The 72,089-nt window shown below is 46.4% G+C and overlaps 5 protein-coding genes across 6 annotated transcripts in view; 1 reads left to right on the forward strand and 4 right to left on the reverse strand.

The window, feature by feature from the left end:
• Positions 1–633: 633 nt before the first annotated feature.
• On the reverse strand, positions 634–18,259 carry LOC306772968 (mitogen-activated protein kinase kinase kinase 7-like). Its single transcript, XM_079262639.1, has 14 exons — positions 18,097–18,259; positions 17,808–17,918; positions 15,332–15,397; positions 15,085–15,130; positions 14,871–15,009; positions 14,569–14,693; positions 7,337–7,465; positions 6,168–6,298; positions 6,007–6,079; positions 5,222–5,349; positions 4,693–4,822; positions 4,399–4,460; positions 3,699–3,814; positions 634–1,913 (listed from the first exon to the last, which is right to left on the reverse strand). The coding sequence occupies exons 1-14, from the start codon at positions 18,160–18,162 to the stop codon at positions 1,748–1,750; spliced, it is 1,488 nt and encodes a 495-aa protein (XP_079118765.1). The 5' UTR covers positions 18,163–18,259; the 3' UTR covers positions 634–1,747.
• Positions 18,260–20,932: 2,673 nt separating this feature from the next.
• Positions 20,933–39,969, reverse strand: LOC306772719 (disheveled-associated activator of morphogenesis 1-like; the record flags this gene model as incomplete). Its single annotated transcript, XM_079262322.1, has 25 exons — positions 20,933–21,154; positions 22,859–23,029; positions 25,515–25,649; positions 25,741–25,801; positions 27,157–27,264; positions 27,346–27,514; positions 27,606–27,694; positions 27,827–27,933; positions 29,222–29,306; positions 29,639–29,736; positions 31,718–31,825; positions 32,200–32,439; positions 32,630–32,817; positions 33,441–33,499; positions 33,674–33,809; positions 36,147–36,264; positions 36,403–36,469; positions 36,546–36,649; positions 36,732–36,842; positions 37,032–37,145; positions 37,796–38,015; positions 38,091–38,185; positions 38,298–38,369; positions 39,639–39,728; positions 39,805–39,969. 25 exons carry the CDS (start codon positions 39,967–39,969, stop codon positions 20,933–20,935), a joined length of 3,132 nt encoding a protein of 1,043 aa, XP_079118448.1.
• Positions 39,970–51,908: 11,939 nt separating this feature from the next.
• On the reverse strand, positions 51,909–54,635 carry gpr135 (G protein-coupled receptor 135; the record flags this gene model as incomplete). Its single annotated transcript, XM_079262323.1, has 2 exons — positions 51,909–53,235; positions 54,526–54,635. 2 exons carry the CDS (start codon positions 54,633–54,635, stop codon positions 51,909–51,911), a joined length of 1,437 nt encoding a protein of 478 aa, XP_079118449.1.
• A 1,511-nt stretch (positions 54,636–56,146) lies between these two features.
• On the forward strand, positions 56,147–60,421 carry jkamp (jnk1/mapk8 associated membrane protein). Of its 2 annotated transcripts, none has more exons than XM_079261744.1 (7): positions 56,147–56,262; positions 56,950–57,029; positions 57,229–57,383; positions 57,796–58,002; positions 58,075–58,256; positions 58,337–58,413; positions 59,736–60,421. In XM_079261744.1, exons 1-7 carry the CDS (start codon positions 56,250–56,252, stop codon positions 59,952–59,954), a joined length of 933 nt encoding a protein of 310 aa, XP_079117870.1. In that variant the 5' UTR covers positions 56,147–56,249; the 3' UTR covers positions 59,955–60,421. The 2 variants fall into 2 exon arrangements, with proteins under 2 accessions (XP_079117870.1, XP_079117871.1); XM_079261745.1 differs by having other exon boundaries at positions 56,170–56,873.
• Positions 60,422–71,276: 10,855 nt separating this feature from the next.
• fam241a (family with sequence similarity 241 member A) overlaps positions 71,277–72,089 on the reverse strand; it is a 5,037-nt gene continuing 4,224 nt past the window's right edge. Inside the window, exon 2 of the mRNA XM_079262196.1 lies at positions 71,277–72,089. This exon is cut by the window's right edge and continues 1,542 nt beyond it. The gene's annotated coding sequence lies outside the window, so the exon portion shown is untranslated.

Raw genomic sequence — 72,089 nt, forward strand, 5'->3', positions numbered from 1 at the left:
TGATCCTCTTTCCAGTCCTCTCCACCTCCAACTGGTCCCAAAGAGGGTTTTCCTTCCTGGTTCGGTTCTATTCTATTCTATTCTATAGTCATTCATCAGATGCTTTTATCCAAAGCGACGTACATGTGAGACAGAACAACACAAGCAGGAAATCAGACAGTAGAGAACGTTATAGGAAGGTGCTGGTCGGGCTGCTGGAGTCCAGTTGGACGATCCTGGTTCTGGTCCTGATGGAGGTTTTCCTTCCTGGTTCTGGTCCTGACGCGAGTTTTCCTAAGCCAGGTCCGTTATTTACATGAACACAGTTTTAAACTGGACTGATGTGGATCACATTATGGATCTGGTTAAACTGGACCGTTCCTGGTTAAACTGGACCGTTCCTGGTTAAACTGGACCGGACCTGGTTAAACTGGACCGTTTCTGGTTAAACTGGACTATTCCTGGTTAAACTGGACCGGACCTGGTTAAACTGGACCGTTCCTGGTTAAACTGGACTATTCCTGGTTAAACTGGACCGGACCTGGTTAAACTGGACCAGACCTGGTTAAACTGGACCAGAATGAAGTCACCTGTAACTGGGAGGATCTTGTTGTAAACGGTTTCTGTATAAATAAAGCTGAATTGAACCGAAGTGTCAGAAACATTTTACTGAAATAAAAACAACAATAAAGATTTTCCTGTAACTTCCTGTCTCATGTTTACGTTCCATTAGTTCCAGGGGAAGAACTTCCCGTCAGGCGACGGCGGAGGAGACGCTCAAACCGTTCGTTCGTCTCAAATCGCCGCGTCAATAAAGTTGTTAAAAGAAAAAAAAAGAAGAATTTCAGACATTTACAGTTTCTCATGATCAATCAGCTGATTGGAAACCTGATCAGAGTGTTTGATGAGCTCATTAACGCCTTTGGGTTTCATGATGTAATGGTCGGTTTTCCTTTCCAACACATCCGGTACCGACTGAACAGAACCGGCTTCAGAACCGGAAGATGATGTCACTTCCTGCTCTGACGGCGGCTTTAAAACAAGATGATGTCACTTCCTGCTCCGACGGCGGCTTTAAAACAAGATGATGTCACTTCCTGCTCTGACGGCGGCTTTAAAACAAGATGATGTCACTTCCTGCTCCGACGGCGGCTTTAAAACAAGATGATGTCACTTCCTGCTCCGACGGCGGCTTTAAAACAAGATGATGTCACTTCCTGCTCCGACGGCTGCTTTAAAACAAGATGATGTCACTTCCTGCTCCGACGGCGGCTTTAAAACAAGATGATGTCACTTCCTGCTCTGACGGCGGCTTTAAAAAAAGATGATGTCACTTCCTGCTCTGACGGCGGCTTTAAAACAAGATGATGTCACTTCCTGCTCTGACGGCGGCTTTAAAACAAGATGATGTCACTTCCTGCTCTGACGGCGGCTTTAAAACAAGATGATGTCACTTCCTGCTTGGTCATGTGATCTGAAGCTGCAGTGGGTCGACTTTGGGTTATAATTCTGGTTCTGGTTCTGTAGGAGAACCTTTAGTAAAGTTCCTGCAGCTCAGAGAAGACGGAGGGTCGCTCTGTTAGCATTATGTTCTGATCCAAACGGACACACTGATACTTCAGAACCAAACTGGTCCAAACCAACGGACCGGTTCTAACTGGGCTCGGTTTTGTAGTTTACTGTATAGGTTCGCAGGAAAATGAGTTCCTGTTTGGATCATCGGGAAGAGCGGGGTAAAACCAGCAGCGGGGACCGACCCGGTCCAGTCCTAGGTATGGTGCTGGTTCTGGATCAGGCCCAGTTTGCTCCGGAGGCCCTGGCAGTGGGCCGACAAGCGGTTGTTGTCCTCCAGCAGCTTGCTGTGCACCTGGAGGAGCTGAGATGACGTCTGCTGCTCCCGCTGCTCCTGCTCCAGCTCCTGCATGAGTTCCTGTCTGAACAGAACCAGAACCACCAGCGGGTCAGAACCCTTCAACAAATCTTTTCCTAAACTGTTAATAGAATTCCTCAGTTCACCGCACACAGGAAGTAACTCTCAAATTATTTTAATTGGGGAAAATGTTAAATCTTTAAATCCAGAACCACTGACCCGGTTTTATTGGATCAGAACACACCCAGACCTGAGCTTCTAAACAGATCAATGATTCCAGACCCTTAAAATGAAAGTTTCTCTGTAAAATAAAGCTCAGATTTTCCCACACTCTAACATTTCAGCCTGTTTGTGTTCCTTAATCTGATTGGATGTGACGAATCGGTCACATGACAAACTGTCCAATCAGAATGAGCGAAAACAAGCCCTGCCGGCCCACCAGTTACTTCAGAGTCACACAGAGTGTGGGAAATCACAGCTTTAGTTTTCTGCATCACCGCAGAGAAACTTGAAAAAAAAAGTTTGTTTTTCACATTAAATTTAAATGGAAAAAAAAAAAAGAATTAATGATAAAATACAGAAATATAAATAATAAGAATAAAAAATATTCATGTATTACATGTAAGAAATAAATAAAATGGATAGTAAACTACTGAATTAAAATAAAATAAAATTCTTCAGAACTGAAGCTGCTGGAATTAAACCATTCATCATCTTCATCACCATCATCATCAGGTTTGTTTATGAGGGATCTCTCCCTCTCACCTGTTTTACCTGTCAGAACAAAACCATGATGTCATCATGAAGCTAATGTGTTTAAAGATCCACTGATGATGATGATGATGATGAAGACTGGGCCCAGAACCTGAACAGCTGACAGGTGGAAAGTGGAAAACGGGCGTAGTGATCACATGATGTGGTCATGTGACGAGTCTCAACCAGCTGCTGTTTCACCCTGTTGGCTCTGACGGATCAGGTTAAAGGAGTCCTATGATGGAGTTTGGAGTTTTCTGAGCTTTCTACAGTGTTACAGTGTTGAATCCTCATCAGACATGTGAACGACACTGTTTTTTATCACCTAAATGCATGTTTGAGTTTGAGTTTGAGTTCCAGCACTCTCTCCGTTCGGTTTCCATGGCTACGAAAAGCGTGTCGTTTTAGAGAGTTTTTTCTACGTGGAAATCCTTGTGACGTCCCGGGGGATAAGGTTCGGTGATTGGTTACCTTCTACTGGTTAACAAGGGCATGTACAAATACATCAGGCGGGTGGAAAACGTGGGATAAAGTTATTTCCAACGATGGCTGGTGAGTTTACCAAAGAGAGACATCCTGCTGCATTCGTTGCTGTGGGTTGCTGTTTTCCACTTCGTTTTCAGGATCTGATTCAGGTTCCAACATGTAGGGCTGGATGCTATGTGTTGACATTGTATTTTGTTTTTTTATTGAGTTCATATGAGCCTAATCCTTCTGTTTATGAGACGTTACAATGACGGTGAAAGCAGGTGCGGTGCGCGCTCCAGATGTAGTGCAGTGGCGGGAGGCGGGGCTTAATGCGGAAGAGTCTCAATCCACTCGTTTTGCCCGCAGGCTGATCTGACAGCCTACGGAGAGGGTCGGTCTGAAGTAAATAAAGACATTTGTGACAATAACTCCATCAATCCCAGCCCTTCTGGGCTCAGAAATAAAAATAAATTAGCCTGAAATGCACAGAATAGTTCCACTTTAAGTTCTGGTCGACTTCTGTTTTGGATCAGAACCACAAACCAGGTTTTCACTTTGCAGCAGGTTTTACTTATGTTTGAACTGGCCTCAGAACCAGAACCAGAACCAGAACCAGAACCAGACTCACTTTCTGTGCAGCAGCTCGGAGATCTCTGACTGGACCTTCAGGTACTCTTGGGCCATCCGGATGTGCTGCTCAAACACGGCCATGGACTCCCGGGAGTTTGGACACGGAGCCAGGGGCTGAAAGCACAAACATAAACAAACTGTAAACATAAAAAAACAAATTAAACTGCAAACATCAACATAAACAATAAACTGTAAAAGAGGAGGAAGTGGGGACGTTCTGTCCGAAACATCTGGGCTGTGACGAAGTAATCAGAGTACTTCCATCTGGACCATTGTTAATGTCTGATAAATTATTATTATTATTATAATCTGCCGAATTGACGCGTTAACTATGTCAGATATGTTCTGCCAGCATCGCTTCCTGGCTGTTGCTATGGCAACAGGGTTGCTTTTGGCATGGATCTTCCACGGCAACGTAGCTGCTCTGCCGGGTTTCACCTTGTTTGCGATTGGTCAGAAGCTGCAAACTCCGCCCCTTTTACGGGACCGGGTAGCGGGGAGATTTTCCGGGTCCGTTAATCTCGCTTCGTAGTCCAGGCCTCTGCTCAGTTCCAGTTCATGGGGATCATGTTGCTATGACAACCCGTGTCTGACAGCTGCTTCAGGTGGAGGCAGGTGGAAACAGAGTCGGTCGCCATGGTGACACTCAGTTTTAACATAACCTGCGATCTGGGCCGGGCCCCGGACCAGTACCTCACCTGTAACTGGTGATCCAGTTTCTGATAGGCTGAGGAAACCGGGCCATCAAATCCATCATTAGCTGGAAGGAAGCACACACATACACACACACACACACACACACACACACACACACACACACACACACACACACACACACAGAGTTAAATCCTGCAGAACAACCACCGTTACTCTGACATCTCCGGTCCTGGTTCTGCTGACCCAGATGTCAGCAGAACCAGAACCCGCCTGGTAATGACCCATTAGGTTCGCCAGATTGTGGATCGGAACATGTAACTGGTGTTTATTTTCACCTGATGGATTGGAGGTGATCCTCAGCTCTGATTGGCTGCAGGGCGTGACGGAGATGCTGGAGGGGGCGGAGCTTTGACTGCCGTCCAGCAAACTGTCCACGGTGGACGTCCTTGATGTACCAGCACGAGTCTGGGGAGCAAAAGAGTTCTGTTGGATCGGATCAGTTCTGCTGGATCGGATCAGTTCTGGGTCAGTCCAGTTCGGTCACAGTTACAGCTCGACTGGTCCATTCAGACCTCTGTGCTGGTTCTGGTCTACAAAAACTCCAAATCTGGTTGTGAACTGGTACCACTGGTTTTACTCCATCTTGTTCCATATGGACTGGTGATTTGGACTTTTTCTGTTTGCTCTCTGTGTAGTTTGGGTCAGAACCGGGGGACGTGTAGAACCTGGACCAGCTCAAGTTAAACTACACGAAGCAGGAGAATCGGAGGCGCGCCTAGTCAGTCTGGTTTCAGTCCGACTGAGGTGTTTACGCTGTTCTAAAGTCCAGTTTCAGTCGGGTTCTGCTGAGTTCTGCTGTGTTACCTTCTGGGGCTTGAACTGCAGTGGGAATTTGGACTCAAAGCTCTTCAGGGTTTCGTCTCTTCCAGCTGAGTTTCTGCGTTCGGAGTCGTCGCTGTGGTTACTGCTGAAGGTGCTGTCAGCACACGGGTCTGCAGCAGAACCACACACACCGACCCGTTAATACCAACACACACACCGACCCGTTAATACCAACACACACACCGACCCGTTAATACCAACACACACACCGACACGTCATCACCAACACACACACCGACCCGTTAATACCAACACACACACCGACCCGTTAATACCAACACACACACCGACATGTCATCACCAACACACACACCGACCCGTTAATACCAACACACACACCGACCCGTTAATACCAACACACACACCGACCCGTTAATACCAACATACACACCGACCCGTTAATACCAACACACACACCGACATGTCATCACCAACACACACACCGACCCGTTAATACCAACACACACACCGACCCGTTAATACCAACACACACACCGACCCGTTAATACCAACACACACACCGACCCGTTAATACCAACACACACACCGACCCGTTAATACCAACACACACACCGACCCGTTAATACCAACACACACACCGACCCGTTAATACCAACACACGCACCGACACGTCATCACCAACACACACATCGACCCGTTAATACCAACACACACACCGACCCGCTAATACCAACACACACACCGACCCATTAATACCAACACACACGCCGACCCATTAATACCAACACACACGCCGACCCGCTTACCTGAGGAAGAACCACTTCTGATGGATGAAGACTGGTGAGGAAGACTGAGGGGTTCATCAGAACCTGGGAAGTACTGAGAGGTCCAAACAGACAAGGATCAGTTAAAATACTCAGACCGGAGCGGGTCGGTGTGCTGAAGGAGTCAGATGGAGGGACGGTACCTTCATCAGCTGGGTCATGGTGTCCCGGACCTCGCTCATGGACGGTCTCTGGCTGGGTTCTTTGTCCCAGCAGCGGGTCATCAGGGTCTCAATGGGTTCTGGAAGATCTCTGACCAAAGGAGGTCGGGTACCTGCACCAGAGCAAACGCAGGGTCAGATGCCCGTCTCCATGACAACAGTCTCAGGTCCATCGCAGCAGAACCGACTGGAACCACCTGACCTCAGGATCAAACAGGACTAAACAGGTCCGAGTTCTGTTCAGTCTGAGGACAAACATGAAACTTCCTGTTGGATGGATAGATGGATGGATGATAGATGGACAAGTGAATAAATGGATGGATGAATGAATGTATGGATGGGTGAGTGGATGGATGGATGGATGGATGAGTGAATGGATGGATGGATGAGTGGATGGATGGATTGATGGATGAGTGAATGGATGGATGGGTGAGTGGATGGATGGATGGATGGATGGATAAGTGAATGAATGGATGGATGAGTGGATAGATGGATGGATGGATGAGTGAATGAATGGCTAGATGGATGGATGATAGATGGACAAGTGAATAAATAGATGGATGAGTGGATGGATGGATGGATGGATGGATAGATGGACAAGTGAATAAATGGATGGATGAATGAATGTATGGATGGGTGAGTGGATGGATGGATGAGTGAATGGATGGATGGATGAGTGGATGGATGGATTGATGGATGAGTGAATGGATGGATGGGTGAGTGGATGGATGGATGGATGAGTGAATGAATGGATGGATGGATGGATAAGTGAATGAATGGATGGATGAGTGGATAGATGGATGGATGGATGAGTGAATGAATGGCTAGATGGATGGATGATAGATGGACAAGTGAATAAATAGATGGATGAGTGGATGGATGGATGGATGGATGGATAGATGGATGGATGATAGATGGACAAGTGAATAAATAGATGGATGAGTGGATGGATGGATGGATGGATGGATAGATGGGTGGATGAGTGAATGAATGGATGGATAGGTGGATGGATGAGTGAATGAATGGATGGATGGATAGATGGATGGATGGATGGTTTTATCGGTTCTGCTGTGTATCAATCTTTCAGCTGTTAATAAATTCCCGTCAGGTTCTTCCGAAGTCTGACCTGGACCAACGGGTTTCACACTCACCTCGGTGAACGGCCCACATGATGCAGAACGCCGAGCCGCCGATCTCATCAAAGGGCTTCTTGCGTGTTATGACTTCCCAGAGGATGATGCTCCAGCTGAACACGTCACATTTCTCACTGTAGTTACTTCCTGAAGAACAAACATGATGTCATCAAACGACCCGCACAGTGCTAAAGAAACCAATGACATCACACTGACACCAGAACCAATCAGCTGTGAGCCTGACGTCATCCGAGAACTTCATGGTGAATCATCTGAAGACGTGGCATTCACACGAAAGAATTGAACACTTTTATGGTGAAACGGACATGACTGATGGACGGGACATGACGAGACGATGAGGAGACATGAGGAGACATGACGAGACGATGAGGAGACATGACGAGACGATGAGGAGACATGACGACACGATGAGGAGACATGACGAGACGATGCGGAGACATGACGACACGATGAGGAGACATGAGGAGACATGACGAGACGATGAGGAGACATGACGACACGATGAGGAGACATGAGGAGACATGAGGAGACATGACGAGACGATGAGGAGACATGACGAGACGATGAGGAGACATAACGAGACGATGAGGAGACATGACGAGACGATGAGGAGACATGACGAGACGATGCGGAGACATGACGACACGATGAGGAGACATGAGGAGACATGAGGAGACATGACGAGACGATGAGGAGACATGACGACACGATGAGGAGACATGACGAGACATGAGGAGACATGACGAGACGATGAGGAGACATGACGACACGATGAGGAGACATGAGGAGACATGAGGAGACATGACGAGACGATGCGGAGACATGACGACACGATGAGGAGACATGACGAGACGATGCGGAGACATGACGACACGATGAGGAGACATGAGGAGACATGACGAGACGATGAGGAGACATGACGAGACGATGAGGAGACATGACGAGACATGACGAGACGATGAGGAGACATGACGAGACGATGAGGAGACATGACGAGACGATGAGGAAACATGATGAGACGATGAGGAGACATGACGACACGATGAGGAGACATGACGAGACGATGAGGAGACATGACGACACGATGAGGAGACATGACGAAACGATGAGGAGACATGACGACACGATGAGGAGACATGACAACACGGTGAGGAACATGACGACACGTGAGGAGACATGACGACACGATGAGGAGACATGACGGCACGATGAGGAGACATGACGACACGTGAGGAGACATGACGGCACGATGAGGAGACATGACGACACGTGAGGAGACATGACGACACGTGACGACACGATGAGGAGACATGACGACACGTGAGGAGACGTGACGACACGTGAGGAGACGTGACGACACGTGAGGAGACGTGACGACACGATGAGGAGACGTGACGACATGTGAGGAGACGTGACGACACGTGAGGAGACGTGACGACACGATGAGGAGACGTGACGACACGATGAGGAGACGTGACGACACGTGAGGGGACATGACGACACGTGAGGAGACATGACGACACGTGAGGAGACATGACGACACGATGAGGAGACATGACGACACGATGAGGAGACATGACGACACGGTGAGGAGACATGACGACACGTGAGGAGACATGACGACACGTGAGGAGACATGACGACACGTGAGGAGACATGACGACACGATGAGGAGACATGACGACATGATGAGGAGACATGACGACACGTGAGGAGACATGACGACACGTGAGGAGACATGACGACACGTGAGGAGACATGACGACACGATGAGGAGACATGACGACACGATGAGGAGACATGACGACACGGTGAGGAACATGACGACACGTGAGGAGACTTGACGACACGATGAGGAGACATGACGGCACAATGAGGAGACATGACGATACAATGAGGAGACATGACGACACGATGAGGAGACTTGACGACACGATGAGGAGACATGACGACACGATGAGGAGACATGACGACACGATGAGGAGACATGACGAGACGATGAGGAGACATGACGAGACGATGAGGAGACATGACGACACGATGAGGAGACATGACGACACGATGAGGAGACATGACGACACGATGAGGAGACATGACGACACGATGAGGAGACATGACGGCACAATGAGGAGACATGACGACACAATGAGGAGACATGACGGCACGTGAGGAGACATGACGACACGTGACGACACGATGAGGAGACATGACGACACGATGAGGAGACATGACGACACGATGAGGAGACATGACGACATGATGAGGAGACATGACGACATGATGAGGAGACATGACGACACGTGAGGAGACATGACGACACGATGAGGAGACATGACGACACGATGAGGAGACATGACGACACGATGAGGAGACATGACGACACGATGAGGAGACATGACGACACGTGACGACACGATGAGGAGACATGACGACACGTGAGGAGACATGACGACACGTGAGGAGACGTGACACGATGAGGAGACACGACGACACGTGAGGAGACATGACGACACGTGAGGAGATGTGACGACACGTGAGGAGACGTGACGACACGATGAGGAGACATGACGACACGATGAGGAGACATGACGACACGTGAGGAGACATGACGACACGATGAGGAGACATGACGACACGATGAGGAGACATGACGACACGTGACGACACGATGAGGAGACATGACGACACGTGAGGAGACATGACGACACGTGACGACACGATGAGGAGACATGACGACACGTGAGGAGACATGACGACACGTGAGGAGACGTGACGACACGTGAGGAGACGTGACGACACGATGAGGAGACATGACGACACGATGAGGAGACATGACGACACGATGAGGAGACATGACGACACGTGAGGAGACATGACGACACGTGACGACACGAGGAGACATGACGACACGTGAGGAGACATGACGACACGTGAGGAGACATGACGACACGTGACGACACGATGAGGAGACATGACGACACGTGAGGAGACATGACGACACGTGAGGAGACGTGACGACACGATGAGGAGACATGACGACACGTGAGGAGACGTGACGACACGTGAGGAGACGTGACGACACGTGAGGAGACGTGACGACACGATGAGGAGACATGACGACACGATGAGGAGACATGACGACACGTGAGGAGACATGACGACACGATGAGGAGACATGATGACACGTGAGGAGACATGACGACACGTGACGACACGATGAGGAGACATGACGACACGTGAGGAGACATGACGACACGTGAGGAGACGTGACGACACGTGAGGAGACGTGACGACACGATGAGGAGACATGACGACACGATGAGGAGACATGACGACACGATGAGGAGACGTGACGACACGTGAGGAGACATGACGACATGATGAGGAGACATGACGACACGTGAGGAGACATGACGACATGATGAGGAGACATGACGACACGTGAGGAGACATGACGACATGATGAGGAGACATGACGACACGTGAGGAGACATGACGACACGTGAGGAGACATGATGACACGTGAGGAGACATGACGACACGTGACGACACGATGAGGAGACATGACGACACGTGAGGAGACATGACGACACGTGAGGAGACGTGACGACACGTGAGGAGACGTGACGACACGATGAGGAGACATGACGACACGATGAGTAGACATGACGACACGATGAGGAGACGTGACGACACGTGAGGAGACATGACGACACGTGACGACACGAGGAGACATGACGACACGTGAGGAGACATGACGACACGTGAGGAGACATGACGACACGTGACGACACGATGAGGAGACATGACGACACGTGAGGAGACATGACGACACGTGAGGAGACGTGACGACACGATGAGGAGACATGACGACACGTGAGGAGACGTGACGACACGTGAGGAGACGTGACGACACGTGAGGAGACGTGACGACACGTGAGGAGACGTGACGACACGTGAGGAGACGTGACGACACGATGAGGAGACGTGACGACACGATGAGGAGACGTGACGACACGATGAGGAGACATGACGACACGTGAGGAGACATGACGACACGATGAGGAGACGTGACGACACGATGAGGAGACATGACGACACGTGAGGAGACATGACGACACGTGAGGAGACATGACGACACGTGAGGAGACGTGACGACACGATGAGGAGACATGACGACACGATGAGGAGACATGACGACACGATGAGGAGACATGACGACACGATGAGGAGACATGACGACACGTGAGGAGACATGACGACACGATGAGGAGACGTGACGACACGATGAGGAGACATGACGACACGTGAGGAGACATGACGACACGTGAGGAGACATGACGACACGTGAGGAGACGTGACGACACGATGAGGAGACATGACGACACGATGAGGAGACATGACGACACGATGAGGAGACATGACGACACGATGAGGAGACATGACGACACGATGAGGAGACATGACGACACGGTGAGGAGACATGACGACACGGTGAGGAGACATGACGACACGATGAGGAGACATGACGACACGATGAGGAGACATGACGACACGTGAGGAGACGTGACGACACGTGAGGAGACGTGACGACACGATGAGGAGACATGACGACACGTGAGGAGACATGACGACATGATGAGGAGACATGACGACATGATGAGGAGACATGACGACACGTGAGGAGACATGACGACACGTGAGGAGACATGACGACACGTGAGGAGACATGACGGCACGATGAGGAGACATGACGACACGTGAGGAGACATGACGACACGTGAGGAGACATGACGACATGATGAGGAGACATGACGACATGATGAGGAGACATGACGACATGATGAGGAGACATGACGACACGATGAGGAGACATGACGACATGATGAGGAGACATGACGACACGTGAGGAGACATGACGACATGATGAGGAGACATGACGACACGTGAGGAGACATGACGACACGATGAGGAGACATGACGACACGATGAGGAGACATGACGACACGGTGAGGAGACATGACGACACGGTGAGGAGACATGACGACACGATGAGGAGACATGACGACACGATGAGGAGACATGACGACACGTGAGGAGACATGACGACACGTGAGGAGACATGACGACACGATGAGGAGACATGACGACACGGTGAGGAGACATGACGACACGTGAGGAGACATGACGACACGTGAGGAGACATGACGACACGTGAGGAGACATGACGACACGGTGAGGAGACATGACGACACGGTGAGGAGACATGACGACACGATGAGGAGACATGACGACACGATGAGGAGACATGACGACACGTGAGGAGACATGACGACACGTGAGGAGACATGACGACACGTGAGGAGACATGACGACATGATGAGGAGACATGACGACATGATGAGGAGACATGACGACACGTGAGGAGACATGACGACACGTGAGGAGACATGACGGCACGATGAGGAGACATGACGACACGTGAGGAGACATGACGACACGTGAGGAGACATGACGACACGATGAGGAGACATGACGACACGATGAGGAGACATGACGACACGTGACGACACGATGAGGAGACATGACGACACGATGAGGAGACATGACGACACGTGAGGAGACATGACGACACGTGAGGAGACTTGACGACACGATGAGGAGACGTGACGACACGATGAGGAGACATGACGACACGTGAGGAGACATGACGACACGTGAGGAGACGTGACGACACGTGAGGAGACGTGACGACACGATGAGGAGACATGACGACATGATGAGGAGACATGACGACATGTGAGGAGACATGACGACACGATGAGGAGACATGACGACACGATGAGGAGACATGACGACACGTGAGGAGACATGACGACACGTGAGGAGACGTGACGACACGATGAGGAGACATGACGACACGTGAGGAGACATGACGACATGATGAGGAGACATGACGACACGTGAGGAGACATGACGACATGATGAGGAGACATGACGACACGTGAGGAGACATGACGACACGTGAGGAGACATGACGACACGATGAGGAGACATGACGACACGATGAGGAGACATGACGACACGATGAGGAGACATGACGACATGATGAGGAGACATGACGACACGTGAGGAGACATGACGACACGTGAGGAGACATGACGACACGTGAGGAGACATGACGACACGTGAGGAGACATGACGACATGATGAGGAGACATGACGACACGATGAGGAGACATGACGGCACGATGAGGAGACATGACGACATGATGAGGAGACATGACGACACGTGAGGAGACATGACGACATGATGAGGAGACATGACGACACGTGAGGAGACATGACGACACGTGAGGAGACATGACGACATGATGAGGAGACATGACGACACGTGAGGAGACATGACGACACGTGAGGAGACATGACGACACGTGAGGAGACATGACGACACGATGAGGAGACATGACGACACGATGAGGAGACATGACGACACGTGAGGAGACATGACGACACGTGAGGAGACATGACGACACGTGAGGAGACATGACGACACGATGAGGAGACATGACGACATGATGAGGAGACATGACGACACGTGAGGAGACATGACGACACGTGAGGAGACATGACGACACGTGAGGAGACATGACGACACGATGAGGAGACATGACGACACGATGAGGAGACATGACGACACGATGAGGAGACATGACGACATGATGAGGAGACATGACGACACGATGAGGAGACATGACGACACGTGAGGAGACATGACGACACGTGAGGAGACGTGACGACACGATGAGGAGACATGACGACACGTGAGGAGACATGACGACACGATGAGGAGACATGACGACACGATGAGGAGACATGACGACATGATGAGGAGACATGACGACACGTGAGGAGACATGACGACACGATGAGGAGACATGACGACACGTGAGGAGACATGACGACACGATGAGGAGACATGACGACATGATGAGGAGACATGACGACACGTGAGGAGACACCATAATGTCTCTGCAGTAAAGACATGAAGGCGACGGGTCGTTTCGGGTTTTATCCGTCAGAACTTCCATGAAGCTTCTGCTTCGATTCAAACTAACTTTATCGTCACCAGTGAAGTCGTCCTGAAACCAACACCAGGAGGAGGTTTAGTGGAACCGCTCCGGTCCAACTGGGAGGTTCTGGTTGGGAACATTTCCCTCGGCACCCACCTTCAAACACCTCCGGGGCCATCCAGGCGGCGCTGCCTTTGTTGTTGGTCATGTAGGTCTGAATGTCGCAGGCGGTTCCAAAGTCACAGATCTTCAGAACCGTTCCGCGGGCCACAAGCAGCAGACTGAAACAGAACCATCACAGAGAGCGGCTTTAAACGGTCCTTTCACCCTTCCTCACATAACTCCTCCTCATCCTCAGACCTTCACCTCTGACCAGCTCACTTTCCACACCAGAACTTTGTTCTAGAACCCTGAACCCGAACATTTCACAGGAACCAGATGAGCTCCTGCCGTCTTACTTTGGAGGTTTCAGGTCTCGGTGGATCAGAGCTTTGGGCTTCATCCCGTGCAGATAAGCCACGCCCTGAGCGCACTGCAGACACCAGCTCATGGCGTGTGCGGCGGTGTAGTGGGGCTGCGGGTCGGTACCGTGCAGAACTGAAACGACACCATCATGTCAGAACCACATGATGGAGGAAGCGAAGCGTTTACGGGATGAGATGAAAGACTTACGGTTGTATAAAGATCCACATTCTGCGTATTCCATGACCAGACACACCTGACAACACACAGCATGTTAGACAAGGAGTCCAGAATCCGGGCCGGTCCACATGGGACCGACCTGCAGTTCTACATGTGGAACAGATAAATGCAGACAGAATATTTAACGTCAACGCCGATGATTTCTGAACACTCGTCATGGAAAAGCCCGGAGATCAAACCTGATGAGGAAAATGATGCTCTGTATGGAGATACTGACCGGGTCGTCGCAGGAACCAAACAGCTTCACGATGTTCGGATGACTGACTCTGGAGAGCTGACGGAGCTGAACACAAACAAACAAAAGTTTTTCACAAGCAGAAGGTCACGTTTCAGAACCGTCCATGAGGAGGTTACCGTGGCAACCAGCACAGGAGAACCAGACTGCTCAGGACCAGAACATCAAGTCGGCTCCCAGAACATCCAGACACAGGTACGTCTCAGAAAATTAGAATATTATTAAGAAATTCAATATTATTCATCACTCCTTTCAGAATGTAAAACCCAGATATCATATAGATTTATTGCACATAGAGTGAAACATTTCAACCATTTATTCCTTGAAATGTTGATGATTGTGGTTTATCGATGATAAAAACCCAAAATGTCTCAGAAAATTAGAATATTGTGAAAAACTTCAATCTTCAAAGTCATGGCGTCACACCCTGATCAACTAGTAAACTTAAAATACCTGCAAAGGTCTCCTAGACCTTTAAATGGTCTCAGTCTGGGTCAGATGGCGACACAACCATGGGGAAGACTGCTGACCTGACAGATGTCCAGAAGACCATCATTGACCCTCCACTAGGAGGGAAAGCCATGAAGGTCATTTCTAAAGAAGCTGCTTGTCCACAGAGAGCTGGATCCAAGCATTTTGATGGAAAACTGAGTGGAAGGAAAAGATGCACCAGCAGAAGGCAGAACCGGTTGGAGAGGATCGTCAAGCAACATCCATTCAGGAATCTGGGAGCTTCACAAGGAGTGGACTGAAGCTGGACTCATCAAGAGCCGCGACGTACAGACGGATCCTAGACATGGACTACAGATGTCCCATTCCTCGTGTCGAGCCTCTCCTGGACCAGAGACACCGACAGAACCGTCTCACCTGGGCTACGGAGGAAAAGGACTGGATCTCAGATGGAAGCAGATTCTGCATTTCATGTGGAAACCAAGGTCCCAGAGTCTGGAGGAAGAGTGGAGAGGCCCAGAATCCATGTTGCTGGAAGTCCAGAGGGAAGTTTCCACAGTCAGTGATGGTTTGGGAGCCATGTCATCTGCTGGTGTTGCTCCACTGGGTTTTCTGAAGGTCACAGTCAACACAGCATCTAGCAGGACGTTTTAGAGCTCTTCATGCTTCCTTCTGCTGACAAGCTTTATGGAGATGCAGATTTTATTTCCCAGCAGGACTTGGGACCTGCCTACACTGCCAAAGGTACCAAAAGCTGCTCCAATGACCACGGTGTTACTGTGCTGGATCGGCCAACAAACCACCTGATCTGAACCCTGTAGAGAACCTGTGTTGTCAGGAGGAAGATGAGAGACACCAGACCCAACTATGTAGATGACCTGAAGGCTGCTATCAAAGCAACCTGGACTTCCATTACACCTGAGCAGCGCCACACGCTGGTGGCTTCCATTGCCACGCCGCGTTCATGCAGTAATTCATGCAAAAGGAGCCCAACCAGGTACTGAGGCACGGAAATGATCATACTGTTTAAAATATGCTTTTTCTCATTGATCTTATGTAATATTCTAATTTTCTGAGACGCTGAATTTTGGGTTTTCATTATCTATAAGCCACAATCACCAACATTTCAATGAATATTTGAAATGCTTGAAATGCTTCACTCTATGTGTAATAGATCTATATAATATCTGGGTTTCACATTCTGAAATGAGGGACGAAAAACATCAAACTTTTCAGAATATTCTAATTTTCTGAGATGTTCCTGTAAACTCCTCTCACGCTGCTCACGTTGTGGAATCAGATGATTTTAAAATCATCTGATTTTACTTGAATTATTTGTAAAATGAAGACTTTTATACGGCAGAAGTAAAACACACGCGCTGCAACATGCTGAATGTTTAAGAAATAAGTCTTAACTGCATTCAGCTGGCTTTCCTTCCACTTAACTCAGTAGAACTAACCAGTTAACTAGTTATAACAGTTGTTATGATGAGCTCAGTCACTTTTTAAGTTTATTCATCAGTAAAATGGAAAGACATGATCAGCTGATTTATGGAAAACATTTCATGTGGAGTTTAAAGAACTTCAGAGGATCGGAGAATGAGACACGCGGCTTGAACCCGGGTCTAACTGCCAGGATGGGGACGTGGAGTCGGTGTAACCATGGAAACACATCTGGGCTTGTCTGACCTGCTGCACTAAACCAGACTGGAAGCAGTCTGAGGAGTTTGTGGAACAACCTGAGACTGAAGGAGGAGATGGAGCTGCTTGGACATGAAGGAAGCTGCAGCGCCACCTACTGAATCAGTCTCAACCAGCTGTTGGAGTCTGATCAACACATCTGGGCTTGTCTTCCAGGTGTTTGAGGTCTCACTCGGAGGTCATTAAAGACTGTTTGGTAATAAACTATCAGACTTTATGAGGTTCTGGGCGGATTGAAAGAAGCCCGATCCGGTTGGTTCTGAATTTAAAGCGTGAATCCGGATTAAAGAGCTGCGTTTACACTGACCTCCACCAGAAACGCGTTCCTCTCGTTGTCGCTCTCTATGGTCTTGATGGCCACATCTTTTCCTTTCCACACAGCCTTGAAAACAACTCCGAACGTCCCTCTGCCGACGGCCTGCAAACAGAACCCACAGTGAGCGCATCGGAACCGGGTCAGAGCCTTCACCCGATACCGGCTCAACCTGCTGGAGGCCTCCAGCTCACCGACACCGAGCCTCCTCTCGGTCCGACCTCCCCGCAGAGCTCCAGTCACCCCGGCCCGACCCAACCAGACCCGACCCGCTTCCACTCACCGCTTCCACCTGGATGTCGTCATACTGGATGTCCTCGAACACGCAGGCGCTCGCGGGCTCCCCCATCCTCCTCACCTGGACCCAGAACCTCCGCGTTCCGCTGTCTCGCGCCGAGCTGCCGCCCGCATCTGCAGCTGTGGATTGAGGAAGTGAAGAGGCTCCGGTGTTGTTGTCGTCCGTCACTTCTGCGCGCACCTGAACGCCTCACCGAGACGTAAGGACCATACGTCACCACGTCAGGATGCGTCATCGGCTTCTCAGCTTGTTTGTTTGCTGTTGTTTTAATGACGTCACATAAGTTTATTTTGACTCTTGAACGCAGCTGTATTTGTTTTAAAATGTACAAAACTGCAATCGGGGGCGACAGAGATGTGTGTACTTCAGTGACTCCCCAAGAGGAAGAAGAGGAGGAAGAAGAGACAAAAGAAAGGAGGGGCGGGTCTAGAGAATGGGGGTGTATGGAACCAGAATGTCCAAGCTGTGTCACTCCAAAACTCACCAGCCAATCGGAATGCGCCCCTGAAAGAGCCCGCCCATGAAAGGTTTGCGTCAGAAATTAAACCAAACTATCAAATCAAAATTTCAATCAAATCAAAGAAAAAAAAAATCAAATCAAAACCAAAGACTGTGAGGAGCAACCAAAATAGCGAGAAGAGAGAAAGAGGAAAATAGAAACAAAACTACTCAATTTAACCAAATAAAAGCCTAATAGTTTTCATGATTAGTGATTTTGAGATAATTTATTTTACTTAAGTTTTAAAAAATTTTGGTTTTAATTGTTATTTTTTGCTTGAGTTTTAAAGAATTTTGCTGGGAGATTCTGAAACAAATCGGGGGTGGGGGGGCTTTTTTGTAAAAGAAAGAAAGAAAAGATTTTAGACAATAATGAAGTGAATATGTGATTATGTTCAGGAAAAGTCACGCAGAGCTTTGTTGCCTTTGGAAAATAAGAAACATAATAAGCACAGTATCCTTCATGTTATACATTAGTTTTATCATAGAGTGACTGCAGATGTATGGGGAGGAAAACTGTAAAAGAAACATCAAAACAATAAACACCTTCCAGAAAACAGCTTTTAGATGAAAATGAAGAAAAGGGATATAATTTAAGGGGGAAACTGAGTTAAATGCAGCATCTGGATGAGCTTTTATGGGGAAATTATGGAACAGTTAACAGATGAATTTAAGCAAAGTGACAAAACAGTTAACAGATGAATTTAAGCAAAGTGACAAAATCCTGCAGTTTAAAAGGAGGAATAATCACACACTTTAAATAATTAAAAGCATGAAGAATAGCAGTTTAATCCAGGATGGTAATAACAACGTTTAAAGCCAGAAATGGTTTTGTTTCTGTTTTTCAGTTCCTTGTTTTTGTTTTTAGTTAGTAAAAATGTTTTTGCGAGATTGCTGTTGTGAAACTGAGCAGTTTGTTATAAAAAAAAAAAAAAAAAAAGGACCTGGGGACATATAAGTTTATACCGGTAATCTGTTTTAGACATGTGAAGAAACATTCATCTGTTCATTCATCATCCGAACCGCTTAGTCCGATGAAGTGGTCATCTGATGTAAAAGAGCAAAAATAAATTGTTTACTTGGGAAGATCATGCAGCGTATTCCTATAATCGCAGCTAAAAACAGCTTTATTTGCTGCTCAACATCTGGTGGTTTTATAACGTCTACATCCTCTACATAATTATAACTAGTGGGGATCATAGACTGTATCTGAAAAGATGGGCGGAACCTCAGTTTCTGAACAGCTGAACTGAAGCTCGATGGCGGTTCTCACCATCGCCATCTTGGCGTCGTTCCCAGAAATATAAAAATGCGTATAGAGAAGGACCTGAGAGGGCGGCTGTGAGTGTGGGGGTGGATGATTGACACCCATCAAAGTCCAGGCTGCTTGTAGCTAAGAGCTAACTAAGCTAATTCAAAGCTAACTGGAGCTAACCAGCTAATGGAGCTTAGCGGGTGAAAGCGGCATGTTGTTAACCGGCTAGAAATTGCTTTTTTAATACTTTCTTGCAGCCAAATAGCAGGTACAGTACAGATAGCAGATTAAATCTACTATAAAAGGCGCCTAAATGTAAAAAAAATTCAGCTTCTCTTATTTTAGGGTTATTTTTTTTATTTTTTTACAATGATCTGGCAACACACTGAGATTATCTTGGACCCTTGTGAGAGTCTGGACCCCCAGTAAAAACTGATCCAAACCATGGTGGTGTTGATAATGAACATGTTGAAGAGAATTACATTCATTTTATTAATTTATTTATTTAATAGGGGAAAAAAACACTTTAATGAACATCAATAAAAATACACAAATATAAGCGTGCGGCAGCGTTAGCTAGCAGCTAATCTGCATGCGACTGACAGGTCACAACACACCAGGATGCATTCACTTGCACTTGGGCATCTGAGACTTAGCAGCTAAAGGCAAGTTCACACTGAATATTTGTTGGCATTTGACTCTCTGTTTTCCAGAACACCTGGAATCTGACATGTAAACATCTGGAAAATGTTCTCTGTGACTACAACAAAGCTAACTTTAGGAAAAAACATAAATACAAACGACAAGATGATCCGCAGTTTAAATATAATTATTCTGGTCCAACAGTTTATTCTTAAACACAGGAACAAAGTTCTAGTTTTGTTCTTGTTCATGTTCAGAAATACCAAAAGGAACTTCAGAACCCGACAGAACCTTGAGGAACTGCTGGATTATACTGAATAGTTTTTAAATGTGGCTTCTCTTCCTTGTCAGCCAAAACTTTGACTCTTCTGATAAAATTCTGAAGCTGAAACTGGACTCTGACAGAACCAACTGAGCTGCTGCACATCAACTCTGCTGGTTCTGGTTCTGGTTCAGTTTAGTCGCCGGTCTCTCTCGGCTGCTTTCAAACAAGTTGAGTTTTTTCCGTTTTGCGTGGTTCAGCTTGGACGGATCCTTGTTGAAGAACTCTCCAGAACACAGAGCTGACACCAGGTCATCAAACTCACCACACTTCTCTTCCTCACAAGCTTTGTTGTTCCTCATCCTCAGCTCTCTGTCCTTCTCCATCTGTAGACACAGAGATCATGGATGATGAAGACGCTCAGGTAGGTTTATGTAAACGGATGTCAGTGGATAACCTCCATGATTACACTGTCTGAGGAAGAACCGTCAGAACACTGGAAAATGTCTTTTAGTCAAGTCTGGATTTTTTAAAAGTACTTTGAACCTTCAGGAACATAATCTAGACGACACACTCAGTTAAAGTTGTTTTAGAGTCAAATAAAGACGGAACAGTTTCCAGATAATGAGCTGGTGAAAGGTGAGGGTGTCAGGATTGGATATAAAAGCAGAATCAGCCAAAGTTTTAGTTTTTCCACACAAAACGGGTTATGACTCACCACTTTGGACCAAAAGCCAACAGAGAATCATTTCAGCTTTCAGCTTCTACAGAGCGGAAAATTGTGAAAAGATTCAGGAAGCTTGAGGAAATCTGTTTGGAAAGGCCACAGGAATGTAAAAATACGGGAGAAAGGTCTGGGGTGATTAACAGGAAAGAGAAATGGGAGATAATTTCAGATGGTGGTGAATAGTGAAGGAAGCTAAAGGTAAACACAGCCAACTTAACGGGATAACCCTTTAATGTTCACACTAACAAAAAGGCCAGGGAAAAATGTGTCTCTGTGTTTTTTGTTTGTTTGTTTGTTTTGTTCAGACAGAACAAATGTTTCTTAGCAAACAGTTGAGATGTTAAAAAGAAGAAGTTAATAATAATGTAACATTTAAATGGTTGAAATAATAAACAGTAGTGTTATAACAAACACTAGGCTTTACATACCCAAACCACTTGGTAGAGATGCTCAAGCTGGTTGATTTCCACAATGTTTTGAAGAAATTAATCAAAGTACCACTGCAAATTCACCTCTACTAAATGTAGGCCAGGACCTTAAAGGGTTAAAGGGTCACTGCGGGCGGCAATGTCTGCTTTATGTACAAAGAATCCTGTTGTTTCATATTTAACGAGAAACTTCGTACGTGGCATGGCAGGTTGTGCACGCGACTAAGTGTGTGTTTTAACGCCACATGCTGTGAAAATGTTTGTACTTTCGCACCACCTTGATCAGCTGTTTTATCAAAACAATCTGTTTTACCTGCATGAGCAAAAACGCAGAAGCACCATCTTTCCACTTCACGCGTTTCCATGTTAACTCCACCCAGCTCACATGTACAACGAATCACACGATACTTCTAAGAGCCTCACAAGAAGAAATTCTGCCGGTCCGACATGTCGAGAACTGTTTTCAATCTCCACCGTGAGAAGAAAATAACGGACCCCCGATAAGAAGAAAAAAGTTCTTGCTCTTGTGGAGGAAGCAGCAGGTTACATGGTTGAAAAGAGAATGACCAAATACACCATATACCAAAGTAAACTATTTCATTTATCATCATTTAACTAGCAGTGAGTCTTAAACTGTGGAAAACAACTAAAGCTTCCTTGTTCATAAGATTAATTAATGAAAAGTTGTAATGTTTACTGCAACGGATGTATGACGGCCTGATGCGAATCTAAACGTACTTGACATATCAGCTGTTTTCTAATTATTATCACAGGTTATTGTCCTCTTTTAAGACCATCATTTCTTTATTCAGACTAATGAAGTAATTACAGATTCAAGCTTTTGTTGCATTTACAAGAACTTCCAACCTTTCTGGAGATAAGGTTTATTCACATCTTACTGTTCATGTTTAGATTCAGATACAGTATCTGCTAACCTGAGCCTCCCAGAGCGCCCGTTTCCTCTCCTCCTCCCGCTGCCGGGCCATTTTCTCGTTGTCTTCTTTGGCCTCTAAGAACGCTGTGAGGAAAGTGTTGAAGATACCGAAGAACTCATCTGGCTTCAGATTGGAGGAGTCTTCTCCAAAAAGTCTTAGTGCATTTACAAACTTCAAAGACAAGATATGAGAAGATGTTGAAGAAACGGTGTCCCAACAGTGTTCACATTCATGTGAGGGTTAGCTTAAAGTGATTAACCTTGTTCAGCTAGTTTAAAGAGACTAACCAAGATCATCATCACTTTTGGGTTAGTATACGGGACTTATGTATATATCACACACATGTGTGGGTTAGTTTAAATTGTTTAACTGTTCACTTTATTTTGGGGTTTGTTAAAAGAGACTAACTCCATTTGTGTCCATATGTGGGTTAGCTTGAAGTGGCTAACCCCGTTCATATGTTTGAGCTTGTCTAAAGTAGCTAACAATATTCATGTAAGCTAGTTTAAAGTAGCTAACAATGTTCATGTAAGCTAGTTTAAAGTAGCTAATTGTGTTTGTGTGAGCTAGTTTAAAATAGCTAACCATGTTCGTGTAAGCTAGTTTAAAGTAGCTAATTGTGTTTGTGTGAGCTAGTTTAAAATAGCTAACCATGTTCGTGTAAGCTAGTTTAAAGTAGCTAATTGTGTTTGTGTGAGCTAGTTTAAAATAGCTAACCATGTTCATGTAAGCTAGTTTAAAGTAGCTAATTGTGTTCATGTAAGCTAGTTTAAAGTAGCTAATTGTGTTCATGTGAGCTAGTTTAAAGTAGCTAATCATGTTTGTGTGAGCTAGTTTAAAGTAGCTAACTATGTTCATGTGAGCTAGTTTACAGTCGCTAATCCTGTTTGTTTGAGCTAGTTTAAAGTAGCTAAACATGTTTGCCTCCACTTGACGCTGCTTTTGCGGCTTTTGCTCGTTGAATCTATTCTTTATTCTGTATTCTTTCTCCTGATTCCTGCGCAGGTGATAAAATGAGTTAGTTGTGTCGGAGTCCGTTGTTGGGACTGTGAGCTAGTCTGTTGTGGTTCCATGTCTTTTTTAGGGTTGCCACCCATCGTGTAGAATACAGAATTGTCCTTTCATTGACAGACAATTGTTGTGTCCCGGATTGAACCAATACATCTAACAGCACTCATCAGGAGAGTGTGGTCATTTATTTATATGTTGTATTAGCCAATATAAATGGTCATTAAAAACATATTTTTAATTAATGAAAAGCTAATAAATACACACATGAATAAATGTATAGGGAAACGTTTATTACTAAAATATAGGCTTGTCCTACACTAAAATGTTTAGAACTTTGTTTTTTGTATGTTATTTTTTAAAGGAATCTGTGTTAAATTATCATTTAGTGAATTATTTTATTCATATTTTTAAACTGTTATGATGGCATGACTTCCCTTCAAATCATGAGACAGGCAGCAAACAAATACAGTCCAGTCTGTATATTAAAAAATGAGGAACCATGTATATCTTGTATTCATCCTGTATATAGATGCTATGGCACTATGACATGTGCAATGATACTTTTTTCTTTATTATTAGTGAAATTTAGAATTTATTTATGAGTTATTACTAAAGTATTCTAAAAAATATTTATAAAATAAAATATAATTGTAATTATATAAAGTAAATCTATAAAATATAGCTGTATCATTTTCTTTTTCTATTTATCGCAAAGGCAAACTTGCGTAATTACATTATGTTCAATTATATCATACATTTATTTATTCTCCAGTGAGTGAAAACGTATTGGATGACTCACTAACATCCACTGAAGTGGTTTATTTACAAAAATACCATCCTCATCTATGAATGTGCAAGATAACAGCTTGTAAATAGGTGTCCACTACAGGGACACTGTGCATGAAAGGGTTAAAGTTCAGTGTTGCACACTCTACACACAGAAATCTTCCTTTAAGTGCTACTAGTGCTGTTGCCATGCGATTCATCATACAATATTAACTAGGTTAATTAATTACACAATCACTAAATATTGTGCATATGGCTTTTTATTATATTTTTCCTCATATGTTGGTAGAGATTCATGTAATCACAGATTTATGAAGCCTAACTAGCATCGCTTTATAGCTAACAATGCTGCACAAGAAAGTATTCATTAAAGCATTTCAATCTTTAAGTTTGATTAATTGATGACTTGATCATTCCTTTACTAAAGACACTTGGACAAAACATAACTGGCGCACCACTAAACATGGACTGGGGCTGTGGTGGGCGTCCCTTATTTTAATTTGTGAAAGGTGGCAACCCCAGTCTTTTTATATCCAAACAGCATCCATGAGACAGAAAATTCCCTCTTTTATGAACAAGCTCATCAGTTTGGGTTGGCTGCTCATCTTTTAGTGAATTATCCTGCTCTGAAACACATCTGCTACCGTCTTCCTCCATGTTTGTTTATATATTGCAGCGTATCTTGACATAAATACTGCAGCAAAGCAGCCTATTGTGGCTTAAACAATACAGCCTCATATGAAACGATGGACATTTTCTATCATCCAAAGGATATATATTGTCATATAGCCCAGCCCGAGTTGATTGCAATGCAAATTTTCCCTGCAGACACAGGTCAGCGTCTCTGTGATACACTCACCAGTTCTTTGGCTTCTTGGAACGACTCTTCTACTTCTGAGAAGCTGAAAGACGCTATAGAGATGAACTGACTGACCACAGGGACAAACCTATCCCCTGGATTCTGCTTGGACTGAGCTTGCTGGAACTGCAACTCCTGTAAAGATGTACTCAAACTGTACTCAGTCACATAAATACATCCCACACATGTACTTACAGGTTTGAAAGTTTCTTCTGAGCTCACTTACCACCTCAATGCTTTTCAGACCAGACCTCAGATTATTGATGTCCTTCTCCAGCTCGGTCATACTGCAGACATTCACACAGTTCAACTCAGACTCTTAACCTCATAAGGTGATTGTAAACGTCCTGTTATATTGTCACAGTTCTAATCAACCATTAGAACTCCCTACTGGGTCTTTTCATGTCACTTGAACACACCACAGACACATCTGCAGAGAACGTAACTCTCCAGACCAGCAGGGTGACGTGATGTCAAACCTGACATGTAATAACATATTGTTGTGTGGTGTGTTAACTGTTAGCTTTCTGTCACCCGCTGCATTCATTTACTCAGCCAAACAGCCAATCAGAGTGAGTGTTGTCGTGACAACCAAAAGAATATCTTAACCACATTGTAAAAGATGTGAGAAATGGAGCCAGCCCAACAAACACGCCAGTGTGCTTGAAATGTCTGCTTACGTTGAGTTTAAAAAACAAAAAACACACAGACAAATATATCATTGATCAGTTAAATAAAAATATGTTAAAAAAAAAAGTTAAATAGTGCAGCTGGACGTTTTTTAACTGGCACACGCAAATATGAGCACATCACATCGGTTTTATCATCTCTTCACTGGCTGCCCGTGTACTTTAGGATCCATTTAAGCTTTTATTTCTTTTTAAATGTCTGAATGGTGCTGCCCCGCGGTACCTCTCTGAGCTCCTCCATCCCTACACACCCTGTCGGTCTCTCCGGTCAGCTGACCAGCTACTTCTGTCTGTACCGAGGACGAAACGGAAGCTCAGAGGGGACCGGGCCTTGGCGGTGGCAGCACCTAAACTGTGGAATGAGCTTCTTTTATACGTTAGACAGGCCTCCACTGTATCTGCTTTTAAATCTGTACTGAGGACCCGTTTGTTTAAGCTGGCTTTCTGCACAATAAGTTGACTTTTTAGATCAGATTTTATTTCGATTGTTTTAATATGATTGCTTTTATTGTTGTGGTTTTTAGAAGTCTGTCATTTTTTTTAAGTTGTCCTAATGTATGTTATTTATTCTGGGGGTTTTTTAACCCCCCATAACGTGGCAGTTTGGTCAACATTGTTGTTTTTAATGTGCCTTATAAATAAAGTTGTATTGTATTGTAAATCATAGCTGTATGCCAACTGTGAATATTTTATGGTTGTATGCGATTAATGCTAGTTTAATCACTCCCTGCTTCCTATGTTGTCTGGTAAATCCAGCTTTTTGTGCAGCAGAGTGCTATAGAACCTATAGAGGAGGCAGAAGAGGTGGTCTGGGGGGGCCCCCGAATCAGATTCTGTTTGAGGACTTATAGAGGCTCAGGCCGGCCCTGATGACTAAATTTTATTTATGAGTTTCCAGACTGAAAAAAGAAGAGATGTGACTGGTGAACACGACCCTCTCTGCTCCTCCTTACTTGACTTTGGCAGCTTCTGGAACGTTCTGCAGCTCTTCACTGACCACTGACACTGCAGGAAACCTGGACTCCAACACAGAGACCATGTAGTGCAGCAGAGTCATGTTTCTACAAACACACCAACAGTCAGTCATGAGAAACTATTTCTCCAGACCTGATTTTTATAAAGAAAACTGTGCTGAGCTCAACTTATCAATGCTGGATTTGGTGTCAGCCATCTTGTGCAGGCTGGACACTTTAAATCCAAAAGCATTTCCTCGTTGTCCTTTGTTCATATAGTTCCCAAAGGCCAGAACCACCTCCAGGATCTGACGCAGCATCCCACTCTGGACCACCTCCTTGGATGCTAGAGTCAGAGCTAAGACAAAGGAGGGAGAAGGAGGAATGGATCATGCAGATAACGACAGGAAATAAACGTAGAGCTCAGGTCTTCTGGACTCCACACATACCTTGGATTTTTGGTTTGACTTCTGCCACTCTGTCAGCAAACTTCCTTTTGAAGTGGAGAGTTTGGAGTCGCTGCTGGTAGTGGTTGATTCTGGAGACAGAAAACAGAAGGAACAATGACAACCCAGAACCTCTGCAACTGGCACCGCATTTCTATCAGCGGATCTGGTGGAGTTTGGGATGGATCATAAGTCAGGTGTGCCTGTGGTTGGTTGTTCTGTACCTGCTCATGTCATACATGAAGCGGTCAACTTTAGCCATGCGGTCCAGCTCGTGCTTGTGTTCATCTAAAAGTTCGATGTCACTTTTCTCAGGAACAAACTTTAGAAGCTACACACACACACACACAGACACACACAGACACACACATAAAGACATGCATATCAATCATACACTGTATATGAAAGATGGACGGAGCCTCTGGCGGTTAAAAGTGAAGCCTATGAGGAAGTGTATAAAACGGCAGTTCCCCCTTCATCCACTAGGGGCTGCAAAACAGAGCAAATCCCCATAGACTCCCATGTTAAAAAGACCAACTTCACAGCAGAAACATGTTTACAGCAGAAATAAACATGTTCACAGCAGAAATAAACATGTTTACAGCAGGAATAAACATGTTTACAGCAGAAATAAACATGTTCACAGCAGAAATAAACATGTTCACAGCAGAAATAAACATGTTTACAGCAGGAATAAACATGTTTACAGCAGAAATAAACATGTTCACAGCAGAAATAAACATGTTTACAGCAGAAATAAACATGTTCACAGCAGAAATAAACATGTTTACAGCAGGAATAAACATGTTCACAGCAGAAATAAACATGTTTACAGCAGAAATAAACATGTTCACAGCAGAAATAAACATGTTTACAGCAGGAATAAACATGTTTTCAGCAGAAATAAACATGTTTACAGCCTGGTACAAAAATTGATTCCCGGTTTAATAGGTCAGGTTTACCTTCATGACAACTGTGGGGGCAGTGAATTTTTTTCTAACTCGCCCGTTTTAAAAGTGAATAATGAATTAAAATTCTGCATATTTATGGGCGTGCCCTTATGATTGACAGGTACCCGATCTCCCGCTTCATTTCAGACGAACGTAGAACAACCGCGGTTTTTAGCCGGTTAACATCATGACTTAGCTTTAGCCCGCTTACCTCCGTTAGCTGGTTAGCTCCGGTTATCTCCCAGTTAGGTTAGCTTGGTTAGTTCTTCGCTACAGAAAGCTTGGAGTTTGCTCGATGTCAATCATCCACCATGACGCTCACAGCCCCCCTCTCAGCTCCACCTCTTTGTCCATATTTGTATTTTCCGGGCGAGACAACACGCACGCTCCTGCTAAGATGGCGATGGTAGGAACTGCCCACCGAGCTTCAATTCAGCTTTTCAGAAACCTACGGGTGACGTCACGAAGGCTCCGCCCATCTTTTAATGCAGTATCAATGCGTGTAAACTGACATGAAATCTGTTCATGTAAAAATTCATAAATTGAGAATTTGACTATTTAAAGATTTTGTAGAAACAGGTCGGACTTCAGCTTGTAGAACCTGGACCAACCCCTACACATCCCAAAAGAACCAGTGCACTAAGAACATGGAGGATGAGAGATTCTTACCTGTTCCAGCATGTCTTTGGGCAGGTCTTCCTGCTCATCCATGTTCAGGATGGCTTGGCAGATCTCCTCATTGGTCAGCTTCAGTCTGTGACAGAGTTTTAAATTCAGCTCAGTGATCATAGTTTTGAAAAGGAAGAAATCTCAGCTCACATGACACATCTTTACAGTCAAACCTTTCAGCTGAAAAGAAGAGAGACATTCACATTCACAGGACAAAAACATCTTCATTCAGTTCATAAACACAGCGGGAAGATGTCTGATCTGAGGTCTGAAGCCCGCATCAAACATCTGTTCTCCAGCTGCAGTTGTTCCCAAGTCAACCAGCAGGAAATAAAACCAACAGAGATGGAAAGTAACTGATGTCCGCATCTACTGTGTGATGAGTGACAGGCTGTTTCCATGGTTACAAACACTAACCGTGACAGTAGGATGTTGCAGTTCTGTGCTCGGCGGCCATCAATCACAGACAGCTCCTTGACTTTCTTGACAGACGTATGGTCCTCTTCTGTGTCTTTCTGTGGAGAAAAAAGACACAAATAAGATGCAAGCTGGCAAAAAGATTTTAATAAAATAAAGACACGTTCAGGAAATTGTAAAAACTCGAGGAAAACTTTAAAGGGGTGCTATTATGGTATTTCAAGTTTTCTGAGCTTTCTACAGTGTTACAGTGTTGAATCCTCATCAGACATGTGAACGACACTGTTTTTTATCACCTAAACGCATGTTTGAGTTTGAGTTTGAGTTCCAGCACTCTCTCCCTTCAGTTTCCATGGCGACGAAAAACGCGTTGTTTTAGAGAGGTTTTTCTACTTGGAAATCCTTGTGACGTCCCGGGGGATAAGGTTCGGTGATTGGTTACCTTCTACTGGTTAACAAGGGCATGTACAAATACATCAGGCGGGTGGAAAACGTGGGATAAAGTTATTTCCAACGATGGCTGGTGAGTTTACCAAAGAGAGACATCCTGCTGCATTCGTTGCTGTGGGTTGCTGTTTTCCACTTCGTTTTCAGGATCTGATTCAGGTTCCAACATGTAGGGCTGTATGCTATGTGTTGACATTGTAATTTGTTTTTTTTTTATTGAGTTCATATGAGCCTTATCCTTCTGTTTATGAGACGTTACAATGACGGCGAAAGCAGTTGCGGTGTGCGCTCCCGATGTAGTGCAGTGGCGGGAGGCGGGGCTTAATGCGGAAGAGTCTCAATCCACTCGTTTTGGTCATTGTTAATGGTCATTAGCCATTAACAACTTTTAGCATATTTCTTAGAAGCTGTCAGCAGCCATTAGCAATCGCTCACAACTATTAGCATCCATTACTAACATTGGGAGCCAGTAGCAGTTGTTGCCAACAGTTAGAAGCTGTCAGCAGCTAGCTGTTAAGCCATTGGTAACTATTACATACTAGCAGCAGTCATAGCAACAGTTAGAAGCTGTCAGCAGCTAGCTGTTAAGCCATTGGTAACTATTAGGTGCCAGCAGCAGTCATAGCAATTGTTAGAAGCTGTTAGCAGCTACCTATTCAGCCATTGGTAACTATTACATACTAGCAGCAGTCATAGCAACTGTTAGAAGCTGTTAGCAGCTACCTATTAAGCCATTGGTAACTATTACATACTAGCAGCAGTCATAGCAACAGTTAGAAGCTGTTAGCAGCTACCTATTCAGCCATTGGTAACTATTAGGTGCCAGCAGCAGTCATAGCAATTGTTAGAAGCTGTTAGCAGCTACCTATTCAGCCATTGGTAACTATTACATACTAGCAGCAGTCATAGCAACTGTTAGAAGCTGTTAGCAGCTACCTATTAAGCCATTGGTAACTATTACATACTAGCCGCAGTCATAGCAACTGTTCGAAGCTGTTAGCAGCTACCTATTCAGCCATTGGTAACTGTTACATACTAGCCGCAGTCATAGCAACTGTTCGAAGCTGTTAGCAGCTACCTATTAAGCCATTGGTAACTATTACATACTAGCAGCAGTCATAGCAACTGTTAGAAGCTGTTAGCAGTTAGCTGTTAAGTCATTGGTAACTATTAGATACTAGTAGCAGTCATAGCAACTGTTAGAAGCTGTTAGCAGTTAGCTGTTAAGCCATTGGTAACTATTAGATACTAGCAGCAGTCATAGCAACTATTAAAACCTGTTAGTAGCCATTAGCAGCTAATGGCAACAATTTGAAACTGATGTTAGCATTTGCTATCAGCATTTAGCAGCTATTTTCAGCTGTTAGTGGCCATTACCAGCTGCTAATAGTTGCTAGCAACACCTAATTATGTCAATGTCAATCAGAATGAATAAAACAAATAAATTGATCTGATTGATTTAAAATTGATTGATAAACTAGAAGGCTGTGGGACTGGAATTTGAGGACCCAAGCCCACCTTTGTAATCACTAAGCTACCACTTCCCCCTGAGCAAAAGAAAACTGTGGGCAACTGTTCGCAGCTGTTAGCATTGAACTGGTGTTTCATGTTTGGTGGGAGTGTTTTGTGTACTGTTGGTCTCTGGTAAGCTGAGAAAGTCTTCTGAAATTCCTCCAGGTCCAGAACTTTAAACGCGTTTAGGTCATCAATCTCCTTCCAGATGGTTTCTTTAATCTTGTTCTGAAACAAACACCAGCATGTTATAAGCATTCTGCAAGTGCATTGTCTTTTCTTTGTATCCTCTAAAATATAAATTCAACATTGTCTATTGATGTATCAGTTTTACTGATCAACACCCAATAGTAAGGGCCAAAAGTCAAAATATGGATCAAACATGGATACAGCAATTGTTTAAGGAAGAACAAGTGGAGTTGGTTCCATTTCTCTTTTTACAACAGTGTTTTCATAGAAATAGGTTTTTAAAAAAGATAGATAGATAGTGGACAGGAGTCATGGTCAGTAGTATTGGTAGTAAAAAACTAGTTAGAGCGGTGCAGAAGTACTTGGATTCACAGCAGTCATCCAGCAACACCATCAGAACCAACAGAACTTACCTCAGGAAGTTTACTCCAGTTGAATGACTTCAGTGGAATAGACGGTTGAGGAATCTTCTTTTTCTTCTGTTCTATTCCCAGAGCAGCTCCTGGAGGAGGTGGGGCTAATGGAGCCATGCCAAAAGGTGGTGGGCCCCCAGGAGGAGGAGGAGGTGGTGGGCCCCCTGGAGGAGGAGGAGGTGGTGGGGCCCCTGGAGGAAGAGATGGGGGTGCAGGTGGAGGAGGAGGTGGAGGAGTGGAGGTGGAGGAGATGGGAGCAGGAGGAACTGAACCAGTAACTCCAGTAACCACCGGTGGGGTGGTTACTGGAGGTCCTCCTGGAAGGCTGGAGGTCTAATAGCAGGAAGAAGAAATTAACGCTACACAAACGTATGGAAACCTCATTAGTGATGGCGACTGAAGTTGGACCTTGATGACGTGCAGAACGTACAGAACTGAGCTGTTGCAGACGAGCAGAAAGTTCCTCTACTTGTCGTTTAGTCTGCTTGTGCTCGTTGCTCTCTCGCTCCAGTTTGCCCTTCATCTTATTCAGCGTCTCCATCATGTCTTTTGACTCCTTATTCTTGGCTTCACACTCCCTCTTCTTCTTCTCCAGGCGCTGCTGCAGGTTCTGATGTTCTGACAGGAAAATGTGACAAAGGTTTCCTTTTGGGTTCTGTGTTTGGACCCAGGTTACATTAACAGAGTCAGATATGAATGGCTCAGCAGGTTTCATGTGAAGATTTATCCTGGTTTTTATTTGGATGATTTTTTAATAATATATAATTCTGCAGACAAAAAATATGCATTTTTAATTAGCCCAAATATTGCACAGCTGTACATTTTATTTGGCTCAAATTTAGCCTTGTTGTTGTTGGCTGAAATTTGGCCTAAATGTGTATTTTTAGCCCCAAATTGGCGTTGACTTACAGTGTTGATTAATGTGAGTGTTGCTGCTAAAACTCAGTCACATGACCCCCACATGTGGCCTACAAGGAAATTTCCATAAGGAAATCATCCTTTATTAGAACCACTTCTGGCCCTCAAAATACTTGCCGTCATCCACATCCAGGCCAACTACAGACATCTGGACCAGATGTGGCCCTCAGGAGACTTCCCATAATCCAAGTCCGGGTGGCAGCGAACTTCTGGTCCACATCTGACCACACAATGGTTGCCAGTGCTGTAAATGACCCTAACTGCCGGAGTAGCCTGGATTTGGAGCAAACATGTCTGCTACATGACGTAGTGTGTGTTTTTACCTTTTCTCATTTCAGCCATTTCTTCTTTCCACTGTTTGACTTCATTTTCTTTGACCATCCTGTAAACACAAACAGGTGTGACTCAGGTGAGAAAGTTTTCTTTACATTTCTTCTGACAACAGCTGGTTTGCTACTGGCTTAAAGGAAACCTAGTTTACCCGCCACATGTCACCTGAAAACGCTTTGCTTCTGTCTTTGTCTGCAGGAATGTGTACCAGGACATCAGAACTTACATGCGCACGATGTTTCTAACGTTGAAGTCCTCCAGAGGACTGACATCAGGGTCTTGTCCTTCTGTCTGCAGAACCAACTGCTGAATTATCCGGTCTAACAGCACCCAGTACTGAAGCATCGACGGGCCCTGCTTATCTGCAGAGAGATGAGAGTCAACACGCTGGGAGACGGCACGATGAAGAGGAGGAGGCTGAAGATACATATGATGATGATGAAGAAGGGAAAGAAAAAGAAAATAAAACAGAAGATAATGATAAAAAGTACGGTGATGAAGGAGACAAAGAGGATTAAGAAGAAGAAAAGAAGTTGAAGAAGATGAAGAATAAAAATAAAAAAAGAGGGAGAGGGATGATGAAGATGAAGATGCAGATAAAAATGAAGAAAAGGGTTGATAGAAGATGAAGTTTTAGAACTACAAGCAGGAAGATGATGGAAGCAAAGAAAAACCAGGAAAAGAAATGTATGAAAAAGAAATGGAAAAAAAGAAAAGTGGGATGAAAAGAGTCGAGGGAGACAAAGACAGGAAAGAGGTAGGCGATAAGAGCATGGAGATGAAGAGTAGGATATGATGATGAGGATGACAAAGAAGTTGTAACAGAAGAGGAAAAGAAAATTATGTATAAGACGTATAAAAAGCAACAGAAGCAGAAGTTAAATATGGTGACGTAGAAGTAGAAGACTACGGCAGCATAGAGCTGACAAAAAAGTTTGGGTCTTATCAGGTGATAACGTGATCATTTATAGTGAAAACGTGAAACATATCACGTTACAAGGTGATGCGTTTATAGTAAAAACGTATAACCACTTGAACTCTGGAGGGATTGTATCTCTCGGCTGGCCTGGGAACGCCTCGGGATCCCCCCGCAGAGTTGGCAAATGTGGCTGGGGAGAGGAAGTCTGGGCTTCCCTGCTTAGGCTGCTGCCCCCGCGACCCGACCCCGGATAAGCGGCAGAAGATGGATGGATGGATGGATGGCACTTGACTGCAGCTAAGATGATGAAGTTTGTATTAGTTTAAGTTTCAATCAGAAATGATGCCACGTCATGGGGGCCGGACCTGGACTCCATTTTTCCTTCTCTACAGGCCTTTTAAAACCGTCCTTAAAGTACGCATACTCATTACAATGTCACCCAAAGAGTTCCAAAGCAGCAACATTTCCCAACGTCTCAAGTATGTAAATGAGACATTTGTGATCTCCTGTCCATCCCGCACAATTTCCTCATCTAAAGTCGAAAATGACCAAGTTCACGTTTTCAGATACGTTTCACGTTTTTACAATTAAACTATCATGTTATAACCTGATGAGGCCCAAACTTTTTTTTATGAGGATGACAGCTCTACACTTCCATAGAAGACAAAGTAGTAAAAGTAGAAGCTAAATTATTATAAAAGAGAAGAAAAAGTAGTTGCAGAAGAAGAAGTAGAAGTCATTTGTGGAAAAGTAGAAAAAAGATGATAAAGAGAAGGCAGAAGAAGTGAAAGAATCTGAAGGAGTGGAGGGAGACGTAGCACTTTAAATTCAGAAGAGGTAGATGATAGGAAGGAGTAGAAGAAGATGATGTTGATAAATGTAAAGGCAACAGATGCAGAAGAATAAAAAGAAGAAAAATGAAACAAAAGAAGTAGAACATGAAAAAAGAATTTGCTGATGAAGAAGAAGTGATGAACAAGTAGAAGGAGTGGAAGATGAAGACAAGAATAGATGATGAAAACGGGAATTAAGATGTTGAAGTAACGGGAGAAGAAGTGATAAAAGAAGATTGAGGTGAAGGAGTACAAGAAAATGATGATGATGAAGGAGAAGTAGACAAAGAGAAAAAGAAGGACACAGTTAAGAAGAGGTGAAGAAGTAGAAGAAGATGAAGTGATAAAAGTAGAAGCGGGATGATGATGATGATGATGTTGAGAGGCAATAAAAACAGTATAGTAGAAGAAGTTAATGAACAAGTTGTAGATGAAGAAGATGATGTAAAAAAGCTGAAGAAAGAGGAAATTATGAATAAGAAGTAGAATAAAATGAAGCAGAAGAAGAAATGGAAGACAGTAGTTAAAGTTAAAGAAGAGGATGATGATGAAGTAAGAAAATGAGCAGTAGAAGTAGAGGAGGAAGGAAAGAAGACGATGACATGGACAGAGGACTCAGGACGATGATGAAGATGAAGCAGGGATAGAAGGAGATGAAGAAGAAGATGAACTAGAAGACAAAGAGATCAACGATGGAGATTTAGTAGCGCAGGAAGACAAAGAGGAGGATGAGAACCTAGAAGATGAAGAAGAACCAAAGAATAAATAGTAGAAGAAGAAGAGGTAAAACCAGGTGAAGTTGGCTGAGATGAAGGAGAAGAAGAAGTCGTAGCAGATGAAGAAGAACCAAAGAGAAAGTAGTAGAAGAAGAAGAGGTTGAAGTTGGCTGAGAAGAAGCAGAAGAAGAAGAAGAAGCAGGACAGAGGAGTTGTGGCGACTGGTCTCACATGGCATCATGAGGCAGTGCTGCAGAGCCGACAGAAGGTGAGGAAAAGCTTCTGTGTGCTTCAGCTTCTTCCTGATCAGCTCAAACATCTGAGTCGCACTTTTCGTGTTGACGTGACTCTGACACCAAAACCATCCCAAAGAAAGAGAAGAAGAAGCTCAGCCTTCCTGCATCACCTCCTGCTGTTTTCTTCATGTGATATTGTATCTAAATAAATTCCCGGGAAGATTTTCCATATTTGCTGTGAAGATATTCACCACATCGAAGCGTCTGGACATCTGGAGCTCGTCTTCGTTCCTCAGCATCTCAAAGAAGTCCAAATGTCTGAAGGAGGAACATCCACAGGAAGCCATTAAAGTCACGGTAAGGAGATGTTTCTGCAGGTGAACATGCGCTCTACCTGTCCAGGAGGATGTCTTCATGGGAGCGCAGTTTATCCACGATCGGCTGAAGGCCCAACATCAGGAACTCGTAGCGTAAATGGATTCTGAACTCCAGACTGGTCTGAAAACAGAACAGGAGGTGGAAACATGGGACCTTCAGACCTTCAGAGCTGGAAACATCGTTCAGTGTGACGAAGGTTCACCTCTCCGGCTCCCTGACTCAGCACAGCGTTGATGAAGATCATGATGGCGGTCTTCAGGCTGACTTCATCGCGGTAGCGACCTGTGAATCTGTCCAGGTCGATCACCAGGTTCTGGACACAGAAAACATGTAAAACCTGTAAATTCAAACATCCTTTTTCTACAAACACTAAATCCAGCTTAGGGTCATGGAGGCGGAGCCTATCCCGCCGCCGTCGGAGGCCGGAGGAACCGACAGGATCTGAAACACGAACATCAACCGGACTCATCCACATTTTCACTGAACAGGAAGTGAAACTGACCTGGAAGCGAGTTCTCTCCGAGGAAAACTTCTGGAAGTTCAGCATGGCCTCCAGAACTTTCTTATGGCCTCCTGGTACCAGACACACAGCTCCCAGGATCTCCAGCGCCGCCACCTGACGACGGACAAACCCAGGCCTGATCAAAAGTCGACACGTAAAACAACAGTTTACGTGTTCAGATCTCTGACCCCGGTTGGAGAAAGTTCTCCAGGTTCTATAAGAGGAGAACATCGTCCGGGTTCTTCAGACAGAACCAATGTCTGGGTTCTGTAACAGGATCTGCTCTTCAGATCTGGATACATCACATACATGGCTCAAAGCATCAGTTACCATGGCGATACCGCTCAGTAACCAGCGTCATGATGCTGAAACCAGGACCTGTGAGGTTCCCAGCATCTGTTACCATGGCGATACCGCTCAGTAACCAGCGTCATGATGCTGAAACCAGGAGCTGAAGTTACCTCACTGAGATCCAGATCAAAGGTCCGGTCTCAGAGCGCCTGGTTCATGTCCTGAGTTCCACCGCTTTACCTGGTAACGCCAGAACTTCCTGTTTGGCCAGACTGGGAGGAGTGTAGCTTGTTACAGGTAGGAGAGCTGTGCTCCGGCTGCTGGACTCCGTCTGGTTCTTTTACAAATGACTGAACGTTTCAATGGTTTTTACAGACGTCAGATGTTTGTCCTTTTAGATGCTGAAACTGCATATCGTGTCCCCCAACCCACAGCGAACCAAACATCCTGCAGCTGCTGCAGCAGCAGCTCACCTTGGCCTTGACGTTCTCTGTGGCCAGGCTCTGAGCGATGGTGTTCATGCTCTCGGGGTGACCCAGGACATGAGCTCTGCCCTGAGAGCTGTTCATCAGAGCCTTGATGCAGCCAATCAGAGTGGTGTGGACCTGAGACTCGGCCGTCAGGTTGTCCATCGTCCTCAGGAAGTTCAGGATGCAGGAGAGTCCGTCCAGCTCAATGAATTGAGAGACAAAACTGCAGGAGAATGAGCTGAAGTTCACACCTGTGCTGCACAGCAGACTAGCCAGACACCTGGACGTGGAGGCTCACCTGATTGGCTGAGTCCGCAGCGCCGCCTTCAGATCTTCTACTGTCTCCTGCCGGCTCCGATCTTCCTCATCCCTTAAAGCCAGCAGAGTCTTCCTCTTTGGAAGAAATCATCTCTATTTATTTGTTTGGCCTTTAAACTCATGTTTTATGAACTAAAATTGTGTGTGTGTGTGTGTGTGTGAGTGTGTGTGTGTGTGTGAGACTCACGGCAGCCATGGCTTGGATCTGGTCGATGTAAAACTCCGGGAAGTTCGTTGCTCCTTTGTTCTTTTCAGCCTCCTGAATGACATCAGAATGATTGATAATGGATTAGAGGCATCGTGTGCCGTCGTGGGGAGACCCGGTCCTTGGGGGACGCTGTCCTGCAGGTTTTAGATGTTTCTCTGCTCCAACACATCTGATTCTTTTCAAACATCAAGTTCTGCTTTGGGACCATAGGCTGTATATAAAAAGATGGGCGGAGCCTCCGTGACGTCACCCGTAGGTTTCTGAAGAGCTGAATTGAAGCTCGGTGGGCGGTTCCTACCATCACCATCTTGGCAGGGACATGCGTGTCGTCTCACCCGGAAAATACAAATATGGGCAAAGAGGTGGAGCTGAGAGGGGGGCTGTGAGCGTCATGGTGGATGATTGACATCGAGCGAACTCGGAGCTTTCTGTAGCTAAGAGCTAACCGAGCTAACCCGGAGATAACAAGAGCTAACCAGCTAACGGAGGTAAGCGGGCTAAAGCTAAGTCACGTTGTTAACCGGCTAAAAACCGCGGTTGTTCTACGTTCTTCTGACTTGAAGCGGGAGATCGGGTACCTGTCAATCAAAAGGACACGCCCCTAAATATGCCAAACTTTGAGATTAAATTACTTTTAAACGGGCGAGTTAGAAAATAATTCACTCCCCCCACAGTTGTCATGAAGGTAAACCTGACCTATTAAACCTAAAATGGATTTTTGTACCAGGCTGTAAACATGTTTATTTCTGCTGTAAACGTGTTTATTTCTGCTGTAAACATGTTTATTCCTGCTGTAAACATGTTTATTCCTGCTGTAAACATGTTTATTTCTGCTCTGAAGTTGGTCTTTTTAACATGGGAGTCTATGGGGATTTGCTCTGTTTTGCAGCCCCTAGTGGATGAAGGGGGAACTGCAGTTTTATGCACTTACGCATAGGCTTCACTTTTTACGGTCGGAGGCTCCGTCCATCTTTCATATACAGTGTCTGAGACTCATTTGAAACAGGTGTGTTGGAGCAGGAAAACCTTTAAAACGTGCAGAATAAGAGCTAATGTTCCACACAGCTAATAAAGCATTTGGTGAGACATCTTCTGGGTTCTACAGAGGAACATCCTCAGCGTTCTGCAGGTGAACATCTCAGATTGATTCAGGTGACTTCTTTTATTATTTCCTCTGCATGATGACCCTTCATGTGTAAACAAACACACAACTGTTTGATTTATGTCTCATTTTTCAGGTTTTGAGTCGGAATGTCGACGTGAAACCACCTCCAGCCAGAATCAGGAGCGGCTGAGAACCAAACTTTGGGATGTTCTCACCATTTTCTTGCTGCAGTAAATCGTCCATTTCTTCTCCGGTGGCAGAGCTAACATGGTGGCTCGCTGCTCCTCTCCGAGCCCCAGATCATCCTGGGAGACGACAGATCACATGGAATCATTGTTCGTTTAAAGACAACACAAACATAGATGAGGACCCTGAACGCACCACCAGTTTAGTGAACATGGAGTCGAGCTCTTGGGGGGGGGGCAGGGTCAGCATGCGCTTCATCGCAATCCCGGTGGCAACTTCTGATTGGTCGTCTTCTCTGAAGCAGCATGGAAACAGAGCAGCCACGCCACGCGCCCAAGGCTGCTTTCCGCTGGACGCCATGGTTACGGCGGTGCGCTCAGCTGACGGGTTGGCTGGAGAGAACGAACACAGGTAAACTCACCTGAGACGAGCTGGAAACTTCTGGTGGTTTTTATCCTAAAAGCATCCGGCTCAGAAAACGGCACCGTTAAAACGTCGACGTCTTGAACTGACGCCAAGTGAGACGGAGAAGAGACGGTTTTCCTTCGTCCTAACCCGATTTCTCCCGAAGACTCAGAGACAGTCAATGAGTCGGTGCTCCGTCAGTCACAGCCTCGTAAGAAAGCAGGAGCTCTGAACAGCAATATGCCAGTCGGTGGAGAAGTCAGTTGGACTCGGATCAGTCCGTCCGGCTCGGTCTCATATCAGTCAGTCCGGCTCGGTCCCAGATACGTAAAGTCCGGCTCGGACTCCACTTGGTAAAGTCCGACTCGGTCTCGGATCAGTAAAGTCCGTCTCGGGTCGGTCTTGTTGCTGTACCTCCGGTAAAAGCAGCCAATCAGAAAGCTGGAGAGGTTTCTGGCTTGTCCACCAGGTTGGCGGTCTCGGCGCTGGTAGACCCGGTGGATCGTCTCGCTACCAACATTAAACCTGAGACATTCATTTCCGTCTCCGTTGGACGCATGAAGCAGAGGTTCCGAGACAAACGGAGACCTCAGCCAGAAGCTGCTGCAGCTCTGCTCACAGTCCAGTCAGACACCGGTCCAGGTTCTTCACAAAGTCCACAAACAGCCTGACCTCAGACTGAACACACACTTTCTGTTTGTCTGTATAAACCCTCCCAAACAGATTCCCTCCAGTTAGTTCATATACAGTGTCTGAGACTCATTTGAAACAGGTGTGTTGGAGCAGGAACACCTTTAAAACGTGCAGAATAAGAGCTAATGTTCCACACAGCTAATAAAGCACTTGGTGAGACATCTTCTGGGTTCTACAGAGGAACATCAGTTCACAACCAGTTACCTGAAGCAGAGCTTCTATGCAGAGGATCTCATACCTTTGTGATTGACTAAGATTCCCAGCTGTCATTCTTCAGAACGTTCCCTCTGCTGCAGGCCAGCCTCCCTTCCAACATCGCCGCGCCTGATTGTGTCCAAACGTCGCTCACAGCTTCACATTATCCTAAAAGAACCAGAGAAAACAGCGGAAAACGCCGCGGCAACGACTCACACAGGCAAGGTGAAATCTGAGGCTTGATGAGCTGAAGAAGTTGTCAGAAAGTGTCTGCTGTCGTCCACACAGGAAGAGATTCCACAGCTGATTCACGCCGTTCGGCCAGTTTCACAGAAACCTGCAGGACTCCAGCATCAGAGCCGTCCCAGTACATTTGTCCATTCTGATGTCATCACGACACCTGCCGTGTGTGTGTGTGTGTGTGTGTGGGAAAATAACACCAGTGGGAGTGTTTCTTTGAGTGGAGCTGAAAACACACACAACAGCATTCCTGCAGCTACAGACACACCTAGACCTCACCTCCAGCGGTGTGTGCGCGCGGCCTCACCTGTGCAGCGTGTTACCTGTTTATCAGAACAGCTTTTTATTCACACTGATCTGGATCATCTAATAAATCTGTTTAAAATGTTTTATAATTCAGCTAAATGTGTCTAACTTCTACGCTGATTATTTCTGCCCTCAGTGTGAGTAAAGTCGTCCTCGGAGTTATCCGAGGAATCCTCCCTGCATGTTACGCAACCCCTGCTTGTATCCGGCCCTCAGGGAACCCTTGCCTCCTCTGGGCTGGCTCCCCGTGAGCTTCAGGTTCTTTTACTGGTTTATAAAAGTCTTCCTGGGCCTTGATCTTCATCTGAGCTGGTGACTCTGAGGTCTTCTGGTACCGGCCTTTCAGTTGCTCCTGAAGTCAGAACCAAAGCTTGTGGAGAGGCGTCGTTCCAACGTGATGGCCCCCCGACTGTGGAACATCCTGCCAGAGACCCTCAGAGTTGCAGAGACGTTTTAGCTGAGCTGAATGCTTCTTTTACTCATCGTGTGCTTTATTGTTTTCTATTAAAACTCTATTTGTCTCTGTTTTTATTGTTTTACTGCATTCAATCACAATGACTTGATTTATTTTATTTTCCTTTGATGAATTTTGATCACAAGGTCTGGGTGACTGTTGGGGACCCCGGTCTGCTCTGACCTGCCTGGGTAGGTGTGCCCTCCCCCGTAGATGAGATATGATAAGAGGAGATGAGACATATGATGAGGTGAGATATGATGAAGTGAGATATGATGAGATGAGATGAGACATATGATGAGGTGAGATATGATGAGATGAGGTGAGATGAGATGAGATGAGATGAGATGAGATGAGATGAGATGAGATGAGATGAGATGAGACATATGATGAGGTGAGATTTGATGAGATGAGATGAGATGAGATGAGACATATGATGAAGTGAGATATGATGAGATGAGATGAGACATATGATGAGGTGAGATATGATGAGATGAGATGAGACATATGATGAAGTGAGATATGAGGTGAGATGAGATGAGATGAGATGAGATGAGACATATGATGAGGTGAGATTTGATGAGATGAGATGAGATGAGATGAGACATATGATGAAGTGAGATATGATGAGATGAGATGAGATGAGACATATGATGAAGTGAGATATGAGGTGAGATGAGATGAGATGAGATGAGATGAGACATATGATGAGGTGAGATATGATGAGATGAGATGAGATGAGATGAGACATATGATGAAGTGAGATATGAGGTGAGATGAGATGAGATGAGATGAGATGAGACATATGATGAGGTGAGATTTGATGAGATGAGACATATGATGAGGTGAGATTTGATGAGATGAGATGAGATGAGATGAGATGAGACATATGATGAGGTGAGATATGATGAGATGAGACATATGATGAGGTGAGATTTGATGAGATGAGATGAGATGAGATGAGACATATGATGAGGTGAGATATGATGAGATGAGACATATGATGAGGTGAGATATGATGAGATGAGGTGAGATGAGATGAGATGAGATGAGATGAGATGAGATGAGATGAGATGAGATGAGACATATGATGAGGTGAGATATGATGAGGTGAGATTTGATGAGATGAGATGAGATGAGACATATGATGAGGTGAGATTTGATGAGATGAGATGAGATGAGACATATGATGAGGTGAGATATGATGAGATGAGATGAGACATATGATGAGGTGAGATATGATGAGATGAGACATATGATGAGGTGAGATATGATGAGATGAGATGAGATGAGATGAGACATATGATGAGGTGAGATTTGATGAGATGAGATGAGACATATGATGAGGTGAGATATGATGAGATGAGATGAGATGAGACATATGATGAGGTGAGATATGATGAGATGAGATGAGATGAGATGAGATGAGACATATGATGAGGTGAGATATGATGAGATGAGGTGCGATGAGAAGAGAATTGTTTGGAATTAGCAACACAACAACCAGTCTGAACGTTTGTTTTTGTGTTTTACTGTAAACAATCGTTTCTATCTCCAGTTACAAACATCCGGGTCCTGTGACCGTAAACCTGAGTGAGTTCATACATATGTGTGTGTGTCATGAAGCCAGGCGACATTCCAGCACACACTCATCTGGTTAACAGTAAAGGTTTTTCCACCTTCGCTCCTGACTGATGGGAAGTGACAGTGAAGGCGGAAGTCATCAGCTGTTCCTCTTATTGAGCCTCCAGCGACAGCCTGAAACTGTACCGCTCTCTGTGGCGACGACTGCCTGGTAAAGCATGTTGTGCACATCACATGTAGTTCTGCACATGTAAAACATGTGGAAAATGTTACATTTTGGTGGTTATATTCCAAATATTATATTCCAAATAGAGCACTTGGTTCTCAGACTGCAGGTTTACTGGTGGTTCCCAGAGTCTCAAAGAGTACTATGGGAGGAAGGGCCTTTATCTATCAGGCTCCTCTCTTATGGAACCAGCTCCCACCGTGGGTTCGGGAGGCAGACTCCCTCCACACCTTTAAGATGGAGCTGAAAACCTTCCTTTTCCATGATTCTTATAGTTAGGATATGAGCATCTCCTGAGTTGGAGTCTGCATGTACGGGACCCAACTGTCCAGGTTCTGCTCATTGTTCTTATAGTTATGGGTAGTCTAGCCATCCATTACTTATGTAGCAATGGGGATGTCACCTGATGCACTGAGAAGTACCTCGCTCTATTTCTCTAATATATTAATGTATAAATATATGACAATATTGCAGTCTCTTACTTATTTCTCCTTTTTTCCGCAGGTCTTCCTGAATAAGTGCAGTTGTACATGTTGATCTGTCTTTCCTGTCGTCTCCACCCCAACCAGTCGAGGCAGATGGCTGCCCTCCCTGAGCCGGGTTCTGCTGGAGGTTTTCTTCCTGTTAAAGGGGAGTTTTTTCCTTCCCACTGTCGCCTCGTGCAGCTCAGGATGGGGGATTGGATCCAAGTCATGACTCGATGCAATCAGTTGGTTTCTATTATAGGATATGTATGAACTGGCTTGAAATGACGTGTATGTAAAGTGTCCTGAATTGGCGCTATACAAATTAAGCTGAATTGAATCAAATTGAATTGGTTATTCGGGAAAAGTAATTTAAATTCTCTGGTGAAACTCTCCACACGGGAAACCTACGTGTGATTACATGGAAGGAACGAGTCCCACAGCTTCCGCCAGCACCAGACAGGATCCTCTACTGGAAACCAGTACACGGACTCAGGACGATTCCAGGGAAACCACACATGAAGGTTAAATCCAACCGGATCTGGGCACGCCGCCGTCTTCTCTGGACCAAAGCTTGTTTAAGATGGTGTGAGACCTGCTGCGTTTAAGGTGCGGAGCTCTGACAAAGCATCCACGTGCCGAAAACCAGCTTCTCTTGCTAAATAAATAAAATAACAAACGCTGATTGACGCTTTACATTCACGTAGCTCCCTGCAGGGACAGTTTGGGAACCAGCAAGCCGGCCTTCCCGAAGAACCTCTGTGTCATCATGGACCCTGTTCTTCCCTCATGAAGTTGCTTGTCTGTTCCTGTTTTTATCACTTCAGGAACGTTGCCACGCTGGGTCGTCGTTTCTCCATCTGAGCTGCAGATGATCGTTCATTCCTTCATCTCCACGCGGCTCGATGGCTGTAACTCTACCGTCACCTGCCTAAACAAACTTCGTTGGTGTCACGACCGGCACGGAAGGCCGTGACAACAATGAGGGAAGGCCACGCTGTAAATACACACAGATGTATTTATTTAAAGAAATAACGCAAAGTAGGTGAATGCAGCGTGTAAACGTGGAAATCAGTGGTGTAAAGTGGTTGCAAGTCAGTGTCTGAACAAACCAAGCTGTGGGCTGAGAGAGGGCAGAGCAAAACAGCTCACAGCCTTATATAGGCAGGTGCGCTACAGCCAGATGCTCTGATCACTGGAACCGCCCATAGCACACCCACCTACGAACAAAAGAAAAACAGTTAAGCCAGGCCGTCACACTTCCCCCCAAAAACATAATACCTGGCCACAAAAGGTAAAGTCCTTCACCACTTGGAGCAGGAACATTTGAAACACAGGAAGATATAACCTCAATGCTGTGGTGTCAACAACCTCCCCATCAGAACACAGCAACTCCGGTACCTGAGAAGCACATTTAAGTCTTCAAACAGAGTGGGCTGAAAACAACAGCAAAAAAGATTACAAACAACGACAATGTCAAACGTTAGTGTTCAGGGGCAAAGGGGCACGAGACAAAGCATCAGCCATTAGATTTTCTGTCCCCTTAACAGAGACTTTATATTGTCAAAAGCCTGTTGGCAGGCTGCTGACCAAATAAACTTAGCCCTCATTTTCAACAGCTCAGACAACGGGAAAACCACTGTGGAGAAATTACGGCAAAACCCCCTGTAATACCCCACCAGCCCCAAAAACCTCTGAAGCTCCCGTTTTGTAGTTGGTTGAGGAAAACCTGCAATAGCTTCCACCTTTGCAGCGACGGGTTTCACTTCACCCTGTCCAACCACCCGACCAAGATAAGTAACGGTGGCCCGGGCAAACTCGCACTTAGCCAGATTGACAGTGAGGTGTGCCTCTGACAGCCTCTCAAACAGTGCACGAATCCTCTGGAGATGGGAATGCCAAGTATCACTATAGACAACCAGGTCATCTAAATAGACAGCACAGCCATCCAAACCAGCCACCACTCTGTTCATTAGCCGCTGAAATGTTGCAGGGGCATTTCGCAGCCCAAATGGCATGACCTTATATGAAAAAAGTCCCGAGGGAGTAATGAAGGATGCTATTTCCTGTGCACGCTGGGACAAAGGAACCTGCCAATATCCTTTTAACAAGTCAAACTTGCTAACAAACCTGGCAGAGCCCACTTGGTCAACACAGTCATCGACTCGCGGCAACGGAAAAGAATCTGCCTTCGTTACTGCATTTATCCTCCTAAAGTCAGTGCAAAACCGTGGAGTGTTGTCAGGTTTTGGCACTAAAATACATGGAGATGCCCAACTTGATGACGAGGGACAAGCAATATCATTCTGGAGCATGTAGTCGACTTCACGCTCCAACAAAGCCCGTTTTTGAGGAGACATACGGTAATATTGCTGTTTAATCGGTGATGCATCCCCAACATCAATGTCATGTTCTGCCCAGCTTGTACATGAAGGGACATCCCCAAACAAACCAGGATAATGGCGTATCAATGCCCCAAGTTCCTCTCGTTGCGGACCTGGGAGATGCGACAAAAGCATCTCCAGATTACCAAGTGCCGCAGAGTTCCTCAGGCGACCAACAAGTAATCCATCATCAGGTTCAGGCGCCCCGTCATCCTCGGTGTCTCGACAGATAGCAACAGCAGGACTAAATCCATTCGGGTGAAACCCAGTCTCACGTTGATAATAAGGCTTCAAAAAGTTAATATGACACAACTTCCTGGATTTTCTGCGCCCAGGAGTCTCAATCATGTAATTCAAGTCTGACACTTTTTCTGCCACCACAAAAGGACCTGTGTACCTCGCCTGAAAAGGGGAACCAACAACAGGCAGCAAAGCCAGCACCTGATCACCTGGCTCAAACTCCCGATGCTCAGCTTTACGGTCATACAGGCATTTCATTTTATCCTGAGCCATGTCCAATCGCTCTTTTGCTAAATTGCACGCCACAATCAGCCTTTGTTTAAACCCGTTCACATAATCCACGAAGTTCTTCGGAGGATCCCCCTGCACCCAGGTGTCTTTCAAAACACCTAAGGGACCTCGAACAGAATGCCCAAACACAAGGTCATTAGGACTGAAACCTGTGCTTTCCTGTACCACCCTCTTGCAGCCAACAGTAGCCATGGCAGTCCTTCCTCCCAGTCACCGTCCAACTCAGTGCAATATGCACGCAGAAGAGACTTCAACGTCTGATGGAACCGCTCTAGGGCCCCCTGTCTTTGAGGATGGTAGGCAGCAGACCTGCGGTGATCAACACGCAGCAGCTTCAACACCTGTGCGAACATGTGATCAGAGAAATTAGTTCCTTGATCGGTCTGAATGATTTGAGGAATACCAAAGATAGAGATGAACTGGGTTAAAGCCTTAACCACGGACTTAGTGGTTATTGACCGCAAGGGATATGCGGCAGGATAACGCGTGCTGAGGCACATCACCGTTAGCAGATACTTACACCCAGACTTAGAGCTTGGCAATGGACCAACACAATCAACCATGAGGTGTTCAAAAGGGTTGCTTACAACAGGGATAGGACGTAAAGGGGCAACCTGTTCATTTTGGTTAGGTTTACCAGTCATCTGACACACGTGGCATGTTCTAATATACTCAGATATATCACACTTCATGCGAGGCCAAAAATAGTGCCTAAGAATGCTGTGATGCGTCTTTCTTACACCAAAATGACCACTTTCATCATGCGCAGTTTTCATCACCAAAGGGCGAAATGACCCCGGGGACCAGCAACTGAAACACCGGGGTCCCCACAGCCTTGTCGCCTAAAGGAACCCACTTCCTAAACAACAGATTGTCACGCACAAAATAACCACATGCGGCACTTCTTATCTCAGATGGTGACATTGCGCTGGCAAAGAAATCTTTTAACGTCACATCATTGTTCTGCTCACGTCGCAAATCATCCCCAGACACAGATATGGGTAATCGGACAAATTTAAACTGGTCTCACACGCATCATCCTGGGAAGTTAAAGCAGATATCTTTGCAGCCCTGCTTGCTGCTCGGGTGACTGCACAAGCAGAAGAGCTAGTATCCTGATCGGATGGAAAAATGGAAACAACAGGTGCACAGGACGCCCAGCTGACAGACACATCGACGTCCGTCTTAGTCCCATCGCGCACTTCTGAAGATACATCAGTCCAGACGCGGCCACCCGCCAATCCGTTGCCCAGAATAAGATGTATGCCGTCCACAGGTAACCCGGGACGAACCCCTACAGAGACATTACCCCGAACAAGGTCACAATCTAAACAGACTTTGTGCACGGGAATAGGTAAAATTGTTAAACCCATGCCCCGACACAAAATGCGCTCCCCGGTATCAGAATCCGCATTTAACCGTAATACCGAGTCCAACAGATACGAATCAAACGCACCAGTATCCCTCAAGATCTTAATGGGAACTTTGGTGTCATTACCCACCAGCGACACAAATCCGTTCCTGATGAAGGGAGCATAAGCAGCAGACACATCAGAACCGTACACTAAGGGTTTCCCCATAATGGTGACACGCTCATCAGAAACAGACGCTGCTAGCGCAGCCGGCTTAACATTAGTCTGTTCGGTCTTACGTCTCGCTTTTAACACAGGACACTCACCTTTCCAGTGACCCATCCCATGACAATAATGACATCTGCTGCTCCGATTTACACCTGTTACAGTAGAATGTGGTGTACCGGGGGAAAATGTCTCCACTTTCGCGGGTCTGTCACAACTCGTTAAAACACGGCGCATAGGCGGAGACCCCCGCCTCCCAAACCTGGTCTTATGGATGAGCGTGAACTCATCTGCAGAAACCGCCGCATCTTCAACAGTGACGGGTTTATTTTCTTTAATATATGTAGCTACACGCTCGGGCAGAGCGCTCTGAAACTGCTCCATCACAATTAAGTCGCATAAACTGTCAAAAGTGGTTACGTCAGATGCTGACAACCAGCGTTTGAAATGCGACGACAAATCACGCACAAACTCGACATAGGTTTGACCAGCTTTCTTTCCCCACGTCCTAAAACGCTGTCGGTAGGCTTCAGGCACCAACTCATAAGCCTTCAACACAGCTGCCTTGATTTTGCCATAAACGATGCCGTCATCGGGTGACAATGCAGAATAAGCCTCCTGCGCTTTTCCTGTTAATACACATGGGAGCATTAAAGCACATTCTTCTGGCGACCACTTCCTAATTTCACTCACCCGCTCAAATAATACAAAAAAAGAATCGGGATCCTTCTCATTAAACACCGGCACCCATCGCAAGTTATCAGACGACAACGATCGCGACTGTGATTCCCGGTCACCCCCCGACCGTTCCTCCTTACGCAGGGTCAGGCGCAGCGCCTCAAACTCCAATTTATCTTTCTCCGCCTGCTGGCGCAAGCGCTCCACCTCCAACCGTCCCCTAAGTTCAGATTCCTTTGTAGCCCTGTCATGCTCCAACCGCAACAACAACAATTCTTTCTGTTGCTCAAAGGAAAAAACCCGTCGCTGGAACAGAGAGCTTAAAAGGTTCCGAACCATACCCCCGGTCCCCCGAAACAATCGGCAAAAGACCCAGTCCCAACAATGTCGTCCGCAAAGCAGCCTTAATGTCCGCCTTCAAAGATTTATCAGGCAACTCAACCTCAAAATGTTCCGCCAACCGCAACAGCTGCTCCTTCCTCAATGCGTTCAAAGCGTCCTCAGATGGATCAGCAATAAACGCCTTCACATCCGCCATAACCAAAAACGATTTTACAACCGCACACCAAACACCCAAGAACAAGATCCACAGTAGCAAGGCGAGCGTGCCCCAAACACCGCACACCGTATGGAGCAATCCCACTAAACTGCCTACCCCAGGATCTACGTAAGCTCACCCTAGTCTTCATGCAGCTCTGTGGGAGGTATTTACGCACTAAAGCCCGCTGGAGAGGGAATAGGTGACTAGCAAGCCAGCAACCTGCCCTACAACCACGGATGTGCCCCCAAGCAAACGCTTTACCCACGCGGCCACAACACTACCCCCCCAACCGCAACGAATCCAAAGGGAAACGCCGCTACACCTGTCAGGGACGCCCCACACAGCTCACCATCGACGCACTCGACTCAAATCACCAGATCAGACCTAAACCACAGGCCAGCCAAAATCAAGCTCACCAAGCCCCCACACGGTAGCAATCAACCACAACAGCAGACCAAAACACAATCAAAACACGCAAACCACAGACCGAGAGGTCCCGGGTTCAAATCCCGGACGAGCCCCCAGTTTGTCACGACCGGCACGGAAGGCCGTGACAACAATGAGGGAAGGCCACACTGTAAATACACACAGATGTATTTATTTAAAGAAATAACGCAAAGTAGGTGAATGCAGCGTGTAAACGTGGAAATCAGTGGTGTAAAGTGGTTGCAAGTCAGTGTCTGAACAAACCAAGCTGTGGGCTGAGAGAGGGCAGAGCAAAACAGCTCACAGCCTTATATAGGCAGGTGCGCTACAGTCAGATGCTCTGATCACTGGAACCGCCCATAGCACACCCACCTACGAACAAAAGAAAAACAGTTAAGCCAGGCCGTCACCGTTGGGTTGTCTTCAGGTTGTCCAGAAAGCCGCTGCAAGGCGACTTACTGGATCATCAGAACTCCCCCGTCACCCCGCTACTAACCAGCTGCACCGTCTCCCATTACCTACAGAGTACTTTAAAATCCTGGTTTTACCCCGTAGAGCCGTAGACGACCAGCCGCCTGGCCACGTCAGAGACCTTTTAACGCCTTACGCTCCCAGCAGGTCTCTGAGATCTGCTGAGCAGGGTCTGCTGCACGCCGTTCCTCTCAGCCGGAGTTGGTTTTAAAAGCGGCTGAAGACACATCTGTCTAATCCTGCTTTTACTGAGTTTTATTTGTTCTTTTATTTCTTAGTGTTTTTATGTTGTTTTAATGTTTCGCTGTGAAGCACTTTGTGATTTTTATCTTGAAATATATATAAAAATAAACCATTACTTCCTAACCGCTGCTGGTCAGGATGAGACGTTAACGTTGGCCACGAAAACCAGGAAAATTCAGGAAAACCAGGAAAACCAGGAAAATCTCCAAAAACAAACTAATTCCTTCAAATATATTTATTTTATGGAGTAAAAATGAGTTTTCAGTCAGGAATGTTTCAAAGCAGCTGGAAGCTTCTATCTTCATCCCTCCAGCTGACGTCCCCCATCATCATCATCTTCATCGTCATCTTCGTCGTCATCATCATCATCACCATCGTCATCATCATCATCATCACCATGCCATCGTTTAACCATCTTGGTGTTTGCGAGCGTAGCTGCTAAAGTCACATGACCTCCACATGGGGCTCAGTATTAGAGTCACATCTGGTCCAAAAACACCGGCTGTGATCATCATGCAGGTCGAAACCCGACATCTGGACCGCATCTGGACCGCATCTGGACCACATCTGGTCCAGATCTGGACCACATCTGGACCGCATCTGGACCACATCTGGACCGCATCTGGACCACATCTGGACCGCATCTGGACCACATCTGGTCCAGATCTGGACCGCATCTGGACCACATCTGGACCGCATCTGTCCGACAATGCTCGCCAGGTCAGCGATCAGCGCCGACTGTAGCCCAGATTTGGCCCAAACGCGACTGGTTCTTCTCTGCTGGTCCGACATTCCAGCTCATTTCCAGCTGATGAAGCCAGATGTTTCCAGGATCCAGATGAAACCAGTTTTCCAGACCGGAACCAGCGGAATGATCTGGATCACAGGCTGGTGTCGGCTGTCTTCATCTTGGGTGCGCTGGGCGGCGTGGCCGTGTCGTGTTGAGTGTCTCTGCAGAAGAACACGGCCGGGTTTTTACAGGCCCACATCGCCACCTCCCCCCCCGCTCCCGTTTTCCCGGGACTGGAACTCGACAGCCGGCTGCTGTTCGCCGCCGCTCGACCGGCGTAACGGTCCCGGATCCGCTCCGCCTGGTTCAGACGGATCTCCCGGTTCTGGCTGTGGCTGGAGAGGTAGGCGGCAATGTTTCTGGTCCGGTAGCCCTCCTCTCGACTGCGGCCCAGCAGCATGGATATGTTGGGGTTCCTCAGGGCGTAGATCAGAGGGTTGATGGCGCCGTTCGCCCACGCCAGCCAGATCGCCGCCGCGTCCATGGCGGGGTTGAACCGGTAGTTTCCGATCGCCGTGACCAACCCCATCAGACAGTACGGCCCCCAACAGAAGATGATGAAGACGATCATGATCAGCACTGTGGTGGCGGTCCGCATCTCGCTGTAGAACCGCAGCAGGTAAGCGTAGGTGGTGACGGGCCGCACGCGGATCTCCGAGAGCCGCACCGTCTTACAGATGTTGTAATGGCAGAAGCACATGAGGGAGAACGGCAGCAGGTAGCATGCCACGATCAGCGAGATGCTGTAGGCGGCGCCCAGGCCGGACGCCCCCGAGTGGAACACGTACATGCAGTGATAGAAGCCGCGCTTATGGATTCCCGCCGGCGGCGTCTGAGCCAACAGATACCACGGCAGGGAGAAGATCACCGCCGCCAACCAGACGGCGACCAGCAGCCGAGTCGCTTTCTGGCGCCCAATTTTAGCCTGCGGCTGCCGGACGATGGCGTAATAGCGGTCGAAGGAGATCAGTGTCATGGTGAGGGTGGAGATGATGCCGAAGCAGGTGTTGAAGAAGCCGTTGGCGATGCAGAAAGCGTCTCCGAACATCCAGACGCCGTCCGAACTGAAGAGCATGGCGAAGGAGAAGGGTAGGCACAAGATGGCGGTGAGGAAGTCGGACAACGACAGCGACATGATGAAGGCGTTGGTCACCGTCCGCAGCTGCCTGTGCTTGATGATGACGACGACCACGGCCGAGTTACCCAGGCTGGACAGGAGGAAGATGGAGAGCAGTACCAGCGCCTGGGCCGCCACCGCCACGCCATGGAGGACCGGGTTGCCCTCGGCAACGCTCAGGACCGGCGCCGCTGTCGCCTGATCACTTCCTCTCTGGTCCCGCGGGGCAGAAAGGTTTCCTGCGGTCCGCAACGTGGTCTTCGTGGTGGCGACAGCCAGGCTGCTTACTATGGAAACAAGTCTGAAGACACGCCCACCCCAAAAAAAGAGAAGAAATTATTTTATTATTTATTTAGTTTAATTAAAAAAATAAAAAGGACAAAAATGACTAACCCTGGGACAGAGAGGACAATAAGTGACTAACCCTGGGACGGAGAGGACAATAAGTGACTAACCCTGGGACGGAGAGGACAATAAGTGACTAACCCTGGGACAGAGTGGACAATAAGTGACTAACCCTGGGACGGAGAGGACAATAAGTGACTAACCCTGGGACGGAGAGGACAATAAGTGACTGACCCTGGGAAGGAGTGGTCAATAAGTGACTAACCCTGGGATGGAGAGGACAATAAGTGACTAACCCTGGGACAGAGTGGACAATAAGTGACTAACCCTGGGACAGAGTGGACAATAAGTGACTAACCCTGGGACGGAGAGGACAATAAGTGACTGACCCTGGGACGGAGAGGACAATAAGTGACTGACCCAGGGATGGAGTAGTCAATAAGTGACTAACCCTGGGACGGAGAGGACAATAAGTGACTAACCCTGGGACAGAGTGGACAATAAGTGACTAACCCTGGGACGGAGAGGACAATAAGTGACTGACCCTGGGATGGAGTGGACAATAAGTGACTAACCCTGGGACAGAGTGGACAATATGTAACTAACCCTGGGACAGAGTTGACAATAAGTGACTAACCCTGGGACAGAATGGACAATAAGTGACTAACCCAGGAACAATGAGGACAATAAGTGACTAACCCGGGGACAGAGCGGACAATAAGTGACTAACCCTGGAACAAAGCGGACAATAAGTGACTAACCCTGGGACGGAGAGGACAATAAGTGACTAACCCTGGGACAGAGAGGACAATAGGTAACTAACCTTGGGACAGAGAGGACAATAGGTAACTAACCTTGGGACAGAGAGGACAATAAGTAACTAACCCTGGGACAGAGAGGACAATAAGTAAGTGAAAACCTGAGTCCGTAAGGAGAATATGTGACTCTGAGACAATGCAAAGAATAAATAAATAACCTTTGTGTGAAGACAACAAGTGACTTAACCTGGGACGAAGAGGAGAACAAATAGCTTACCCTGAGTCAGTGAGGAGAAAAAATTACTACATCTATTTGAAGACTATATCTCAGGCTTTACAGCTTAAATGCTTTATTGGGAACAAATAGGACTAAAAATCCCATCTGTTTGGGGAACGTCACACTATAAAACCTGGTTGAGTTCACACATATTTACAAATTCAGGCCTGAGTTCTGAGCAGGTACATCAGGTAGTGGTGGAGGATGTTACCTGGGCACCACAGGTGAGGCGGTGCTGAGCTCTCTGATGATGCTGGGGTCCGAGGAGTCAGCCGTGTAGTTGGTGCCCCCCCACAGAGCCGTGGTAACCGGGGAATCCATCGACAAAGCATGAAGACGGGACGTCGTAACTCATCGCTTGTGTCTCACCGCAGATTCAGCCTGGATTCAGGTCCTAGACTCGGTCTGTGTTCAGGTTCTGGACTTTGTGTTGTCTCCACATCCATCAGCAGCTGGAGAAATAGACGACAAGATGCAGAATCTGTTCTTACTGGGAAAAACACAACAAACTGGCACTGAGCAGGGACTTACGGAGGCTGTGAAGAATCGCATCAGAACCCAGCGGCGGTCCAGAATCCTTGCTGCGACTGAAGCTCTCAGGATGAAGAGGTCACTGATTGATCTGCAGATAAAACATGTATGAACCCGGATTTAGACACATAGATCCTCCACAGCAGGTTCCCTTCAGAACCACCTGCATCAGCTGGAACTGGACCTCATGTTCTGGACCATCTGACCAGAACTCCTTCATTTCATATCATGTGAACAAATGGACTGGAAAAGCCATGTGGGGTTGTGTGGACCTGACACTGCTTACAGAATGACTCACCTGGCTGCAGGTTCGAGCGGATCCTGGTCCAGTTTCAGGTCCAGAGTCTGAATAGATCAGCTCCTGGTTCTGGTCCCGTTTTCCTCACGTGAACCCATAAAGACTGGATCCTCAGTCTGAGCTCCAAACAACCAGAAGCGCAACGTTTCTCTCTGGTTCTTCCGCAGCTCGCAACGGTTCCGAGTCCAGCAGAGACCCGAACGTCCTCCGTGTGCGTGCCACTCACGTGCACTGAGACCGTGGCCTGCGGAGTGCCGCGAGGACCGGAGCTCAGCGCACCTGGAGGAGGACGTGACGAACTGGATCTTTACATCTCTTCATCTTAATCATCACCGCAACGGAACCGCACGAGACCTGCCTGAAAAACCCGGAGCACGGATCCTGCACGCGCTTCTTCTGGAAAAATGTATGCTAAAATCTGTCGAAGCCACGCCCTCCACGGTTGTGTGACGTTTGCCATGGCAACCAGTGATGATGATGATGATGTTTTTCATGTCGGACTGATTTCCCCTGTTCTGTACTGGTTATTACGGATTTTTGACTAGTCTTCGTCAGGGTTTCAACCGGATTTTATTGGTCTATTGTGGACTTGACTGTTTTCTAGTAACTAAACACTTTGAGTTATAAACTTGCCTTTCCTGGTGGTCTGTTTATGGTCTTTGCTGAACTCATCTGGGTACTTGGAAATATGTAAAAGGGGTTTTTTTTCTAGTCGTTTCTTTATTTTGATGTATTTCTAATTTTGTTTTGCAAGCAGTAGAAGAAGAAAAACCAAACTATTTTCAAATGGTTCTTCAAATGGTAATTCAATTTCGACAAAGGAAAAAGAGGCGTGTTTTATTAATTTTATTTCAGTTTAAAACAAAAATCAAATAAAAGTTATTTTATTCTTTTTCTTACTCTTGAACAGATTGTTTTAAACCTCAAACGAATAAAGTTTTGAGGGAAAAGAGAAACCAGCCAGGAGGAAAGGTGGCGCTGTGCAGCTGCTGTGCGCCCGGAAGGCGTAGAAGAAGAAGAAGAAGAATTCCGTCGAAGAAGACAGGTGGAGGGCGGAGGATAAATCGCATATAATTATAAACAGGAACATATTTTAATGAGTTATTATGTTTATAATGGGTGAGTTTATCTTAATTTTCTTTAAGAACCATTTTAACCATCTAAAATGCAGCGGGGCGATCTATTTATGTTCAAACGTCTGAAAACGAGCCAACGGAGCTAAAGCTAACGGAGCTAAGTTCGACTAGTTTAACCAGGAAACCAACCAAGAACTCATAACTAGTCACCTTCAACCGAACAATACTGACCTCAGGATTAACCAGTCATAACTAGTCACCTTTAACCGAACTTTACTGGCCTCAGGGTTAACCACTCATAACTAGTCATCTGTAACAGAACTGACTTCAGGGTTAACCAGTCATAACTAGTCACCTGTATTAATCTTTAATCTGATTAGACTGATTAGACGGAAGGAGGATTAATTCCAACATTAAATAAAATAAACTGTTAATAGAAAAAGAAAGAAATTCTCATTTAAAAGACAAATATGTTAAAACCAGAAAATGCTTCATAAAATACAGAAATCCAAACGTTGGATTGAAGTGTTTTAGTTAAACTTGGACATGTGGAACCTGTCTGCTGGGTTCTGGACCAGGTCCAGGTTTAACCAGATTCTCCTGTGGATCTTAAGCAGAACCTGTTCTGAATTGGACCATTTTCCATAAATAAAGGTGACACATCTGAATTGTGGTCCTGGTCCAGGTTTTTGTGTTCAGTGATGCTGATGTTTACCGCTGTGTCTTCCAGCTGTGGCCATGAGCTCCACGTGTCCGGGTCTGTACTGCGGCCGGATTATGGTGAACGATTCTGTGGAGGGAGAGTGTGGTGTGAGTAACACACATCTGTCTGGCCTCTGGATCAGTTTTACACTGGGTACAGGACTCTGAGTCTGAGCCGCGCTGTAAAGCAGGGGGATCCTGGTCCTTGCTGTCCTGCAGCGTTTGCAGGGAAACTTCTCAACAAGACATCAGTGAAAGCAGGAGGATCTTTTCTTTTCTTCTGACCTCGCTGATTTTTCTTCCTCAGGTTTGTCCTCGAGGAGAACGAGCCAACACCCAGAAGGTGTGTAAGCCCTGCACAGAGTCTCCTGACCTCTACGACTGGCTCTATCTGGGCTTCATGGCCATGCTGCCGCTGGTCCTGCACTGGTTCTTCATCGAGTGGTACTCTGGTAAGAAGAGGTGAGGCGGGATCACACGCTGCTGCTGTACAACAGGCTCCAGTCTCCAGTTCTGGTCCTGGAGGGTTCTGCAGGTTCTGCATAAAAAGACCTTGCCGATGGTCTGTCGAGTTCTGCAAATAAATTTATAGAAAAGTTTCGTCATTTTCTTTAAAAATGACAAAAATCATATCAAAATCATATCAAATCATATCAAGTTTTCAGACGTTTTACCTGAAACTTTAAGACCAGAATCTGCAGGATCCAGGTCCGGGATCCAGGTCCGGGATCCAGGTCCGGGATCGGCAATCCAGACCACCACCTGTGAAACCATGTCCAGGTCTATGCAGGAGAATCCAGCTGGTGGACTGTGGTCACACATCTTCGTGTGTGTGTGTGTGTGTGTGTGTGTGTGTGTGCGCGTGCGCGTGCAGCTCCAGCGCCGTGCTGCAGCACGTGACGGCGATGTTGGAGTGCGGTGTGTCGGCCGTGGTCACCCTGCTGCTGACAGACCCGGTGGGTGACCTCCAGATCCGGTCCTGCCGGGTCCAGATGCTGTCAGACTGGTACACCATGCTGTACAACCCGAGCCCGGACTACGTCACCACGCTGCACTGCACGCAGGAAGCCGTGTACCCGCTGTAAGCACGCCGCCGTGCAGATATCGGAGCCGCGCGGCAGTATGCGGCTCCTCAGTGTGTGTTCTTCTTCAGGTACACCATCGTGCTGATCTACTACGCTTTCTGCCTGGTGATGATGATGATGCTGCGACCTCTGCTGGTGAAGAAGATTGCGTGCGGTCTTGGAAAGTCGGACCGCTTCAGGAGCATCTACGCCGCTCTGTACTTCTTCCCCATCCTGACGGTGCTGCAGGCCATCGGCGGCGGTCTGCTGTGTGAGTTCCTGGCGTGAAGTTGGCGTGTTCGTATGATCACATGTCATTTCTGCCTCAGGAACTGTGTTTCCCTGTTCCAGACTACGCCTTCCCCTACATCATCCTGGTCCTGTCGCTGGTCACGCTGGCCATCTACATGTCTGCCTCGGAGATCCAGGTAAACACACAGCGGGGTGGAGGCCCCACGGCGGCGTGGCGGCCCCACGGCAGCATGGAGGTCCCACGCCCGTTCCTTCATCATCATTTCTACATGGAACCTTTCTGGTTTATTCTGCTTGTTTCGACTCGTAGTTTTTGTTTTCCAGGTTTTCTGAAATTAGATGTTAAAATATGCAAATGAGGCATTGTTTATTCAAAAGGATCTAATTTGCATATAAATATGAACTCTGGATTAAACCATATTCAGGTTTTTGCTGATATATTTCAGGGTTCCTGCAGGTCCTTAAAAGCTATAAAGGGTCCTGAAATTCCACAGTTTTGGTCGGAAATGATGTCAGTTTTGAGCTGAACGCCGCGTTGCGTTAAAATGTTGGAGAGATGTCTGAACTGATGGCAGTGAACGGCGTGGGGAGAAATGAGGGGCAACTTTTAACCCGACACACCTGAAGCTTTTATTCGCACGTGAAAGATGCCGCCTGACGGCGACTTGAAGTGGATTCTGTGAGGAAAATCAGAAAATGCTGACTGAGCGGCACGTTAACGGCCTGGTTGCTCGCTGCACCGCCTGCAGGAGGAGCATCAAACTGGGAACAATGAGGATCGCTGTCGTATGACCCAAAGAGCCGCAGAACAATGTCGCCAAGCTGACCTGATCTTGCTGTCGAGGGCCTTGTGTTGCGACATTTTTGTGATTCAAGCAAATCAAACTGTATATAATCTGCTGAAGGAAATAAAACATTTTCATAAACCACATGAGTTCGTCCGGTTGCTCAGCGTGGCTGTGAAATGGACGCTGTAAACTCGTAAAAAGCCGCAGGACGCGGCGTTTATCACCGTTTTATGTTCAGGGGCCGCTAGCAGGATCTTAAAGCTCGACTGTAGAATCTTTAAACACGCAGACAGAAGCAAAACCGGAATGTTTCCCGTTTCTAAATGTTGCTGAAATTTTTATTTTAAAAAAACGTTTGTAAAATTTAACACATTTTTGCGAACATCTCAGTGAACTCTGAACTCAGCACTGCCCTCTAGTGGATGAACTGACTCAACACAGCAACGTGAAAGACTCGTGGAAGGGGACAGCGACGTGCGACAGCGTTTGTAACTGACTTATACGCATGTAAAGAAGCACAGATGGACCTTCAGAATAAAAGAGGAAAAGCTGCAGCGATCCCGTGAGGTTTGTCTTATTTACAGTTTAGTGGCGAGCTGCTCCTCCAGCATGTCCATCTCGTATCACATCAATGATGTGTAACAACTTTTATATTAAGACCTTGAGAGTTGCTCTGAATGTTATTTAACGTCTTCCTGCGTTCTCCTCAGTCGTTCAAGACGTTGTTTGTGAAGAAGAAGCGCTTGGTGGTCCTGCTCAGCCACTGGCTGCTGCATGCTTACGGCATCATCTCCATCTCGCTGCTGGACAAGCTGGAGGTGGCCCTGCCCCTGCTGGCCCTGGTCCCGGGGCCCACCCTGTTCTACATCGCCACGGCCAAGTTCACCGAGCCGAGCCGGATCCTATCCGAGGGCGGCAACGGACACTGATCCGGAATCTGTTGGCCCGGAAGGTAGAGAACTTTGTGTTTTGGAGGATCAGATTCATGTTTATTTTTTATTTTATATATTTATGACGTGACCCAAAAAAAGGAATTTTCTGTCCTGCCTGTAAATAATAAAGTACCTCACTAAGTCCAGTCATGTGAGGGTTAAGTCGGGTTTGTTCCGCTCACCCAGCTGGGTAAACTGGGAGCGGCTGGTCATAAACCAGTCCAGAGGGTAGTTCAACCACCTTCCACCTGGAACTTCTCTTTCTAACGCATGTGAAAGCATGAAGCTCCTGCTTGGGTTCCACAGACATGTAAAAAGTGTATTTTACTGACTTCCTGTTTCAACCAGATCAAATGTGCTTGTAGATCTGTTTTGTGCCGTCATTTTTTCCTTTTATAACTTCCTCGGAGGTTTCATCTTATCTGTGGAATGTAAAGATGAATTCTTGTAAATGTTTTTGTGTTCGATGGCTGTAAATTTCCTGTTGTATAGCAGTGATGAATAAATCAGTTTAATGACACGAGTCAAATGTGATTATGAGTCAAACATGTTTTTTTGTTGCAATTTCCTGGAAAGTATTTGATCATTTTGGCGTCAACGTTCATTAGGAGAACGGAACAACCTCCACATGGAGAGGAACCAGTTGAGGTGGCTCGGGCATCTGGTCAGGATGCCTCCTGGACCTCCCTGGTGAGGTGTTCCAGGCACATCCCTCTGGGAGGAGACCCCGTGGAAGACCCAGGACACGCTGGAGGGATTATATCTCTCAGCTGGCCTGGGAACGCCTCGGGATCCCCCCGCAGAGTTGGCAAATGTGGCTGGGAGAGGGAAGTCTGGGCTTCCCTGCTTAGGCTGCTGCCCCCGCGACCCGACCCCGGATAAGCGGCATGAAGATGAATGGATGTAATTTATATTGTTTCATATCAAGATGTGTAAAAAGTAAAATTGACTGTTTTGAGAAATAATTTGTGATGAAACATCTGAAATACAGACATTTGTTGGACCACAGGGTGTGGGATATTGTATCTGTAATATTCCTGCACTTAGACAGAGGTCCCGGGGGAATGAATAAGGAGGCAAAAAGGTAATACGAACACAACCTTTATTTTGTACAGTTCATAAGGCAACCAGTCTCAGACCTGTATGAGATTCGATAGCCAAATAGCAGTTTGTATTTGAGCCAGTCACTTGGTCCCTTTAGTGCACGGCCACAATGGGAGGAGCCACAAGGCAACGCCTCAAACCCACCCACTCCACAACACAGCACTACAACAGAAGGTCCCCACTTTTACACCCACACAGCAAACTCACCAATACGGAGGGAACTCTTAGGACCCACCCATCCCTGGTCTCACCGTAGGGCAAGCAGCGGCAGCATCCAACTCCTAATTTAACAACTCCTACATGGTCCAATACTGGGTGCAAGCAACACCATTAAAACTTTCCTACACTCACACAGCACATTCATACAATTTATAGAATTAAAAAGACTACTTAGCTTTCCCCTGGGTCAAGACCCTCCCACAGGGTCTGAGTTTTGGCGCTGGTCCGACACAATTAGCTGTCACAGGCAGATGCCGGCCCAGCGCAATGAGGCCTCCACTGACGGCAGGAGTACCTCTCCTCTGGCTGGGGAGTGGAAGAGCGTGCTCCTATGTATTCCCCTGACTCCTATCCCTGCCTGGATGGTGAACTCACCCTACCGTCCCCCTAACTGTCTTCGCTGCCGGCAGCCCTATACAGCTGCGATCGGCACCCTCCCACCAGGCCCACTGAGCACTAGACGGTTGCTTGGCTGGGTGATCACCCGATAGCAGTCACCAAGCTCCTCTCCCCAGAACACCTCACACACACTGACTCAGTCCTTTTGTCACTTCTGCTTGCTCTACCCCAAGTGCTGCCACTGACCTAATCAACAGAGCAGCTCCCACTCACTACACTCCCCTCACCCTTAAAGTTGACTCGTCCCTGAGTTAAGAAATGTCGTAATCCTGAAGCCACCCCGGCGGCCTCCTCTGACGCTGCGGACACAGTTCCTGCAGTCTATGCTGCTCTCCTCTGCTTGTTTCCTCTCCTACTTGGTTTGGCACAGGCAAACCAGCTGCTACTGGTTCTCTCAGTTCTTCTCCGGAAGCTGCTGCTGACTGTGCTGCCCTCCATGGGACCCAGCTGGCTCTGCCACTTGCCTCTGGTCGCCAGGTCTGCCTCTGTGTCCTTGGCGGTCCTGATCTTGCCATCTCTGGTATTGGGGAAAGACATGGTTTGAGTCGATTGTAGTGCACAGTCATTTCAGCTCCCCCCTCAGCTGGCTCCAGTCGATACACAACATCTGTCAACCTCTCCACCACTTTATATGGGCCCCTAAATCTCCTCTGTAGCTTAGGACAGATGCCTCTCCGCCGGGCCTTAGAACGCACCCACACAAACTCCCCTTCAGAGTAGTACTGGCATTGGGCCCTCATATCAAAGGCTTCTTTCTGTTTCCCAGATGCTGCAGCTTGGTGCTTCCTCACAGCTCCCATCAGTGCGGACAATGTGTCCCTCAGTTGTGACACATACTCTATCACTGTTGGAAACTTCTCACTACACCCCACATCCAACATAATGTCCACCGGAAGCACCATCTCCGGTCCAAACACCACTTTAAAGGGGGTGAATCCAGTGCTGGAATGAACACTACTCCGATAAGCCAGCATTACAAAAGGCAGGAGTACATCCCAATTGGTTTGGTTGTCCTCTACAAAAAATGAAAGCATAGACAGCAGGGTCCGGTTAAACCTCAGATTGCGGATGGTAAGGTGATGTGTGGGTCTTATGAATGTTAAGCAAACGGCACATTTCCTTAAACAGACTGGACTCAAAATTCCTTCCTTGGTCTGTATGAACAGTGCGAGGGGCTCCAAATCGACAAACCCAACCCTCTACTAAGACCTTTGCAACAGTCTGCGCTTCCTGATTGGGAATTGGGAAAGCCTCCGTCCATTTGGAAAAATAATCCCCAATAACCAAAACATACTTATTGTGTCTTAAGGTTTCTGGCAAAGGCCCCATAATGTCCAGTGCCACCCTCTCAAAAGGCCGTGATGCTGGTATTACCTGGAGAGGGACACAGGGGTGACAGCCCACAGTTTTCCGGGACTCACAGTCTCTGCACTCTCTACACCAGCGTCTCACATCTTCGAACCATCCTGGCCAGTAAAACCGGTCTTTCGCTTTAGCCTGTGTGGCGTGATGGAAGGGAAGGATCCCGAAATGTGTTGCTGACAACGCCACCCAGGGGGAATGCTTCCCCTGGGAAACTGCTAACCAGAACACACTGGTTAGGCACGCAGATTTGTCACCACTCGACCGTTCAAGTTACAAAACAGTTTATTGGAACAAATTACAAAATAATCTAAATCTTATTTAAAATCGCCAGACTGGCAGCTGAAATGGAGGAGACAAAAAAATGGGCCATTGCAGCATTTAAACAAAGAGGAGAAAACTTACAAACCAAATCACCTGTGCACTGCACCCCAAGTGAACAATCGTGAAGAAATCAAAACCCACCACCAGGGAAGGGAATGCTGCCTCCGGCCCACAGCTCCTGCACACTGGATAAAAAGTTAATACAATGCCAATTAAAACAATAAAAACCCAAATACAATAAACAAAATACACAAAGGAAATCAAATGAGTTAAAAAAAGACAATTATAAGGTGGGCCCAGAAAACAGGGCCAACCGCGTCCAGTCAGAAGCCCCTCGCAGCACTCAAAGATAATGTAGGGCGAGCCAGGACATTAAGCCAGAGCCCGGAAGGCAGCCGAACCAGTACATTAGGTGGAGCCAAAACCGCAGGGCCGGGATCACTTGAAATCCAAGAGGGTTTGCATGTGGGTACATGCAAACCCTCTTGGATTTCAAGTGATCCCGGCCCTGCGGTTTTAAAGCTAGAGATTAAACATAATTAATATAAAATAATGCAAATTTATACAGACAATTATGCCCACACATACCACTGCCACAGCATCAGCGCAGCGCAGCGGGGACAGAGGGAGCACAGATCTGCAGCGTCAAATGTGATCTTGTGGTGCGCCAGTCCTGCCCCACATGAGCGACCAGCTCAACTACGAGTGAAATACAAAGGCAAACCGCTTAACATATAAAGAAAACTGAGCGGACAAGGATCCGGTAGCAAGACTTACCTTTTTGATGGAGACAAACCATGCCACCGTCAACCCACTGCAGCCAGACAAAGCCAAAGGAGGAGATGACAACATGAGTTCCACCTGCGCTTAAATACCTGCACTGCACCGCCAACACGTGACACTCCGGCAGCACAGCGCCATGCAGTGGCCCGGGGGAAGAGGACCTCCGGCCACACCTGCATCTTTTGTATCCCCAAATGACCGGCAGTCACCGAATTGTGTAGCTGTTCTAGCACCTTGGGGACCAACAACTCCGAGAGGACTACCTGTACCTGTTGGGCTGCATCCGAATTAGCTGGAGGTATTCGGACCAACCTACCACTTTGCATCTGTAACTGCCCCCATACTGATGCAAACTTCTTCAGCTCTCCTGCTAGTTCCACACTCCGTCCTTCAGTCTCCCCCTCCATCAAGGCAATGACTTGCTTAAGCTCTACATCCTCTCTTTGTGCCTGCCTCAGCTTATCCAATTCTTCCACACTACCCTGATCCGGGGTTCCCCTTGACACCACAGCACAAATAGGGTTGGTTACAATGGGCGATTCCTTCACTGCCTGCCCCTCAGGAGTATGCTCCCTGGGCAGAAATGCTGGAAGCCTTGAGAGCGCATCAGCATTAAAATGTACTCGACCAGGACGATGTACGATTTTATACTGAAAGCTGGCCAGCTGCTCAAGCCATCTGGCCAGCTGTCCTTCCAAACCCTGAAAATTATGAAGCCATTTCAGAGTTATGATCTGTCCTCAACACAAACTCTTTGCCAAGCAAATAATGTTTCAAATGTTTTATGAAGGTGACCACACTCAGTAGTTCTTTTTTTTGTTGTTGCATATTTCCTCTCCTGCTTAGTTAGTGCACGACTAGCATAAGCTATGACACACTCTTGCCCTGCTTCCTCCTGCAACAATACCAGCATCACTGGCATCTGTATCCAAAATAAATGTCTTATGAGGATCCAGATATGCTAGAATAGGGGCAGACATCAAACTTAACTTGAGCTTTTCAAATGCTGACTGACACGCATCAGTCCATTTAAATCGTCTCCCCTTTTCAGTTAACTGATGTAGGGGGCGAGCAATTTCCACAAACCCTTTCACAAATCTCCTGTATTAGGAGGCAAGCACCACAAAGCTTTTCACCTCAGTGTGGTTCTTTGGTATTGGCCATTGTCTCACTGCTTCCACTTTTGCTGGGTCTGCTTCCAAACCCTGGGCCAAAATTGTATAACCCAAATACTGTACTTGGGAAGAAAATAAGTTACATTTAGCAGGTTTCACCTTCAGGTTAGCCTGTTGCAATTTGGTTAGAACTTCATCCAACCGAGCCAGATGTTCCTGAAATGTACGACCAACTACAATAATGTCATCTCGGTAGACCAAACAAGTCGCCCACTGCAAGTCCGCCAACACTAGATCCATCAACCTCTGAAAGGTACCAGGGCTGTTACACAAACCAAAGCTCAGCACATTGAACTCAAAAAGACCTTGCCGTGTTATAAAAGCAGTCTTTTGTTTGTCTTTGGGATCTACTTTGACTTGCCAGTAACCACTTGCCAAGTCAAGTGTCGAAAACCAACATGCTTTACTCAAGCAGTCAAGAACATCATCGATGCGAGGAAGAGGATAGGCATCTTTTCGTGTTACTTCATTTAACTTGCGATAATCAATGCAAAAGCGCAAACCACGATCTCGTTTACGAACCAAAACAACTGGGGCTGCCCAGGGGCTGTGAGAAGGCTGCACAATATCATTATCTAACATTTGTTTGAGATGGTTGGACACCTCCTGTTGTAAATGAAGAGGGACTCTGCGAGGGGGTAACTTGACAGGTTTAGCCTCACCTGTATAAATCTGATGTAAGGTAAGATGGGTCCTCCCCAAGTCATGATCATACTAAAAACTGACAGGTTACACAACAGCAGGTCCCAAATAGCAGCCATCTCCTGTACCTCAAAACCTTTTTGATGGAGCCCCAACTGTGTTAACAAAGTGTCCACTGACCATTGTCTAGATGAAGCATGGGAACCCAAATGTTCAGCCTTATTTGCAACTTCAATATCTGTACGCAACAAACCCAGTTTTATCCCTTCTTTTAGGGTAAGAGCTTCATTGGTCACATTTATCACCCTGATCGCACTGAACCCTGGTCCGCTTTACAAACCACTCGAGCCACCATAACATTACAGTTTGCAGCCACTGAAACTGCAGGCTCAAACATTCCAACTTGACCAGGTCCAAAAACAGAATCTGTTTTTCCAGTGATAACTGTTTCACTTTGGGGGGGTATCACTGTATCAGTGGGGGCTGTCACCATTTTGGGTGTATTCATGTCAGCTGGTACCAAGACAGGCAACAACTTGCCTATTACTCGGCATTCTTTTTTTCCAAAATCCAACCCCACCCCATATTTGCACAGAAAGTCAAAACCAAGAAGGATCTCCTGGGAGGGCACATCAGCTACCAAAAAGTCTGCAACCAAGGCCAGCGAATCAAGCTGACAAGACTGTCTGCCACCTCCCCAAGATCGCCATCCCCCCACCATTGGCAGCAGCCACGTCCCCCGTATACTCTGTTAACTCAGATCCCCCCTTTGTCATTAACTCTTTGGGATGACCGAGAGTTGCTCCACTATCTACCAACAGCAGGGTTTCAACTCCCCCGACTTTCCCCTTGATGTACCCTGCACCACCATGTCTAACAGCCGAGGCCACTGATGTCCTAGTAGAATTGGGGGCAGGCAGATGGCCTGCTGTACCTGCCCCCTCTAATTTCCAGATAAATAAGGGCAATCTCGCCTCTGATGTCTCGTACAACCACATTCCCAACAACCCCCAGCTGTACCTTGGGATCTGTAGTTCTTGGAACCAATGATTGGTGCTCTCACTGAGCCCTTACTAGGCTCTGGGGGACCTGCTGGGGCCTGGGCTAATTGCAGGCTTTTGACAGCAGACCCCCATTTGCTCATCACTGCTGGATTTAACTACTGACACCCCCATGACTTTGGACTCTGGGATAACATGAGTTTGCTCCAAATTCCTTAACAGCTCCATTTCAGAAGACAAATTAATAGCTTCTTCCAAAGTTTTAGGTTTTGCTGCCCTCAAATTCCGAAAATCTCCTGTGGCAACATATAAAATAAACTGATCTTTTGCCAACATGTCACGAGTTATCTCGTCTGCAGTGGGATATGCTCGTGCCGCCAGCTGCCTCAAAGCATTCCCAAATTCCCTAGCACTTTCACTGAGCTGCTGTTGTCTAGCTGTGAAACTAGCTCTACTCCAGTCATCACAGTCAGAAGGTTCAAAACATCGAGTCAGCGCCAATTTCAACAGCCCATAATTACGTTTTGCTTCTGCTGGCAGCCCACTGTACATATCTCTGGCATGCCCTGACAACAACAGTGAGATAAACTTCAGTTTAAGTCCTTCATCCCATTCACTAACCTCCGCAGCCAGCTCAAATTGCTCCGCCCAGTCAGACCATGCGCTCCCAACTGCTGTGAATGTCTCCGGCATAAAAAATAGGCCGACCTGTGCTGCCCTCATGGCCTGCGGTGTGTTTTGACCACTACTAGACCCATTAGTGGATACAACCACATTCTCAGGTCCACCTAATGGTTGACCCCTTCTGCCTCAGACATTATCAAGAAATTACTCTAATGCTCTCACAAGGGAGAACAAGATCCTACCGCTGCCACCAGTGTAATGTTCCTGCACTTAGGCAGAGGTCCCGGGGGAATGAATAAGGAGGCAAAAAGGTAATACGAACACAACCTTTATTTTGTACAGTTCATAAGGCAACCAGTCTCAGACCTGTATGAGATTCGATAGCCAGATAGCAGTTTGTATTTGAGCCAGTCACTTGGTCCCTTTAGTGCACGGCCACAATGGGAGGAGCCACAAGGCAACGCCTCAAACCCACCCACTCCACAACACAGCACTACAACAGAAGGTCCCCACTTTTACACCCAAATGTTGTGCAAATACTGTCACGCCCCACGTGTTGGCCATAAAAGGTCAGGTGAACACCCTGATAAACATTAATCCAGCTCATTTCCATGACGTTCAGCAGGAAAAAAGCCAAAAAGAGGAATTTTTTTGGAAAATGAGGAAGAAATTCTAATCGATCAGGTTGGAAAATGTACAAATATTTTATCTGGTGGAGACGGGATGGACATCACCACCACCAGAAAGACAGAGGAGGTCAGCAGGGGACAGATGCTGTCAGCGTCTCATCAGACCACCGGACTTATCCAGAAAGGACAAGTAAAGTGGTCAGACAATAAAATGTAGGGAGAGAGGACATCTTGGTCCACAGGAGGAGGAAGGGGGGCCGCTGCCCACTCCCACAGATTAGAAGCTGGCGGGAAAATGAAGGAGTCCAGAGATACGCTGGAACAAAATGCTCCAGATGATGCTGGAAGTGCTTCATTCCTTTGTTTCAGATTATAAAATGAACGGACATAATTGAGACGTCTCTGACTCCAGTTTATTTACTGGGAACATACTGGTGTTCCTGTGTGTCCCAGCTGGGTTGCAGCGCTGCAGATGTGGTCGGAGAGGGGGGGGCAGTGGTTCCACCTTGTGTCCTAGCTGCGGTGTCCTCGCAGAGGAACCAATAACTGCCATGAAGGAGGAGGTGCAGGAGATGGAGAGAAATAAACACCACCCTGACATAAACTTGTGAATAAATGAGAATTCTCCACCTCTGATGTGTTGCATCACTTCTAGACGTAAAGCAGCACCGTTTGGTTCCAACGTGAGAGGATGATTGACAACACAATCATTCAGATTGGATGATTGCTCAGGTGAACGCAGGTGAAGCGCTGACGCCATTTAGTAGCATGTTATGTAGCGTCTCCACTATCTGCACACATCTGCAGCTGTACAACAGGTTTCCTCCTGGGCATGGAGGCACCTCCACCTGCCTCCATCTGCCCGATGGCCGCTACACCACGTCTGGCTGTGGAGAACATAGTTCTGTTCCTCTGCTCTGGGTTGGGAAAAGGAGCGGACCCGACCTGTCAGTCCCTTCCCTTTGGAAGGTGCCGGACTGGAGTCCAGAGTCTCCATGTTCCATGTCCACCAGCAGGGACAGATAAGCCACTGTGCGCCCTTACGCATTTGAGTGCATTTTATATCCAACCATCACTTCATGTTTTGTATCTGCAGGTCGGGGAAACACCTGATCAGCCTGATGATGTCACGTCATTTTAATGTACTAATTCATTTAGACTTTTATTATTATGGCAGCTTCTGTACGACTTAACTGTGTGAAATGGTTTTTATAACATGTAGAACTGCTTCGTTTCAGAACAGATTTTAGTGGTTGATGTTTTCGTGGTGGAGGAACAATATCAAATGTGCAGGTTTTTTTTTTTTTTTTTTTTGCAAATGCTGTTACTGTACAACATTCTGCATGAAGGTTTATATTTGATTTTGAACAGATGTATCAAATTTCACACAATTTCTTTGGTTTTATTTCTGCCTTTGGTGTCGCCGTTTCCCGTTTCTCCAGATGTTGTGTGTACGCCGGGGTCAGAGTTGGCGTGGAGGTAGGGACGTTTTACCGCCAAGTTGTGTTTGATAAATCCCAAAAGTTGACTATAACTGGCGTACGCCAGGTTTTGTGCGTGCGACGGCTTTGTAAATGAGGCCCCTGGTGAGGATCATACAGGTAGGATGATGATGTGGGAGAGCCTTTAGTCTGACATCATTCAGGGAAAAACGCTGACCTGTTTTATAGAATAAGTATCAGTACAACTGTCAATAAGTAACGTAGCTATCAGATACTTTAGGTATTTCCCAGTAGCAAATAATCTCCAACACAGTTGGCAGTAATGTGTTTACCACTGATGGGGAGAAACGACCATCAACAGGCTTACTGCATAGCAGGACATTCAGTTTGATTCTGCAGCATTATGAGTAGTTATTCTTCATATGGAAACTCTGGAAAAAAGGCTCATGTGAATGTTTGGAGCATGTCCAGAAACATACTAACATTATTAGCAGACTTATTGGCCTGACAGTCAATTTAATACTTTACAAGCATATTATTACCTGATGCTTCTATGTGTATATGTCTATGAAGCTCCTGGTCTTCCTCCTCTGAGCTTCATCCAGTCATACAACTCAAAGCTTTATGACTGGATGAATCCAATATTAACCATCATTTTTGTTGCACTGGCAATGTGAGGTTGTGGAGCTAGCATGCAGCGCTAGTTCCATAGGCTAGTTCTCACTGACAGGGTTTTTTGACTCCGCCCACTGGTCAGGAGATTTGCTAATGAGCTCCGTGTTGAGCCAACATCCAGCTAACATCTGGCCAAAATTTTGCCCAACTTCATCTAATATCTGGCAAAAGTTTAACTAACATTCACACATCTGGCCAACATCCAGCCAACACTAACATTCAGTTTTTTCCACCATTTATTGCAGTGAAATTTATTTCAGCAGGTTGATTTTCAAACCTTCAAGTTCACAGGATTCAACACATTTCCATGTTTCTGGATGTACTTTGCATCTTCATGTCGAGCTTGCAGAAAACAGGTTTCCCTGGCATGTGTGAACTTAATCAGCATATAACCACTGAAATCCGATCCCTGCTTTAGAAAAATGCATCTCATGAATCAACGACACGTTTCTAGAATCTTCCGTCTTTTCACGCTGAGGCTTCATAGATGAACATAAACTGAAGTTCCTGCAGTTCAGCTGGTCTGAGGTGTGAGAAAGCACTGATTAAAGTTCCACACTTCAATCAACCCTCAAATCTGTCGGGTAAAAGTTGTTTCACAAAGGTCCCTTTCAGCTAATAAAGTCTGACGAACTCAATGCAGGAGCTCAGATCAGGATTTATTCTCCAGCATCTAAGAGGTAAAACGTCTGCTAGAGACTAAAGCAGCAAGGAGGTGAGGTAGATACTTCTCCTCCGCAGAGCTGATGGTGGCTGTAGATGTGCAGAAAGTCAGCGAGTGGGAAAATTTGAGGGAAATAAACAGAATCAGTGAAAAAAAAAGTTGTTTTGACATCATTTAATTGCAATAATATGAAGCTTCCAACTCATAAAATATACAAATTATTTGATATGTAATCAGCTTTTCAGATAAATCAGATCATTTTATTAAATAAATAAATAAACAGCAGACCAGACCTTCTTCTTCTGTGGTTTTCTTAAGACAAAGATTTTTTTTTTAAAGTGTCTGAAGTTCTGCAGCTTCTCAGATGGATGAACCGTCGTCTTCAGGTGAAGATCAAGTTTTCCTCCAGCTGCTAACAGTCTCCCTGAAAGTGTCGGAAAACCTCCGAGAGGAAAAGTCAAAGTTCTGCTTTCTGGATACGAGCCGTGAAGATAATGCATAATAAAAAAAAAAACACGTTTTCCTGGAGAATCAGCTCCAGACGGGTTATTTTCCACCCTACTGCTACATGCAGCTCGTGGCTGAAGCTCCGTTCAGGAAGCAGTTCAGATCGGCGTCTGAATGGAGCAGAAATGTGTGGAGACAGGAAACCTAAACAGATTTATGGAAATCTGAGTTTTGTTCGGGAGGATGGAGGCCGATGCCGTCACGTTGTAATAAAAGATCATCTGAAATAATCACAAACTTTGTTCATGTGGATTTTTCCCCCGATGTGCAACAAAGCAGCACGTCCTCTGTAGCCGTTAGCTTAGCCGTTTTCACTAACCTGGTAAAAATAAACTGGAAGAGGCGCTGACAGACGCTTCTAGTTTTCAGCGCCGGGTCGGACCAGAACCCGATCGGAAGGGTTTCTGTGGTTTCTCCGTGTGCTTTGAGCGCACTCATGTGAAGCAGACGTGAAAATGATCCATTTGATGCTGAATCTGGAAAGAATCCACCATCATCATCAGGATGAAGGAAGCTGCTCCGACTCGTTTTTACCGAGTTTAACAGGTCTGAAAAACGAACTGAGACTGATTGATGATCAGC

The sequence above is a fragment of the Telmatherina bonti genome, assembly GCF_933228915.1.
Source record: "Telmatherina bonti genome assembly, chromosome: 22".
Lineage (NCBI taxonomy): Eukaryota > Metazoa > Chordata > Actinopteri > Atheriniformes > Telmatherinidae > Telmatherina > Telmatherina bonti.

Coding starts and splice junctions, on each gene's coding strand:
- LOC306772968 (XM_079262639.1), bottom strand. CDS start 18,162: ATGGGGGAGCCCGCGAGCGCCTGCGTGTTCGAGGACATCCAGTATGAC. Junction 15,398..17,807: donor GGAACGCGTTTCTGGTGGAG/GTCAGTGTAAAC, acceptor GTTTGTGTTCAG/CTCCGTCAGCTCTCCAGAGT. Junction 4,823..5,221: donor TGCAGTTCAAGCCCCAGAAG/GTAACACAGCAG, acceptor TTTGCTCCCCAG/ACTCGTGCTGGTACATCAAG.
- jkamp (XM_079261744.1), top strand. Junction 57,030..57,228: donor CTGTGGAGGGAGAGTGTGGT/GTGAGTAACACA, acceptor TTTCTTCCTCAG/GTTTGTCCTCGAGGAGAACG. Junction 58,003..58,074: donor CAGGAAGCCGTGTACCCGCT/GTAAGCACGCCG, acceptor GTTCTTCTTCAG/GTACACCATCGTGCTGATCT.